The following is a 72089-nucleotide window of genomic DNA, read 5'->3' on the forward strand; positions in this document are numbered from 1 at the left end:
GAATCAGATTTAAAAAAAAGGCTCCTTCTTCAGATGTTATTTTGTAAGTAGGAAATAATTTATATCACAGAATGAATAAAGATATTTAAAAGACAGAAATTATTGTACCTGTTCCTTGTCTTCTAGACATCATCACTCTCTTCCATAGGAGGGAAAGGAGAAGAAAAACTAAATCAAGAAGGAAAAAGGGGAGAGCTGCAGTGATGAAGAATGTACACTTTTCTCTCAACCTGTCAGTAGTTTGTCAGGGAATTACAATGAAATACATGTTGTGAATACAGGAACAGTAACCTTGTGTGATATGCAGGGAAACAAGCAAACACAAATTACAAAAATGGTACCCAAACCTTTACCAAACAGATGCTAAGTCACTAGGTAGACAAAACACAAAACATAAATACATGTCTTTTTTTTCTACATATCATGTCAACAACAAAAGTATTCAGGCACATCAAATGCCTTGGCTTTTCCATCTCTTACATTACAAGACTGTAGGCTATTTCACCTTGTACAAAATATAACATTCAGACAAACAAACACAAACTTAAAGGTTCCTTTTTCCCCCCTTCCTTCTTCTCTCTGTTTCTCCAGAATGCCTTAACCACTGCATTATTTTAAACAGATCCCCAGGAATATTAATTCAATCCCTCACGACCAGAACAGGTTAAAAGTGTATTTGACTAATCCCAGGTCCTGGTAAACCAACCATGCATTTATTTTATGTGAAAACCAAGAGATGGGACCTCCAATAAAATCTTTTGGATATGTTTCTGTAACCCATTACAGCTGTGGATAAAAGAAAGAGGCAGAATGACTGCTAGATGTAGAATGTAAAATTAGCATAATTTTTGTATATTATCTGATTCTGAATAACAGGTAGAAGGCCTTTCTAGATGTGGTACATATTCAGATCTCATCCAGGTGCTTCATTCTGCACAGCTTAGGTGGGTCTCCACATGGGGAATACATTCCCCAGCCATTTGGGGGAGTGTGGTGTGGATTCCCTTGGTGACAAAGCACAAAATGCCAGGAATCAATGTCCTTCAGCAGCCTGAACCCTTGGGCTCACATTATAAAAGGCATTAATGTAACACAGTTCTTCAATTCAAAAATTGTATGTAAATATTCTCACCCAGTTTTAAAGCATGTGGAGTGCCTACAAGTCTTAGTGGAAACTTCAGCTACTAAGAATTAGTCTAGAGTAAAAATCAAACGAGCAGACCTGACTATTCAGCTTTGCAATACAGCTTTACAAGGATAATCTTTTCAAAAGGGTGTTTTTAAAAAGCAGTTTTAGTATTTTAGCTGTAATGTCTCTCATTTCAAACAGAATGTATTCATTTGATCCAGCCTGTAGAAATTCTCAGAGCTATAAAATTGATGAATGGATGTGTGTTTGTGTGAGTGATGATGCTTACCTGATCGCACACTAAGGACGCACAGAGGTTCCTGAATGACCTCCACAGTGAAAAGCAAGGTTTTTTCAGCCTTTTAGAGAGTAGAAATTATGGCAAATTTGAATCATAGATGCCCTAATAAACACCCTTTGCCCTAATAATTATATCATAAACTGGATTCTGTGTTAGTGACATCTACAGGGCTTTATTTTGGGGGAGGGTAAGGGTCCATGTGATGTATTCAAACTGAACAGCAAAACCTGCAACCGTGTTTTTGGTGACTGATTTACATTTCTCTGTCATTAAGATCCCAGAAAAACTTGGCTGTTTGTTGGTGGCAAGACCTTTGGCTCTGAAATTTCTGTGGGATATCAGTCCGAAGGCTCTCTGTCCATAAATCAATTTTAATTTCCGTATTACAGCCTGGGAAATTCTTCTTTCATATTATAACTGTGCATGATGAAGAGCTTCAACAGCAAGATGTGTTCCACAGACTTCAACTGAGCCTAGGTCTGCTATGTCTAAGATTTATTTCCTACTCTGCTTTATACTGCACTCCATACATGTGAACCTGGCAATACTGGGAAAGCTTTGCTTTCCTCTTTCATTATTAGAGTCTATCCTATTTACCTCTAGCTCTTTACTTTCTCTTGGTCTACAAGTTTACCTAATCACAAATGTCAGGTGAAGATGATGATATTTGCCCTTCCCCTGTCAGAGCTGCTCTAGCCCAAACACTGGAGGGACCAGGAGGCACCTGAGGGAAGTTATCTGGGAATAAAAGGGGGCTAAGAGGGGGCTCATACTCAGTATATATAAAGAATGTCTGTTCTCATCACTGCCAGGGAATGTTAGTATGTCAGTGAACTTAAAGCTGATAAGGGAAATATTTTTGTTATCACTGTTCAGACACCGTCCAGCTTCTGCATCTCCTCCTTGGCTACAGCAAAAATACTTTGTTTTTCTTCTGTCAATAGGATTCCCAGTTCTTTCCTTACTTTTGCTACTGCTCTGTGTAGATAAGCACGGCTGTCTTTGCAGTTACATGGGTCTATCTGTGAAGATTTAATTTAGTTGGGTTTTTTTACTATTCTTTCTTTACTGATTTGTAAAACTCATCAGGTTCAGTTTTTACTTTATCCTTCGATATTTTTTGAAGTGTTTCAATGTCATATGTGAACTGGAAAAAAGCTAAAGGATTAAACACCTCCCAGACAGAAGATTAACCAGGCTCTGACTTTGCTTGGTGGGAATGCAGCAGTAACAGGGTAAAGAGAGTAGATTTTGTATTTTAACAGTTCTAGAAGAAAACAGGGGTTGCTAAAAACGTTTTAATAAAAGGCTGTTATTTTAAGACAGTCACATGATCCTGGGCACATCTCTCACTTTTCCATCCCAAGTCTCCCAGTCACATGCTCTGCTACAATACAACATTTAGAACATAATTTTAAAATCTCCAAGGCTGCTCTTCTGCACACATTGTGTGTAAATGGCATTGTAGATTTATCTGCACTTCAAAGCACACCCATGCCCAGGGAGAGATTATGATTCCTACACACTGGAAAGGCAAGGATATCATACCAGGGATATCATCCCTTCAGCACACAGGTCTGCTGCTCCTGCAGAAGCAGGAACCATCACTATCAGCCTTAAACCCTGCAACTAACCAGGGGAAAGGAGAGTATCAAAGACACTCTGCACATTTTACTGCAAGTACATGGTTTTTTTCATACAAAGTGTGTTTCTATGGACATAGCAGTGAGTCTGTGTGTGTTTCTATATTATATATTCATACAATACATATCTATGTAAGCCATGGACAGACACACACACACAGAGTCTCTCTATGCTATAGCACACTTTAGAAGTAACACACTGTAAGCACCAGAAAACTGCCCTTCTATACACACCAATACCAAGCTGTAGTAAAGAGCAGGGAATATACTCCAGGATAACTCAATCAAAAATCCTGCCTGGGAAAAACGGAAAGCATTTTCTCATGGTTGAGAGATGAGTCTGTTGGCTGAACCCTCTCCTCCCTTTCCATGTTGGAAAAACAATGTTAAAAAGCATTGTACTGATGATCCAGGCTGGTTTCACCAACATTTCTTCTTCCAATCTTTGATTTTACCACCCAGCAGAAGATAGGGAACATAACATCTTCAGGTTTTATGTGAGCTTCACACTCCTATTTGTATTTTTATGAGAACATTCATTTCTGGAGAACCAGCTTAGGTTTCTTGCTCAGTCAAATATTTTTCTGTCTAACCAGTTTTATTATCATATCATGGCTCTTTGCCTTAAGTATAATCAATCGTTCTTGCCTGCAGTTTCATTTCAGATTTGCCAATAACACATGACAGGCATTTTGCTTTTAGACATTGCCTATTTTTTTAATAGAGATTAGTTTTTAAAATAAGATGCAGTTTTGGTGTCAAGATAATGAAATTTTTGTAAGAGATACTATCTTTCTTTTTGCTGCATCAGCTCTCCTGAACTCATATCTTTAGCAGTCTGCCACTAAGATACTCAAATAAAATCAATAGGTTCTGAAGTCCAGCAGGGAGAACTTTTTCCATTAATGAAATAACTTTATTAACTCTGGGAACCATAAATTGCTGAAACACATTTTTTTAAATTGCCTCATCTGCATAAGAATCAACAGCAATGTTTGCAAAGTGGCTTTATTTGATAAATAAAGACATATTTGATAAATCTCTGCTGTGTATTTTGCAGTATCAAAGGGTTTCCTTTAGTTTGCTTCTGCCACCTTTGTTTAGTAGAGCCAACCTTGGAGGAGCCAAATTAATGAAGTCAAATAACACGTGACTTCCCCTGCACAACTAGGTCTTGTTCAGTGTGTTGAGGCTTTGTGATATCTCTCAGGTACCTGCTGGTGTCAGCTGATACTGGGAAATGAGGGGGAAAAAGAGCATGGCTATCTTGTCATTTAACCCTTTTTCACATTTGGCTGGATAGGATAACATAATTTTTCTGTTGCATCAGATTTTTTTAGAAGAGATACAAAACCTGCTCTGTTTCTAACTGTTCCTTGGCTCAAGTAGAAAACCACAAGAAAGTCCAAGAATTATATAGGAGTTTGTTCTTATCCCTCTGGCATAGACAAGGAATCAAATCCCCCCACTGGTAGGAAAGCAATTTTACCATGATAAAACCAGGGTATGCTCACTGGGCTGACTTTTGTCACGGTGCTGTTTCTATTTTTAGTGGCTCTCATTCCAGAAGGACCTGGAGCAAGGTATGTGCCACAGCTGCTATTTGTTGCTGTTGTGCTGCTCACTGGCTCCCACTTAGACTGACTACTATTGATTTCAGCAAACTTTGGTTTTGACAGTTAGAATTAGGCCATTTTCCTGCTATGCGAAAGAGGAAAAAGAAGAATTGGCCCCTTGTTTCACTCATGGGGTTGCCTGTGCTGCCTTCAGTAGCAGCTGAGTGGCTGCAAGCATCCCATGCAAAATCTAGTAACAGGAGCTGAAAGGCTCCTACCGACTTCTACCTGCCTTGGGCCAGACTCTCAGTGGTTAAAGCTCAGCATATTTTATTTCAGTGACATCAAGATCCACCTGGGTTCAGTTTAGGGAAGAAGCTTTACACCCCCAATTTGTCTTTGCCCATACTTGTACCCCATGGTAGGTAGGAGAGAGATGTTTTGGGATGGTAATGAGCAATCACAGCCTTTGGCTCCAATACTTGGGCACTGCTGTTGCTTTCAGAGCAAGGGCAGGTGGTTCATCTTTCTTCCCCTGGAAAGACACTCTGAAGTTTACCTGTTCTCTCAAGCTCATCTAATGGTCAGCCTGGTTCTAATTTGTTATTTTTAGAGTGTGAGGTCTGATTCAAGTTTGCTTTATGAGCAAGGAGAATAAAGCTCCTTATCAAAGCACACCGTAATGTTATAGTCAAAAGAAGTCAGATAAAACTTTCATCCAAAATTTCAGGTTTTCTTTGCAATAGAGTGAATTTTTTTTTCCAGTTTATGGTGAGGTTTATTCTTCTTATTTTCCATTTTCATTACAATTTTTTTCTTTGCTTCCAGTTTTTGTGGGACTAGAGGATTAGCTTGAATAGTTTATATGCCGATCCAACTCAAAAAAGCATTACAGATGGGGATATAATTGAACTTGTACAAGAGGAAAAAAACCCCAAAACCTAAGTCTAATAAAGTCCTGCTGTATTTGCTTCATTAAATGACAGGGGGAAAAAAAGAAAATATTTTTTGAAAAGGCTACAGGAGTGTTAATTAAATGTCTGTCTAAACTGAAGCTCTAAAACTTGAGAGGCAATTCAGGATAGCACTTCTCAGTAGTACCACATGAATTTCCAGAGAGTTCTGAACTTGACAGATTACACTGAATGATGTGGTTAAAATATGGAAAAATAACAATATTTCTGTTTTATGAATACTTTAATAATTCTCCTGTTCTGCTTTTTGAAAGAGCAAGTTCTCTGGACAAAGATGATGGCATAACACTCGACTGCTCTGAGAGATGTCTTACTAGTAAATTAGGAAAACAGAGCTATGAAATGACAGAGAGAGAGAAACATAAACTAAAAATATTGAGACTGAGATGCACCAGTTCACAGAACAGCTCAGGAGCTATGACTAAAGGATTTTAAACTGATCAAAAATACAAAAAAAAAAAAATACTCCTGCAGTGTGTCACTGACTCTCCACGATCTTGGATTCTCACAAGAATAATGTGACTGTCAAATGATGCACAGATAGGTGTTCCAACAGTGAGAAGGTTCAGACAGACAAATGTGTCTCTTTGATAGGAAAAGGGAACACAACCATTGGAAAACAGCTGTATTGGGCTGACAGGCCAAGAGCTTACAGCCTTATATTCCTTTGTGCTTGGCTTCTGCCAGGCCTTGCCCTGGTCAGTGTGTGATTTAGTGACCTTGCATTTATTAGCATCTATGCAAATCAAAATTATAACATACACTTAATGGGTGGTTAGTAGGGTCAGCCTTTACATCCAGCTGAATTCCCTCTGTCCACCCCTGTTCTTAGCCTTCAGGAACAGAGTCATTACTCTATATGTACCTTTGGAAATAAATACATTTATACTTCTGTGAGTAATATTAATTGTGCAACATTGTCCTGGTTTCAGCTGGGATGGAGTCAATTTCCTTCCTAGTAGCCTAGTAGTGAAACCACTGCAAACATCTAATATGAATTATCTTTTACAGATGAGAAGTGCAGTCTATTCAAAATTTAACAAGACTGTGAAATTAAACTGATGCAAAGAAATGCATCTTCTATTTGTCATTTAGCACAAAAACATGTTTTATTGAGCATTTTGAAAATGTGTGGTGAAAGATAAAAAAAAATACAGATTATTCTGGAAGTTAGTAAAAATTCTGAAAAGACATAATACCACAGCCAAACTGTATTACAAAGCTATATATTGTTCATATGATTTCTTCCACAGGTATTCAGCCAGAATTGCCATAGAATAAATTTCATTAAATAAGAACTAGAAATGACCAAGAAAGAAGAAATTCCTCATTGTTGTCTTAAGAGAACAAACAAAAGAGATGATTTTCTAGAAAACTACTATCCTGTTTTAATAGTTAGAATAATGAGATTTTAATCATTAACTATAACCTATTAAAGAGAAATAAAGAAATGTTTCATGGCCTAAACATGGTTCTGGTTTCATGGAATAAGAAGAGGAGTTGTGCTGTGCCAATCTCTTAAGCACTTTTACAGGACTATCTGAGATTGCAAAGGATTTTTCTTTCCCAGTCTTGCACTCAGTAGTTATTTCTAGGGATAATTTCCATTTCCAACTCTATTTTTTCCTATTATTATTCAGAAGGTATCCATAGATCATATGATCTTTAGATTATCCGTTTTCAAATTTGAAGAGATGCAAAGAAAATTCTTCTTGGTGAAACAGAGAAAAGACATCTTGATGGCAAGCCTAGGGATGTGTTTCAGACAACATCTCCTACATGGTGTAGCAGCAAGAGCTATGATAAATTTTCTTCTAAAACCAGTTTTGCAAGTATTACAGACAGTAATTTTCAGGTTAGATGTTTGGACAGAGAATGTCTAGAAACACATAAGACTGAGAAAAGTTTTACAAAGAGATCACTAAGATAAAATACAAAGCCAAAATGAAGTGAGAAATCAGTTGCTTTTCAGCACAGGCTACATCATCTAAAAAACTTGGAGACCCCTCACTAACACTGACAGTTCTCTGGGAAAGGAATGCTATGAATAAGCCAAACAATACCACTTTTGATAAAAAATATGGGTTTAGGGCAATCAGCAGTGCCCTCACTGTCAAATTTGTCAGCACTGCTTGACAACACCAATCATGACTTGCTACTGATTCATCTCACACCTGACAAAAGAAAGAATTGCACTGACCCTTCCTTTGGAGAGATCATGACCCAGAGGGTTCCAGGCATTATTTAGGATGTGCAGGATGCACAGGATGTACAGGATTTCTCTTGAGATCTGCCTTTTTTTCCACGGCACTCGGGACGTGAGGAGGAAAGCTGCTCACAGATGTCTGTGTGCAGGGCCGGGTTAGTGCTGCAGAACCAGAAGCAATTCTGTGTATTCTTGAGCACCATCTACTGGTGCCTCTTCCTTTAATAAGCCCAATTCCTACTGAGCACTCGGTACCAGGCTCAGCACCTGACAATTTGACTTTCGTGAGACACCTCATTAAGATACTGAAAATAATTCCCATTAATTGCCTTAACCTTGGCCCAAACCCCCTGTTCCAGCACACGGGGAAAATGAAATTATCTTTGCAAGACCTTTCTTTTTAATCCTCTTTGAAAAGCTCCTCATATTTCAGGAATCTGTCAGTTTCTCTTTAAGATCTTAAACATTGCGATTTTTCACTGCATCGTCTTTGGTGTTGCCATAATGGATCTAAATTTGTTTAGATTACACTTGTCATTTGTATACATCTATATTATTTGTTAAGTATATGTCTGATTCAAAGCTCTTAGCAGAATCTCTCCTAATGTTTATGAGTTCTGGACCCCAGCACCTCATTACCTCAATTCTTGATGGAAAATGTGATTCAGTAAACAAAAAAAATGCATCACGAGGCACATATTCACAACATACCATCAAGAATCCTGGAGCTTTTGCTCTGTCAGCCAACTGAGCATGGGTCTAGGAAAATGACACATTTTTAGTCATTGTAGCTAAAATTTGGGCCAGGGACAAACCCAACTTCTTATTCAATAAGACTATTTCTTCAGCTACAAAATATCTTGGCTGCACCAGAGAATAATTTCAGTGAGCACTGAAGGATTTGCTGAAATTGCTAGTCCCTTTTGTTTATGTTATAGGGTTACTGTGTTTAAGACACAAGCAATTAGCTGCCAAAACTCATTTGGGAGTGTTCAAGGTCAAGATCCTGCTAATGGGAACTGACGTCTTCCTGCCCCTAGAGAATGCAAGAGCAGGCAGCACAAAGTATCACTTTTTTAAATAACCTGTTGTAACATTGCACAAATTACCCCCTAAGGTCAGTAGATGTGCAAATTCTTTGTGCTCGTGATTAAAGATTAAGTTTGGACAGAGCTATCCGAATGCTAAAACTAAAAATTATTCTTTATACAACCATTACTATCGAATATTAAAATTGTGAGACATATTAAAATATATTAAATCAAAAAGCAATACTAAATGTGAATTTGAATAGTAGCCTTATTATTTGGTTTGTTTCTCTCTTAAGAAATCATCTATAGAAACAATGAAAATAAAATGCAGGCTAATATACTGGCAGTTTTTAAAACTACTCCTCCAGAGATGTAAAATCTGAAAATGTGCATAGTGAACAGTAAATTACAGACTCATGTCTTTATTATTATCTGCTGACAGATGTGAAATAATTCAGTGTTTCAAAAGATGTTTTGGTTTTCTGGGGTTTCTTTGAAGTAGTCCTGCTAGAAAATTGAAGATATCTGTACTGTCTCCGTGCATGTAAAATGGATCTTTACAGGAAAATCTTGTTTGCAGAAGCAAGGAAGCCTTACACCAGAGAATATAAAGCTATTCAAGCATAATAGAGACAGGATATGTTATATATATATATATATGCATATATATACTTCTTAATTTTGCTAGGTAATTTTGTTTGCCCATCCAGATGTAGCACAGCATTTTCTCTGCACAGCCTGGGCTCACAGGTGCACCTCCCCAGGTGCACAGAGGTACTGATATGCCACAATTCATCTCTCTGGCAGGGAACTCTGACTTAGAGGGGAAGGGATCACAAAAAACAGCAGCCCCACAGACAGATGGAGTGGACAGTGTAGGCAACCTGAAGCACTGTGGGTTTTGGAGGTGATGAGGAGAACAACCTTAAACCCTCCACACCAAGTTTTGTGCCTGTGTGGGTAAAGCTGTGTGCCAGAAAACTCAACACCATCTCTAGGCTAATGCCTCTGCTCTTCCTTTCTGCTGCCCTTGAGATAATGTCTTACAGACCTTGAACCTCGCACCTAATTTTCCTAAGGCTAATTGACATAATTTTCCATCTCATCATCAGGGCTCTGAGTCCCCCCCTCTGCTGCAGACAGCCACAATTAGCTCAGGTGTCCTGACTTTTTCTGTGTCTGCAATTCTCCCTCCTGAGACTAAAGATAATGATGACTAATGACCAGACAGCCTTAAAAAAACAAGGAACATTCATCCAACACCAAAACATTTAACAGTAAAGCAGAATTTAGCACCTTGGATGTGCTTTTAGCTTTCCAAGATGCCCAGCTGGTAGCTGTAGCCACTTACAGCCTCTCCCGGGCTGGCTGTGATGCTGGCAGCTGGCCACCAGCCACTCGCGGTTTGTTATCTCTGCAGTCAGAGGAGTTCGACTCTTCCATCTTCCTCAGTGACAGATATAGACTCCTGGAGCTGAGTCATTTCCCTGGTGTCTTTCCTGAGCCTGCCAATGCACACTGATGGGGAATTTCCTGCAGAGCCCCATCAAGGGAGAGCTTCATACCTGAATAACCCTCAGGTTTTTACTCTCCCTCTTTGCCTTCACCACGGAGTGAATTTGCTGCCCAGGAAGGGCAGACAGGAGAAATCCTTTCTCAAAAAATTCTACATCTGTCCCAAGAAGTTTTCCTTGGGATAAAATTTCTATCTTTTTCCCATCAGTTCTACGTTTGATCAAAGTCTGGTACAATGTTTTACGTTCTCAAATGTATTCAAGGGTCATTCTCACACATCAGCAATTTCAGGATTCCTCTCAAATACTCTTGCTATCAAATCTAACCCCAGTTCCCTGCCTATTGCTATCTGTAATAAAATCGAAACCATATTTACATATTTCAGACAAATAAAACCAGCAAAGCTACAGCAAACTGAGAGATTTCAGTGGACTGAAAAATAACTACAGTAAGTATTTTGTAGCAATATATTGAAATACTAAATTTTAATTATAGTGCACCAGATTAGATTAGTGACAAAAATAATGACCATTCTAGATACCTGTTTTTCTGTTGACCAACTTTAAAACATTCTTTGGAAAATACTGAAATCTCTGTTTCTGGAACAAAGTTACTTTAAAGGTGCTGAGGTATCAGGCTCTGCTTCCCCAACTCCTCCTCAAATCACCACTGCAACTAAACATGTTTTGGTAGAAGTAAAAGCAGAACCATAATATCCTATTTTTTTAAATGATTTTATGACATTGTTACAATGACAGGCTGTAAACAATCTCAAGACAAAGCCTCTGCTGTAAGTCTAGACTGGTCTTTCAGGAGATGTTTTGCTATATTTTACTTTACTACTAAAGGGTTTCAGCCCAAATTTTGTGCAGAAAGGAAGAGAGAGGAGCATGCAACCCATGACATGCTGTCTCTACTTGTCTAGATTATAAATATAAAAAAATAAAAATGTGACTATACACTTTATGGGAAAAAGCCTTTTATACTTACATGAAATACCTGGCAGATATCTGCACACTGTCATATGAAGAAGCTATGATTGAAAAATATTTCATAAGCAAGTACTGATTGGCCTTAGCTCCTTGTCCATTACAGAAGGAAGACACTTCAAGGACATTGTCATATCCTGACTCCTTAAATGCTGATGAAAGAAAGAGCTCTGTGCTCTTGTAATCCAAACAGCAGTGCTGTATCAGTCTCACTGAACTCAGGTTTTCTCTCCCAGGGAGACTCATTTTGTTGTCAAAGCCCTCTGAGAAAGCTCTTCTTGAGAGGTTAGCCTTGAACTTTCTCCATATCCCTGGGTCAAGCCCTTCTTAAGCCTGATTTTCATCATCTGGGAAGTTTTTGTCACAAAGGAGGGAGAGTTGCCCCTCCAGATCCTCACAAGATACAATGTGTGGTTAATTACTCAGCTTCTGTAATCTATTTGTGATGACCAAAATATATGTTTCAGGCACTTGGCAATTACTATCCAGAGCTGAGTTAACTTCAGTTTCTAGAACAGCTTTTCAGAATGGTTGTAAACAACATGGAACATCAATTTTCCAGGAAAATTTTCGGTACACAAAGTACAAAGACTGCATATGATTTATTGGAAAACCGTTTAGGGAGAGTAAAGCTGCTTTTTGCAAATATGTGTGTTCAATATCATCTTCCCAAAACAGTCCACAGAAAGAACACCTAAGTAATCACAGGCTATGACTGTGACATCATTAATCTCAATCTTATTTTCTATATGACTTCTGGAGAAGAATAATTTTTGTTGCTCTACCAGAGGGATGAGTGAATAGATCATAGGAAAAACTAAATGACAAAAGTCTGCCCTTAATCTTCCCACAGCTTCTAGGCTACAACTATTACAGATGTCCATGATAACCTATAGCAGCTATTCAGGTTTTGAGAAAATGATGTATTAGCTGTTGCATTTTCACCTCTGACCTTTCTATTAAGAGTTATCAAAATTTTTTACAGTCATTAATTATATAGTTTGCCATTTTGTGAAATGAGCTCTACTCCTGCTTTTTTCCTGTCAGAGGCAAGGGACTGATCCCACCAGAATTAAGCATGTGGCATTTCTGAGCATGCCCAGCTAGGGGGCTGGATGAAGAGTAGGAGATCTGCCAGAGGTTTCAAACCATCACCTGTTGGAGAGCCCATTTGAAGTTCTTCTACGGAACAGAAAACAGAGCTGGAAAACAGGACACATTCTGCTCTGATCCTGCTCAGTGCTGTTTGCAGTCAGCCATCTGTGCCTCACCCCCATGCTTCCTTTGTAGATTATGGGTTACTTGAAATAACTGCTGCTACTTTAAAGTATTTTAGAGTAGCATAAAACAAGCAAAGGATGCATTTAGAGCTATTTCCAGAACTCCTATATGTGCACATGCACCTCTTGCCTTAACTGTAGGCGACAAGAAAAAGCACATTATCATATCAGTGCCTCACAGTTTTCTTCAGTGTCCTCTTATTGTTTTTGTTCATGCCCCACAGATGGGCTCTGTGCCACTGAGAACCCAAATGGTCCAAATCAAACAGAAAACTTGGGACAGTGGAAGGAATTGATGCAACTTTTCAGGATATTCACACTAGAAATTCAAACCTTTTAGGCTGGTTTTCCTCCCTGACTAAATTAGGACACTTCGCAATTGAGCTTCCTGAAAGATAAATAATTACTTGGACAAAACATCAAGACAGAAAGTCAGAAAGATTAATCAAGTCTTGAGGAAAATATTTCTTTCTTTAACATGGAAGAAAATAAATGGCAATGATGCAGGGCACAGGAGAGGGGGCATGGGCTGGCACGGGAGATCTCGTGGCTAAAAACAACTCATTGCTGGTTAAAGACCTGGAGCCAGAAAAATAGATTTTGGACGTAACAGGAAACAGAGAAGTAGCCAACATTTGTAGAAAGAACCAGGTACAGTAAGTCCATTTGGAAATTACATAGAACTGCAGATCAATGAAGAAAGAAAAAGGTGAAAAAGGGCAATAGCAAACATTAAAATGATCCCAACAGTTCCTGGCATGAGGAAGAAGAAAGCACAAAAATTACCATGGTTCCTCATTTTAACTGTTAAATTTTCAACTGTTTTTATGATAAATCCCATAAAGTTTGTAAGCAGAAAAGTTCCTTTGCAGTGCTGAAAGGTACAATAGGGAGCCCAACACACAAGTTTTGTTCAGTCCCATTCACTTGTGATTATTTATTTATTTTAGTCCCAAGTTCAGGTAAACTGAATTCTGAAACAGCACTGCTGAAATCTAAAGTGAGCTGAAAAAGAGAAACTTGCTTTTGGCAACAAAGAGGATTGAGCTTATGGAAATAAAAGTAAAACACAACCAGCTCCAAACCTCCAGAGCTACAACCTGAATTCTGAATCCAAAATGTCCATTAATAGTGTAAGAATTCAGCTCATGTCTCTCTTTCTCATGCCACTATCCCTGATATTTGCTTACCAATAGTTGCTGGCCAGTATGTAGCACTCAGAACAGCCACTTCCCTGGGGTTGAGAGGATAATCAGTTAGGAACTCATAGGAAAAGAGAATAAACACATTTCTCTCTAGAGCAGAAATCTTTTTCTATGACTTTCAATTCAACCTTTTTTTTTCTTCATTTCCTCCTTATTTCAAAAAGAATTTTAAAACTAGAATTAAATATCCAAGTAATTTCTCAGATTCACTTAATTAAATAGTCCTTTAATAATCCAAGAGCTGGCTGCCTTCTTTAAACAAGTACAGATATAAAAACTCTAATACTTGCCCTCCTTTGCCCTGAAGATAATTGATCAGATAGATTAAGATGCTGTCACTGCATGCAGGAGAAACCAAATCAAGACAAAAACATTTCTGTACTGGCTATTTTGACAGCCAGCAGACAATATAGTAAGATAAATTAAGAGACACATTAAATGCCTCTTGATCACAATAGTGGTCCAAAGCCTTACTGATAAACTTCATCCCTTTTCACCTGTTTGCAGTGGGAATAGGAATTATTCTGCCCTAGGGCCTCAAAAATAAGGTCATGTGAATCGTGTTCATATTTTTTTACATAAATTGTAACAGTACTCAAAACCATTAAAATGAAAGGACAATTATGAGATGAATAAATTACCGTAAGATGTAAATGACAGCAAATGAGGTGAGGACACAAAACGCCTTTGCTTTGCTCACACAAGACTCAATACAGAGGCAATTCACACTCTCCAGCAGAGAGGCAACAAACTTGGCCCAGCTCAAGGAGCAAAGGTAACACAGCTTGTCCCTGTGCAGAGTTTTGAGATGCACAGCTGGAGAAGAGCTCCACATCTTATTTCCAGGAGTGTTGCTTCTCTGCACACTTCACTCCAAATTAGATTTTTATACCAGTGAAACTGTAGAACTCAGTTCAATAAAGGAATCACTTCTTTTATTATCAGTTTAGCAAAGCAGCGAGGGAATGAGACTTTTTTTTTAAATTGATTTATAAAAACATATTTTTAATCATCTTTGGCATCTAATCACATTATTTCCAATTATGTAACAGTACTGCTCATTATAGAGCGTAAAATATCAAGGGAGAAAATGTTTATTCCAGAAAACTTGTCAATTTTACCAAGCTTCAACTTTCAAGTTTTATTATCACTTCAAGCAATTTAATTTTTCTTTTCTTTGCTGGGCAGTATCCTTTGTCCTCTCTTTCAGTGCAAGACCTCGTTCAGACCTCCTGGATACGTATCCTGGTACTTGAGCTACTCACATGCACGTCTTTGTGCTTAAAAATGTGGATGTGAGAGGATGAGTGTGAGGTTGTGTTTGTCTTTAAATTAAATCATCTTCCTCTTCTACAACATCTTGCATCAAAGCTTTTCTACAGCACCACAATATTATACCCTACACAATCTAACTTGCAAAAGGAAATAGATTTGGTGTTTATTGCTTGCACACAAGAAGCACCCAGCTAAGGAAGCAGAAATTGCCCTGAAGTTTCACTGTAAACGTTTCTGAAAGCTGTGACTGAAGGAATTTGTAGAAGGATTCCTTATGGAACAGGGGCATATGAAACCCCTGGAAAGATTGGACAACCCAGGGTTGCTGAGGAAAAGCCCCTGAACTGGCCCCTGGCTGCAGGCAGCCCTGAGAGTCCTTGGCAAGTTATACACTGGTCATCTCCCCTGCTGATTAGAGGCTGTCTAGAGGGACTGGGTGTGAATCTTTGCAGAAGTAGATACAAACTTGCATAGTTGAACAATAAAGGAAGAACGATGCTTAATCGTATGGGTGTCTGTGTCGTTTATCTGGCCAGCTCTGCAGACTCGCTCCCTAACAGGAATTGGAGGAAAAAAATTGGCGCTCTGTTAAAATTCTCATGCAGAGTAGAAAGCAACATGACCCCCTGGATTTGTCTGAAAATGAAGTTCATTCATCTTGAGGTGAACATTAACGAGAATAAAGGCTACAGATACTTGGAAGAGCCAGCCAGTATTTGCTCACCAGTGACAGAAACAGTATTATCCAGTAGGTCTTCAACATTTCCTCTAGATTTTGGAAAAGCTGAAGAGGAAAGACAGTTTCACAAATAATATGCCTCCAGGTCTTTTTCACAAATCTCATCTCCAGAGTTTCCAAGAGCCTTTTGGACAAATAAATTGCAGAAAGAGATATAAATATGAGCTGTGTATAATTCAAAAACATCCCATTTTAGGGGATCTATCACCACAAGGTATTATAAGTAAAACTAGGGTTTACTGGTGCCATTATAAAGCCTAATTTAACACAATATGAGCATTATACTTGATAATATGTACTTGGTGACAAATAGTTACACACAGGCACTTCTAGAGGATGTACTTTGATTACACTGTACTTTATCTCAACAAATAACCATGTTAAATTGCTTTTTTTTTTTTTTGCTTACTACCCATGAGTCTCCAAGTGCTTTTCAAGAGCCATGAGTGTACCTGCTCCTTTTCCACTGAAGAGAGGCACAATAGTTATTATTCTGAGTTATTACAGCTGCAAAGAAAATAAGCCAGATACTTAAACTTCCACTCTTCCTCTCCAAACACTGCTCACTGCAGTGCTCAAAGGTGACACCTTTTGTGATCTGAATGACAAAACAAAGTTTAGGACAGCAAGCTGCTGTCAGAAGACCCACAAAGACACAAACTTGTGTCTGATGGGACCTTGAATACTGTGAGCTTCAATTACTTATGGAGATAGAAATCTTGATTACCAAGACCATCTTTGCCACTGTGTTATTCTCCTGAAATCTGTGACTGTGTCCTGGTCTTGGCTGGGGTAGAGTTAATGTTCTCCATGGTAGCTGGGATGGCGCTGTGTTTGGGATTTGTGCTGGAAAGAGAGTTGATAACACAGGGATATTTCCTTGCTGCTGAGCAGAGCTTAAACAGAGCCAAGGCCTTTTCTGCCTCTCACCCCACCAGTGAGGAGGCCAGGTGGGGACAAGGCAGAACAGCTGATCCCCACTGACCCAAGAGATATCCAATCCCATCCCACCCCATGTGTCATGCTCAACATACAGAGCTGTGGGGAGAAGGAGGAAGGGGGGGCTTTCTGAATGATGAGTTGTCTTCCCAAGTAATCACTAACGTGTAATAAACCCCACATTTCCTGGCTGTGACTACACATGCCTGCCCTTAGGAAGTGATCTTTATCTCAACTCACAAGTTTCCTCACTTTGCCTTTCCAACTAATTCTCTTTCCTATCCCACCGTGGGGAAGTGAGCAAGCGGCTGCATGGGGCTGAATAGCCAGCTGAGGTTAGCCAAGACAAGCTGTTAATTAACTATGAATTAACTGGGGAGAAGTCATAGTACGGAAAATATTTTCAAATAGAAAAATACCTTTTTGAGAGCACAATTAAAGCCTACCTCTGAAGGTTTAACAATTACTTCAATTTATGCATATCCTGATTTTATGGGCATTTGCCCTTTCTGTGAAAGCTACTTTTTACAGAAAAGCTTTGTTCATATAAAGTTTGTTCTGGCAGAACTATTCGGAGAGATTGAATCCCTTTGAAGCATCAAGAGTAAAACAGGTTCATTTCAGCAAGGTCAATTTGCTTTTCTGGCTTCAGAGTGTGAGGAATCCAACCAGCACAGAGTGTGCTGCCTCTGTCACTGCAATCCTCTTCCAAACCAACTCACACTGCACATCTAAAAACAACTCTTAAACTGAACAAATATAGTGCAGGTTTTCATCAGAGATAGATTTTCTCTTTTGACTGGAGGAGGTCTGAGGAGGTTTAGCTGTGTGGGAAACTTTTAATTAAATAGCTGCTGCATGTCCTCCTTTGCTGACAGGGGTAGACAAACTGTCTGCTCAAGTACTCATTCAGTCAATGACTTTCAATGCTTAGCAAAAGCCCAAAGCCTGAATATTTGACAATAGCCAGTGCTATTATGTGATTTGGTATTACTTTGTGTGCATATTTTCAGAGTTAAAGATGTGAAAGCCTGTTGCAAACATTACTCCAGCTTTAAGATGATGTTTAAAAAAAAAAAATTGTTGCAATTGCAATCCAAAAGACCATTATACCTTAAGAGCCTCCTGTCAACCAATTTAAGGACATTCAACTTCCCTCTCCACAGTTCCCCTCTTATCCATACCATAAGGTAAATTTTTTTAGGCTGTCCTTGCATTAGCTGGATTGGAGAAAGCCCTTCAGAAAAATCAGATTTCAAGTTCTGCATGACTTGACCTCAGCCCTCACAGCAGCTCCCTGCATCAACCTACAGGACACTGCCAGCCTTGTACACAACTAAACTGTGCTGAGTGTTCTTCTGACAGGCTTCAACAGAAACTTATGGAAACACTAAGAAAACATTTCTGAATTAATTAGCTGCACATTGAAAATGTCTGGTGATGCTTTCATAAACTGCTCTGTGAGTAGAGTGCAACTGGGAGCCTGATAGTCTGGTGACCTAAAGGATCTTGAGTAGGCAGAAGTTAAACACTGCCTGCACAGGCTCTTGCTCAAGGAAGTTTTAGCAACACTGGTCAGGTGTTATTGAATAATACCTTCTTTTCAGAGAAATTTTAGATAGAAAAATTAGAGTAAGGAATAATCCAAGAGTATTTTTTTTAAATTTTGTAGACCATTGAGTTTGTTTGGGGCTTTTTATGTGCCTTTTTTATTTTTTGAAAGACTAAATGTAGCAGAGTAAAACTGCAATAAACTTTTATTGACTATTTTAGTAAAACCTGTGAAATAAAATCTGGAGACAATGTATGCTTCAGTAGGTAACAAATGGTGGTGGGATATCATGTGTGATAAAGGCATGATTTAAAAATCAAAAGATTCAGCATATAGAGGTATGTCACAGTAGGTAATATAAGCAGAGGATTACCCTTCTATACCTAGAAAGTTTTTGCTATTCAACAGAGCTGGCAGAAAGCACAGGTCATGCTGTGTCAATGTCTGATACTATTATTTAGGGCATCTGTGCTGTGTTCTCTGCTCTACCAGGTATATTTTTGGACTCTAATTTACAATAAATCAAGTACTTTCTTCCATGAAAATGTGCTGGGAACTCCAAAAACTATTTTTTATTGTGCTAGTATTTGTAGTCAATTGAATATATCTCAAGACAAAGTGTTCCAAAATGCTTCAGTTCCTTGACATTTTGAGGTTTGTACTTTGGAAAGCATCCCTTTCAATCCCACTGAATAATTTGAATTTGCCCAACAAGATTTACAAGTGGCTTAGAAGAGTTTGAAGACACATTCAAGGACCTACTTAAAAGCAGCCTCTCAGTCTCTCTACTGTGTTAAGTCCTTATCAATACCAATAGTTTCACAGAAATTTTCACAGGGTGCCTTGTGTGACTGGAAAGAGCTTTAATTAAAGTTTCTTTCTGACTTTCACCACTTGAAGATCATTATGACCTGAAACCCAAGGTCTTTCCTTTCCACAGGGCTGTCCCCTCATTGCACAATAACATAACTCCTCATTTTCTTATAATATACACCACTAACCAAGGGGCTTCACGCTGAGGAGTCCCATGGGACCCTCTTCTTCAGGAAAGATTAAAAAACCCAACGAATCACTGCTTGAATGAGGGTTACAACAGCTCACTGCAACAAGTTCCACAGGACTTTTACTAATATAAATGATGCAGAGTAAAGGAAACTGGAGTGTAGGAATCAGCCTTTGTAGCTAAAATTAAGAATGGAGAAAAACTTCTTCAGCTGTCCTCAGTAATCTCTTTTTTTCATGGTCCTGATCATTAGAGTAGCACGTTAACCTGCATTCAAACATTAGCAATGTAAATAGAAATGAATTAAGTCTCTTTACAGATGTTGCAAGCTCTATAAGGAAAATGATTACAGAACATAATTTTTTTCTTTGTTTGCCTTTACAAGGAACTTCTATACACTATAAATTCTGTCATTTGTCATCTAAACCATTCAGAAGAAATAAAAATGTAGTAGATTTCTTAGTTTTACAAAATTAGGTAGCTTACTTTCCACCAGTTTTTGAATGCAAAGAATGTATTTTTTCTCTAAGTATCCAGACTAGACAGCATTTTATTTTAGGTTTCCCATTGCAGGTTTCTGTGAATCTGCAGAACTAGTGTGGCTGTTTTCTATAAATTCCTCAATGGATATAAGGATCCAATCACACTTGATGATTGGATCCTTATATCATTGACTGTGCAATGGCACCATAAATTTCTTTCATCTGCAGTATTCATCTTTTGAAAAGAATAATCCAGTCACCTTTTCCCCAGTTGCTAATGACTGCTGACGCAGATTCAATTTGGCAATGTGATTAAGGATGAATCTGATTCCTTGGACGTCAGTGAGAGTTTCACACCTATGATTTTCATTCTGCTTTCTTAGGTATCCCATGGAAAAAATATTTACTTACAGCAGATGTAAGAATAAGTACTCTGAGTTTATAGGCTACACGGAAACTTCAGGGTCTCCTGGAGAAGGTACAAGAGGAAGACACAAGGAAATCTATTAAAGCTGTTTAACTCATTTACCTTTTAAGACTGTTTGTCTTAATTAGATTTTCTTACCTGATTTGTTTAATCTTCTAATTATACTTGTCACTCTACTCTTGATAAGATTCTGTTTTTCTGAAAATATGCATATTGCCCTCAAGTGTTAATTGCATTTTGTAGCTGTTTGAAATAACATTTGAACCAAAATTTCTCTAAACTCCCACTCTTTCCAAGACCACCAATTATTGAGAATGTTTCTTGGACAACAGCACATGGACATTTGATTTAACTCTAATTGCCACCTGGATCCATATAAAAAATAATAATTAAAGTCTGGGCTCAGTGGTCATTTCCAATTAAATGCTTCTACAATTCTATGAAAATCTAGAAACTACTGATTACTGCTGAGGAGTGCCTACATTGCACATGAAAATGGTTCCTCATGATAAATGATAATGTGGCATTTATACTTGGAGGTCTGATCAGAGGACACCAAAATTGTGCATCTGCTGAAACAATAGATGGACAATTCAAACCACCCCAAAGTTCAGGACAACAGAGGCAGGTTGGCCAAGATCTAGTCCAGGTTCACTGGAAGGGAACAGATTCCCAATCTTGCTGACAGCTGTGGCAAGAGAGATTGTGCTGATTTCACTACACAGGCAGGGTTTGAGACTACTTTCTATTTTAGCAATAAGAACAAATTTGGTTTCTAGGAGCACAAATTTGCATTCAAAGTTTTATCCTGGATGGACGTCTGCTCTCTTCACTGTTTATCAGAGAGCCAGAAATATGCTAACCAAATTTAACAGGCAGCAGTTGTTTTCCTAGCGCCAGTGTTTCACAAATGAGCTGGGGAATCAGTGACTATCAGGCTGGTATCTAACTGGCTGGAAAAGTGTAGTCAGGGAATCACTATCAGTGTCAAAGTGGAAGCTGTAGTAAACAGTATTCCCTGGATTATTTCCAAATGTAGAGCTATTCAATATTTTTCATTAGTGACATTGGTGATTGAGTGGCAAGCAAGGTTTTGCATTCACAGACATCCTCAACTGGGAGGACAGCTCTGGAATTCAAAGCAAGCCTCACTAATTGGAGAAACAGTCAGGAAGAAAAAAATATACAAATAAGGTGCAATTTCATAAAGGCAAGTGCAGCATTTTACAGAGAAAAATAATCAGCTGTGCAAAGTCCGGGTGAGGGACTGGAGGTGAAGGAGCAGGTCAAGAGGGCAGGAGCTAGATAATATCAGCTGAGAGAAAGGCAAAAACTATCCTGAGGTGTATGAACAAGGGTCACATGACAGTTGTGTGAAGTGCAGCAAGGTGCTGCTGCCCAGCAGGACAGCCTTGAGAAATTACTGGCACAAGGCACTTACTTATCTGGCACAAGGCACTACTCTGCAGTTCAAGGGAGACTGAGCTGGACTGGCTGCATGGATTCCAGAGAAGGTGAGTGAGAAAAACCAGCACCTCGGGAAATGTTAGCAAATATAAGAAAAAAGGGCTAGAAAGCCATTTATTTTGGCTAGAGGAGACAAGATGTCCACAGTAGCTCTACTCAAGTATATAAAAGTTTCCTACAATTTGGGAGTAATCTGCTTGTGATAAAGAGAAGCAGAAACTGTTCTGAGCTGAAGTGAGAGAGAATGTCTAGCCTGCATCTTGCCTCACTGTGAAACCCTGGCAAGAATTCTACGAGTTCTATAGGCAGTTGCCATGACTGGAGATTTAAGTTTCGTCACAAATGAGGCAGGTATAGCTCATCCTGCTTTGGAGCTTGAAGATGAGCTCAGTGACAATGCAACTTCTTTTAGCCTGGATTTCCTTAGCTGGGAGTAAGGCCGTCAGTTACCCCAACCATTAAAACAAGACACTGCTCCAAGATCCTCTTTGTGATTGTAATTGCATTAATCCATCTGATGTGAACCCTTCGTAACAACTAAAATTATTCAAATACCAGCAGCAAACTCCAAAGAAAAACAAGATATTCCCAGCTGTGCATGTCTGCCTCCTTTTTAGAAACCAAGCCCTCCGACAACATGTTCAAATATATAAGGCAGGTATTAGGAAAGAGGTAAAGCAGAAAGCCATCCCTTCTTCTGACTTCTCTCTTTTCATCACACATTTATGGGTTTAAATTAGAACTTTATGTGAACCATAGATAGCCTCCTGTCACTTGTGCAAGATAGACTGTGGTAGGTTAAAATCACACATATAAAATAAATAATATTCCAGTATTAGACTTCTCTAGTCTCAGAGAAAGGTTTGGCGACACAAGCCATAACTTGATTTTGATTTTATCTTTGAAATTGTCTAATGTTAACTTCTTTTCAACCTGCCATGCAAACAATTACTTTCCTGTGAAGACTACAGGGCCATTAGTCACCTTGATCAGGATTCAGGAAACTCTAAATGAAGCACAATAGGTAACACTGTGCATATTCACCCAGTTAAGTGCTTATTTTGAGAAAAAAACCCCATACATCTCTCATAAAACTTCTTACTTCAATTTGAGCTTTAATTGATGCCACACTGACCCATGCTGGCTGAAGATAAGTACACATTATACAAATGCAATAGGCAAAAACACTCTCACAGTAGTGGTTTTTTTTCACAGTAGGCAATTAATAACAGAGAAGCACTGGAAACAGACTATTCCCCAGTGCACACCTGCTGCATAATTGAAGGTAGAGTTAGCAGTGATATCCATAGGAATGGGTATGATCCTGTTATTCAACCTCTTTTCTATCCTATAGGATTAAAATATAGGCAATCCTGCACTACACATCTGCCCATGAACTACTTATCCCCCTTCTTTTTAGAGGAAATAAGGACTACAGGCAATCCTCGTGCATAGCTCATCTCATCAGTATAAACGAAATCCAGGAAGACTTTGCCTCCACCCTCTCTGAAGATTTAGAGAAGTCTCACCTGGATTTATGCAACTAAGATGACAACATTCTGTGATTTCTGCTCATATTACTGACATCACAAACAAGTCAGTGAGCAGCTATTTAGATGCTGCCTCTCCAGCTGAGCTGGTTGCTACTGAGGCGAAGACAAAAAATCCTGCTGGATGAGCAGTTGAAATTTATTCCTGAAGTCTTTATTGAACCCAACAGCAACCGTTGCTGTTCCTATTCCCAGTGGATTCTGTTTGTTGGGAGATGCACTAAGGAAAGTGGATAGTGTTTCAGATACCAAGTATTTGCTAATTGCATCTCACCTCACCTGATTTAACATAAATGGATCAACCCTTCCATAAGACTTCATCCAAGGCCTCTTTTCAGATTACACTCAATGCCTACAAGGTTTTATCTCCTCAGCCATGTCTCTAGACAAGCATTTCGGATGCTGAACTTCTCACTGAACAGGCATGACAGCTGCTCTGAGATTTACAGCTGTCTTGAGCTCCAAGTTATTGAGCAATTTAGTGCTACACTAATTGGCGCAACAGTCTTGTCACCTTCCTCTACATAAAAAAAGCTATTCAGTCTTAGGCCTAGTTCTAAAATAAGTAAAATTACAGGTAAGCTGTGTAATTTATACACAGGCATCAAAGAAAATTCTTCAATGCAACAAAGTTCCTTTTCTCCACTGAGCTAATTTAACCCAGGCTTAATTGTACCTCAGTGCTCCACGGATCACAGCAATAACCACTCAGCAGTGCTTGACAGCCGTGTCCCATGGCACAGAGCCGCTCTCCATCCCCTCCTGGCAAACCTCTTCAGGTACCATTCTCCATACCTCTCCTTCCCAGAAGTACAGAAGCACAAGGCAAAGTTTCGGTGCTATGAATCAGCACATCAGCTCAGACCAGTGAGATGAATTTGTTAATCTCTGTGGTGCTGTGTAGGTTTCCTGCTTTGCCAGTCTTGCTCCCACGGGATCCCAACAATGTCGCTTGACATTTAGGTTTGAAATGGAAAGACCTGGACTACAGTAATAAAAAGGCAAATACTAAACCTCCGCATTTCCTGATGAGTATAATTCTGCCTAGCTGTAAAGCAGTTTGGGATACACCAACTGAGATCCCTAAGGGAATTAAACACAGCCTCATCTGCTCTGGCACCTACAAAAAAATCAAGTCAAAACCACAGGCAACCTGTTTCAGGAAAGAGCAAAGAGATGAACCAGCTATTTCAGCTTAAAGTTTCAGAATATAATATCTTAAATCTGCCTAAATCCTGCCTTAGGCACAGAACTGTTTTCCAAATCTAGCCCTTAGGATTTGTAAAGCGTAATGACAAATGCTGTATGTTACAATTACAAGTGACATGTGCTCTCATGTATGCTATACATACTATTTCCTTATGTTTCTCCATTCTCACACCTAATAGAAATATTATAGATTTATAGTTAGGACAGTAACAGATCAGAATCTGATCCAGGCAATACACAGAACTGTCACTGAGGATCATACAAGCAGAGTTTTTGTAAAAACCTTCACTGTGTGATGTACCTGGTAAATCACCGATGAGAAGAAATAGGGAGTCATTCCTTCTAAAAGATATATTATCTTCCTATTAGAGAAAGCTTTAAACCTCACTTTTATCTCTGTAAGTCCCTGACCTCTGGCAAGTCTCAGATTCAAAATTTAGAACAGCATCTGAATTTTGCAGCTGGTCTTTCCATTCATAATGAGCCAAGTCAAAACTGAATACATCCAAATTAGAGGGGAGTATCAAACTGTGGACTCGCATGTGAGTTGTGCAGCAGAGGCCTCTTTCAAATGCTCATCATGTACATGTAGCCATCGTGTATAATATGATATAATAATCTATTAAAATCACCCAGATCTTTTTACACAGTAAACCCAGGTAATTCTGCACCAAACAGTTATTAGTGATATTCAGCACAAGTTGTCACACATATTAATGTTAACACAAATTAATCGGCCTAATCATCTGGCATACCAGACACTTGTGATTGATAGGAGGGTGGAGATTAGATCTGCATGCAGACAAGATCTCCTGGAAGTGAATAAAATAAAAGCCATCACTCCTCTATGAGTCTGTCATCTGCTTTGCCAACGCTGTTAAAAAAAAAAAAAACAAAACCAAAAAACGACATAAAATTAATCTCTAGAGAGAAACCCAAAATTCAGTTGCTCCTCCCATTTCTGTTTTCAGCTTTCTTCTCCTAATGTCAACTCCATCTGTCTTCCACAGGAACTTAATGTCTTTTGAATTGTCTATTTAATCACTTGCAAGTTTGTCCCCTTGTTTGGCTGCACTGTGCCCTTCATCTGTCAGCTTCAGTGCTCACCACACAGAGCACCCTCCCTCCCCCACCCATGGAGCTCATCCCTCCTTTTCAGTATATTGCATTTTATCTGGTCACTCCTTCTGTTGCCCTGAGGTTAATTTTTTTCCACCCAACATGACCCATTTCTGCTTTGTAAGTGTATGAATCCCCCATTGCTCCCTCTCCTTTTCCATCCCTAGTTGTACAGAGAATCCTCCCTCTTCTGCTTTACAGGATGTCTTCAGAGCATGCTCCCTGCTCTACTGGCATATTTGTGCCTATAACAAGTCTGATTTTCTGCTTGGAGTAGAGAAGGACTTAAAATTACAGTAAGTGTCTCTTCCGGTAGCAGCAGTTTGTTTAGTGCAGGGCTGCTGTTACACAGTGATTTAGAGGATTTTTTTAAAGAATCCTTTTGCAATATTCACTTCTGATAAATTATCAAGAAGCACACTCGAACTCCATTCACTCACTCATAAATGAATGCTAACATATAGAGCATTCTTCTTTATAGATATACAGGAATTCTAAACAAATACTATTATTCCTCTTCTAATTATGTATCCATAGTTACAGAGTAGTACATACATATTGAACTCCAATGTAAATCTTCATGGATGGAACACCCTTGACATTTCTTTCTGGCTGCTACAACAGTCCACCCATCATACTGCTTTTTCCAAGTACTATAGAGAAAATCAACCCAAACATTGGATATAAGTAAGTTGTCTTTGTTTTTTCTTACCTCCTTCATTATCCTGAGGTCTTACACTTGGTTTCAGTGTGGTTCTGCTTTAGGAGAAAGCAGTCAACAGTCAATTAGAGGTGTCAGTCATGTTTTGAAACAGGTCCTACTGTATTCTGGAGATAACCCCTCCAAGAGCCCTGACTAGAGAAATGTTTTTGCAAATGTGGGAATCTGTGCCACTGGAGAACGTAGCCCAGGTTTTGCTATGTTTTAGTCTGACCCCAGAGCACTCTGGGACATGGTTTGCAGATTTTATTCAGATATATTCAGTAAAGCCCCAGTATACTTTGCAATGTTCTGCCTCTGTGTAAACAGATATGTGGTGCTGCCTTCCAATGTCAAACTACAAGGAAGCTGATGGAGCTACCAAAAATATCAGCTACAATAGTTCTCAATTCCCCAGATGATCAGAACCTCTCTCCAGAAATATTAATGAACTGTCCAGTTTCTGTGTTGGGTGCCTCTAGGAGCAAATTTCATATGGAGCTTTGATTCAATGCATTTCCATTTGCTTGTGCTATAATATTTACCCACTTCATTAGAATAATTGTCCCATTGACAATCAGAGAGAGAAGAAAAACCAGTATCTTACTTCTGAAACATCCCTAGCTGCCACTCTAGCACTGAAAAACAAACAAAAAAATTACTGAAAAAGCTGTCTGTGCTTTCTAATTTGTAACATATTAGGTTTTGGTCAAAATGTACACACATGTGTGCTTTCTTTACCACTTCTGGCAAGAAACAGAGGTAAAATTTTTAAATCAAGGAATTTCAAGGATTCAGCCATAAATTTTTGCTTTGCATCTTAAGAAAATGGAAATATACATAGAAGTTTTTGGTACAATTATCCTTCAGGAAGATGAGATGTACTCAGCTGTAGGCCAGCATCTCCTCTGTAACTCTCAGTCCTGAACTCTAGCTCTACCATGATCTTAGACCATTGAAGACTCAAATTATTTAGGAAAACTTTTAGTAGCTGCAATCTCACGACCCTGCATCAGCTACCCTGTTTTACAGATCAAGACTTTTAAAAAAATTTTACAGCCAGACTTTTAAAAAAATACTTGAAATCTAGCATACTGAACTCTGTAAGACATGCTTATTAATTCACATTTGCAAATTATTGATTGATGCAGAAATCTTCAGAGCTTCCCATTTACTGTCAGAGAGCTGTCTCTTTTTAACAACTTCACATGTGCTTTGGTTCACCCCAGGAGTCAGAAGCAGAAGCTCGTTGCCCATTTCCTGACACTGATCAGAGCTTTGTGCTGTGTATGACAAGTAATAACATTCCAGAGAAGGGTTATTTTAAACCAAAATAATTGCTCAGCCTGACCTTCTTATATGCTTGTTTTTCAAAGCTGTCTGTCCTTGAATAATTACAGTGTACCTAACTTGGAAATCTTTTCCTACCAAAGATGCTCTTTCTGATATTCGTCCTTCCTGGTAACACCCAATTATTACAGAATCAATTGAGGCTTAGCTATAGCTATAAGAGGTAATTAGTCAAAGAACTGCAGCAATTAGAGGGCCTCTGCTTTCTAAAAGTCAGATGAAGAACTCTTATTTGTTGCTCTCTTTTCTTTAAAAGCCACACAAATGTGTTGATTCAAATTCTCATACAAGTAAAGACATTTTCATGGGCTTTATTCAGTAACTGTAAATCTTCAATTAAATAGAAAAGCACAAGAATGATTTAAAAGGTGAAATAACGTTAAGTTACCTCCTAGCCATTGATGGGAGTAGTTTTGAAGGGTTACTCAATGACATTAAGGTAGACAGTGTTTGTTACTAGAAGACACAGCAAAGCAGACAGTGCCAGTACAGACATCCACTTCAGCAGCAGAAGCCAAACATTCTTTCTTTTCACTGAAATGCACTAATCATCTATGATTTCACTGGTCCGATTTCAAGTTCAGCCTCTAGAAACAACTTCCAACACAAGAAAAAGCAGCCTGTACCCCAAGGTAAGTGCTCACACACATGCTCAGGTGGATAAGGAGAAGCAAAACTTCCCCTTCCCCACTCTCTACAAGAGCTTCTCCTGATCTCACAATAGGACATAAGCTCTCAATCAGCTGATATTTGAATATCTAATAATTCTTTTTTATGTCACACCACCATTTTTTCATCCTTACAAAAGCTAATATCTTGAAAACACTCCATACTGTGTTTCAATTCACAAATGTTGGAACCATTCATTTCTTTCTTCCTTAAGAGGAGGCCACACATTGTAGTTGATTAAGCACACGAAGTGAAAATGCCATGAGAAGAATTTTTAGTAGCAGTGTAAGAATTCTTCTGGTGAATAAAAAGAGCCATGAAAATAGCTTGGATTCATCAATATGGGTAACAAAATAAGAAAACCAGAATATTTGGAGAACAGGTCCTGTTCCACATCAATTGTGGGATGAGTTTGATTTCATCACATGTAAGGTGATCAGTGCAGGACACTTAATGCAAGGAAACTGTTTTCCTCACCTCACCTCGCTCTGTTTTCCTCATGCTCACTTGTGACTATTCAAATGCCATAAGTGAGCATGTTGAACTCTCAATTCCCATTTTCTCAAGAAATTTACTTCATGAAAAAAGGGACGAATTTGTTTCCAGCAACACTGAAGCTAACTCAAAGCTTTTTACTTGGCCTTTGATTGTGTATGTCTGCTGACGTTTTTCTTACTAAATGTCTGATTTTCACACAATATTTCACCAGAAATGCAAAATTACTCATGCATGACCAACAGCAGATAGATGTGCTTATGAGTTCTCTCTCAGAATTGCATAGTGTTAATAAAAAAGAGACACACATCAAAACTGTCCATAGGTTGCAGTATTAAAAATATTACCTATGGTGCTGAAAATATATCCATAACAAAGACTTTTTTGAAACACGATGATTGCTAGTGTTGTCAAATATAATTGATATCTCTAGTTTACTAAGATACTGAGTCTTCAAGATAATTTATTCCATTTGATAAAACTGGCCAAAAAACAGATTAAAATGTTTTTACTATCCACATGCAAAGCTTTTTTCTTACTGCTTTGTCATAAAACATTAAATAAAAAGCAGCAATAATTAATTTACCTGCCTAATCCATTAAAAGGCAGATCACCAACCTGATCAAAGCACACTTTTGTAGATATAAAAATGCAGAGTGTAAAATCTCATGGGCTATACATCTCACAGATGACACCTTTACAAAGAGGGAATGCATGTTATTTCAGATTTAATCATTACTTTGAGAGGGTGGGACTCAATCCCCACATGGGCTTGATGACCACGAGACTAAACTTTAGCTACTGTGATGTTCAAGATGTAATAATGGATGACAAATCACCTGCTGGCAGCAACTCTTTTCCTTTCATTCCTAAGGGCTCCACACAACAGGCTTCAGATTAAGTGATGCTCCCTGTTGCTCAGGTAGTGCTGTGCTATGCACACCCAAGTGTGGCCCTTCCCAGAAGGATTGCACTACACTGGAGCAGGTGACAATATTGTCCCGTGCAGAATCATAAAAAAGTTAATCAAATGTGGATCAGAACAGATCCTAGAACAGCTATCAAAACAGCAAAAAAAGATCTAGGACAGGATATTGTGTCACAAGCTGAAAATTAATCAGCAGTGCAATAGTACTGAAAAAGAAATCAGTCTTGATGAAATGTAGATATTTTCTACTGGAAACAAAGCCTATAAGGCAAGTGAAAGGACTTTCTATTTATTTCAGCTTTGGTAAAATCTTAGCTAAAGTACTGTGATCCATGTGGGATACTGCAACATCTAATACATGCACAACTTTGAGGGAGTACCAATAAAAATCATTCTATGACTTGAAAATATTACCTATGAGGGAAGACTGAAAGAGATGTTACTGGTTAGTCTAGTGACAAGACAGTTGAATGTGGTTTGGACATCATTCCTTGAATACAAAAACTAACAAAAAAAATTACTACAAAGGAAAAATGAATATTCTGTGTTAGAATGTGCAGCGTGGAGGTTGTGACTAAGAGGAGCTGAGCATTGAAACAGATTATGCAGACTGTCAGACCTCTATCCTCAAGGTTCATAGGGTAAGTTAAAGCAATGCCTGTGGAGAATTCTATCACTGGTAGCTGAACATGCAGCAATAAACTCTTGAAGGTAGCTTTGGTTAAATAGGGAAAACAATGAGAGAGGCTGGACCCTTGCCTCCATGAGACTACTGCGGCACTTCCCTCAGACGGTGCTGAACAGAACTAAACTTTTGCTAAATATGCTAAATGTGTTTTGCTTTGGCTAAAATATGCTTATGTTAGCAAGGTAGCAAGAGGTACACCTCCACTCTTTGCAGCTCATAGGTCTTGATCATAATACTGTTCCCTGGGGGCATGTAATGGACATCAGAAAGACAAACCCACTTCATTCCTGAAAAGTGAGCCATGGCCATCTCCAGTTATTAGCATTCCTGGAGAGCACAGTCAGAGAAAACACACTGACCTATCTGTTTCTCATTAGTTACTCACTACACATTTACTAGTGAAGGGAAATATCCTTAATTGATTGAAAAATGACAGCTTTTAAAGCTACAGGAAAGCCTATCTCCTCTCCCGATGGTGAATGACATGCCCCTAAAGCATCCTGAGGACACAATTACAGCTGCATCATGTATTCTCCTGGAGAAATGGGGAAAAATATACAGATCCAAATTTTCCCTCAGCTGAGAAGGAAAATTAAAAGTTTCTTAGGCTTCCAGGCACCAACCACCTCCAGAGCAGCAAGTCAACGTTGTTTCTGAAGTAGTTTTTGCACAAGCATGAAGGACTGGCTTCAATGGACTCCATGGCATGAACAGTTGCTCATCACAAAAAGAAAAATGTAAAACAAAAAAGCAAAACAAAACAAAACCTTAGAGACTCAAAACCTTGTGCACAAATTAGATTCTAAGCCATTCTTCTTTCAGCCAATATCCATTTCGCTCACATTTGCTAATTCCAAAGGAAACCTTTCCAAATTCAATATTTGCCTTTTTTTCCTCCCAACTCTTTCCCCTATACTGTTTCTTCCAGAGGATCCACAGTGTTGAATCTGTCATTACGTTCATTTCCATGGCAACAAATGGGATGTCATAAAGAGTGTTTTAATCCAAGGACAGAGTGGTAGATAAAAGTTAGATTCTGATACAAAGAATTCTTGCACAATATCAAAGGTAATTACAAAAGGACTATAGAAAATTACTTGTTGAGCTAATTTTATTTTATATACACAGAAGTTTTCTTCTCTTCACAAAGGACATTCTCACCTTTAAGTGCTAATATTTATCTCATTTTTCTTGATTATACGACATGCACCTTTTTTCTTATCAGTTGATAAGCTAGTTTATATTAAAATATGAGGAGAAGATGCTATGCTTGATTATCCTCAGTGGCATCTACTTATTCCAGTAGGCTATGGGGAAATACAATTTATGAGAGCAGAAACAGGAATATTTATAGTGATTTCCAGCCTGATGGATTCCAAAACCCCTAACAAACCAGAATAAAACCAAAAGAAATTAAGTTCTTGATGATTATTACTCCTCATACCTTGATTCCTCCTTCAAGTTTTTCAAGTCCCAGTGCCCCTAAAAGGATCATGTGGGACACAGTCTAAAGAAATGCAGCCCTTTATCAACATTTTCATCCTGCAGTTCAACACCTTAACCAGACTTTTCTGGATCCAGACCCTCCTGTGGATCTGGAAATAAATAAATTGGAAAATAATAGGATTTTCCATCACTGGGAAGAACCCAAAACTGTTGCAAAAAGGCTGTTAATAGCCAGGACAAAGTTAAAATACAGACACATTTCTCCTAGCAATTACAAATTAGCCAGAGACTGCAAATGTAGTTTACTCAGGAGGCATGCTGCAACCACAACTTACAGGCTTCTGTCAAGCTAGGTACTATAAGGAAAAGAAAATAAAGTCTAACTCACGCTGTAAAACAGCATTAAGAAAACACTAATGTTGTGGCACAAACTGAGGAAGGTGATAAAAGGAACACATAAAAGCAAATATTATACAATTTTTTTTTTTCTGGGGTTTAGCCACACCAGGATACCTACTTAAATCCTTTTTTAATGTGGCCTGCTAGAGAATCAGAGTGCATATGGTAAGGTTCTGTCCCACCAGGTGCCTCCTTTGATGGTGCTTTTTACCTCAGCCCTCATGTCCTTCTAACTACAGGCTTTGCGTTTCCAAGTTCACTTCCCTATAAACATCATAGAAAACATAAAGAAGTATTGAGTGAGTATTCAAGGTAAGATTTGAAGCTAACTTTGAAGTTCTGAGAGGATGAAAGAGACTGGTGGAAGCTTCCTAAAAAGGCTCCTTGGAAACTTGATTTAACTGGAAAATAACTGACATTTCAGAAAAATGTGTAAAACAGCCTTCTTAAGAAATCCTCCAGTAAGATAAAACTTGTCTAGTCACACAATGCCTCGCCACTCACTGAGCAACAGAAGCAGAAATGACAGCCACATGAAATTATATTACATGGAGTAGCTTGAAGTCTGTTCAGAAATTTAGTTTTATGCTCTCACCAAAGCATTTCCTCTTCCATATTATATATATTTTTTAAACTTTTTGTCTCTGTTCTTGCTTTGGTTATGACAGAGTTGGGCTGGGGTCTGGGTTGGGTCTGTGTTTTGGATTTTTGCTGAAGACAGTGTTGATAACCCAGGGATGCTTTGCCATCCCTGAGCAGTAGAACAAATAAATTAACGCTTAAGACTATAATTATCAATTGCCAATAAAAGCAATGCCATTTGCCAGAATATGTCTCTTTCCTGATTTAAATCAAACTTCCAAGGGGTATTTACATACTTTTGGGTTTTTTTTCTTTAGTCAAATATTTTCTTATATGCTTAATACTGAATGGATAAACAATTGTCTATAGAACTTGGGCCAAAATCAATATCCATGGGAAAAAAAATGCATCCAGAGGACTGTGTTCTCCTTTTCACATTAAGAAGAAGAAAATCATTACAGCCAAAGAAACTGAAAAATGAACAGTGGGGCAAGGAGGGGGCAAAAGTGCTTTTTGAATGAATTTGGATGTCCCATTGTAATTATTACTTTGTCCCTTTTTGTCTGAGCATAGGAAAAAAAAAAGAAAAAAAGTACTTATTTCAAATAGAAACTCCAAATGGCCTCTTCTGCTTTTTCCTACAATGGCATCTTAATTGTATAAAGTCACAAATGTGAGCCTCTGGGGGAATATGCACTGTCCAGCTCCTGTGTAAGAATTTCTAGAGAGAAAATAATCTGTGATGGTATTGTGTTAATCCTTTGAGGTGACATAATAAATATTTGTCCATCTAGATACACAAAATAATAATAACAGCATTTTGATAGTTACTATAAATTGCTTTTTCTAGACTCCAGCACGTAGCCCACCATATGATCCTTAACTTCTCCACACAGGACTCACAGGGAAACCTACAGAAGCACATTTCTGTATAAATGTTTCCTAGAAATGTTTTGTATAACTTCTAAAATGCCTAAAGCAAATCACACTGTGTGTTGCAAGGAAGCTTATGGGTAGATATTTGAATGCCTTTATTTCAACAAATGGAATATATATATTCCCTGTGTTCTTTTGCTTAGATGTCAGTGATATTTTATATCTTCTTTGGTTGTTTTTTTTTTTAATCATTTACAACCTGTGAGATAAATAGAAATAGCCCTCTATAAAGTGGTATGTGAAAAGTCAGCTCTGTGGTGCTTCTTGCACCCTAAATGTTACATTTGCACAGAGTTAATAGCAAGACATTTAAAGAATAGTGCAATACTAGTTTTCATTCAGCTGTCACTGAGGGGAACAAGAAACCTGCCTATCAAAAATTAAGGTTTGCTTCATGTCTGCTTCATGCCTGAGTGTCTCTGTTATAACTTGACTAAAATCCATAGTTTTCTACTGACATTAACTGGCAGAACTTTTCCTGTCTAAATAGAAAGACATGAAGAAACATAATACATGCGCTAAATTTTTGGGATTTCTTTTGCAATCTAAGGGCAAACACCTGAGTCCCTGCCACAAACCACTCCAGGGAATCTGAGGGTAAGCAGCCTGAAGCACACAATGAGTGACCACTTCATTGCACAGCCCATTGTGGAGACTCTGACACATCAAGATCTCCGTACCTGGGCTGTCCACTTCAGCCTTAGGATGCTTTTTTGATCTTTTTATCAAATGGTTTACTCAGTCACTGTCTGTAGTGGGGAAAAAACTCCAACAAACCAAAAAACCACTGCAATATGAGTTTTGCTTAATGCTACAAGAACTCAGACTTGCTATATGCACACACAAAATAGATGGGGCACATTGTCCCCAGTTTGACCTCAAAAATGGAAGGACAATATCACCTTTAGTGCCTACTAGTCACTTTTCTGTGTTTTTGAAGGCAAGATCTGGCACTTTGGGCTGGAAAGGACATACTGGAATGATGCTTTTCTCCACTGGGAGTGAGAACTCACAGTACAAATACAAGCACAGGCTTCAAAGGGAACTTGATTATACCAGCAGGCAGAAAACAGTAATATTTTTATGCCTAAACTCAACAGCTCCTTAGATAGAGTTTATCCTCTTAGTTTATCCTCTGACCCTCTTTCCAAGTCCTTTAGCATATTCACAAGACACATGGCAACAGCAACAGACAAAACATGTCTTTAATCTGAAATTTACAGATGGAAGTCTTGTTAAAAAAACATGAACCTCGGAATCTGTTTCTTCCATGGAATAAAGGTTTATTTTATAAATACCCACAGTTACAAGCAAGCCATTAAAAATTAACAAACGCATACCCTTAAATATAATGCATATATGTGTTTAATAGCCTATGAATAATAGCCCTGAGACTCCACATGGTTGAACATTTAATCTAGAGAGCTTTCGTTTCCTCTTGTCAAAATAAGCTCAGGTTTTGTTATTGAAGAGGCAAGAAACAAGATTAATGGTCCCATGGCTGTGAGTTATTTTTAGCCTGTTTCTCTCCCTACATTGTATTGTTTGCTTGTGTAGCATAAAGCAAAATGGGAGTTCATATGAAATACACTTGGTTACCATTTTTGTCTGGCCATTAATTTCACTATGAAGGGTAATGTACATCAATAATCATTTATGTCTAAAAAGTCTCAAGTTGCAGCTTTTTGCTGAGATATTCGAAATGATGTAGGGGAATTGTTGGTATCCTCATTAATTTTGATACAAGTTATGTGTCTAAATCGTGCATCTGTATCCCAAGAATGTTTTGTAAACTCAACCCATTTTTCTTAATGACATGATTTTGCTTAATTATGTAAAAGTGCAGCATGATTTGGCTATTTAACATCTTCTTCAATTTATATTACTACAGAAGATAAAAGAAAATAGAGCTTTATCTGCATATGGCACGGAGAAACAGTGTGAGGATTCTTTGTCAGTGCTTTGTCATACTGTAGGCAAAAAAGCCTTGATGATTTCTATTTAAAGGTCATTATTGTGAGAGACCAGCAGTGCCACTGATCAAAACATCAGAGATGATTTAGTTTCAAAGTTGTCACTGAATAATTAATTTACTTAAAACTCAGACAAAATAAATATGCAAAACAGTGAGATGATGTTTGAGAGCTCCTACATTCCTTTTAAAATTTAATGTCTCTGTGGGTAAATTAGCAAGAAAATCTAATTGAATTAGCAACATCATAATTTGAAACATGAATATCTAAGTTTCAGTGGATGGCCACTGTAAACAGCAAAATAATTCAGTGGGTCTTCAAATATTATCAATATGCCACCCTACACACTCACAAAATAGCAAAATGGAATATAAAAGTATTAGGGAAAATATCTGATATCCATATAATTTTGAAACATCAGATTGTATATTTGATTATCATTCATGATTCTTTCAGCAAAAAAGAAAATGGCTGAGTCTTTTTGCTTTAACTTTAAAAATTATTTGTAGGTAGAACTTGGCAAGCTTTTACACTAAAAGATCATTCCCTGTCTAAATAACCAGAGAGAGGAATTAATACTTGAAACAGCTCAGCAAACTGGCACTACAGGTGTTACGGGGAGGCATTAGGGGTAATCAAGGACTCACCAGACAGTGAACAAGAGATGATTTCCATTCAGAGCACCATGACCAAGCCACAACAGAGAATCAGAGAAAGGCATGGGTTGGAAGGTACATCACAGACCATTCAGTTCCAACCTCTCTGCCATAAGTAGGGGTGCCATCCATTGCTCGGGCTGTGTGTCGGGTGCTGTACACAGGAGAAGTTTGAGCACAGATCCAACTCGCTTTTCACTTATCATGGTACAGACCACCTCAGATTCCTTCATTAAAGGCCTTCTCAGCTTAAAGCTCTTAACTGGTGAAGAAACTCTCCACACAGTTTCTATCCTGCTATCACCACCTTTACCCTGAGCAGCAGGGACAGCTGCTGTAACACAATGAAGTGTTGTCAAGGTAATCAGGGCGTTACCGTGGTGGGTGATAATGACTGAACTGGAAACATGTCCAAAAAGTAAATAAAGCATGTCATCTGACCACCTTTGGAGAGAACAGAAGGGGGGGAAAGGTTGTTGTGTATCGGAATACATTGCTCTTTTTAAAGACAGTCCTGGGCAGATGAAAGCTAAAGGATGTTCCCCCACTAAGCCAATTGACAAAAATACAGGAGACAAGATAAAGATAAGGGAAATGAAAACAAGTCTTTAAAGAGCTCTTCCATCTTTCTAATTAACAAGAGAGCCAAGTGTCCAGCAGGATAGAGTGCACCTGATCTAGGATCACCCCTGCATCTCATAGGGAACTCATAAGGGAAGCTTTCAGCTTCAAAAGCTGTGCTTTGAGGCAACCCAAATATCACACATCACATCAGAAAGGAAAGTTGGAAGTCAGAGGGTAAACTCACCCTGCTGCATGTGTGAGCTTCAGCTGAGCCATTATCCAAATGTCAGGAGCTGGCTGCTTTAGTTAGAACAGGTGAAGCCTTAAAAGAGGATCTAGAAGGGAGAACAAAATTCAGAAGCACTATTAGAAAATAATAGGTAACTTCTCTCCTTTTTTTTTTGCATGGAGCCTTACAGGACTTGATCCAAAGCCCACTAAGGTCAAAGAAATATTCCACTGACTTCTGAAATCAAACTGAGAGGCTGATCAAATTCCTGATGAAGAAATACTTTGATTTATAAACCCTCCATTTCTGGACAGGCTCAGAAATACTGTCATTGGGTGGGTTGTTCTGTGTCACTGCTTTTTAAAGAACAGTAATAGGACAGAAAGGCAATACCCCCTCTGGTAAAACCATACAGCAAATTGACTGATATTATATCAGTTATTGACTAATCTTATTACAGTTATGGTCCAACAGCTGAATAATCAAACCTGGGTATTTAATTGTAGGCACTTAAATATGAATCTAAACATATAAACAGCAGATAGGTACCAGTCCAAGCTACCACAATTCAGGTGACTGAGTCCATTCATTGCTGCCCAATGCCTGAGTTGCTGAGCAACAAATGTCTGAAGTTGCATGTGACCAGCTGCAAGTGGGGCTCCCAGACAGCTAAAAACATTAGCTGACAGCAGCTTCTGCACTGGTTTTCATTGTTAGACTGTAAAAAGCTAAATATTTGCCCTAATTCTCATTGAGAGAAGAATAAACAAGGATTTTTTTAGAGTTTCTTAAGTCCCAAATGGAGCCCACTATACCTCTGGCTGGAAATGCTCCTCTAAAAAATTGTTTCTCAGACTTCAAAGATGCAGTGCAAGATTTGGTTGCAACATAAATGACAGTGGACTTTGGTTCCTGAGCATTTTATACTATGACAGAGCATCACCAGGGCATGAAAATAAAAACAAAATTGCACCACCCTAATTGTGGTACTTTCCACGAGTCCAGGTATGCATTTTCTTCTCTCTTCAAACACTCGTTCCTGAAAAAGTTTGAGTGATCCTACCTAGCACATGACAGGTAACAAACTCAAAACCAGCTATTAGAGGAGTATGAGGGACTAATATTAGAATTAGCCACATTTTTAGGGTTAATTTTGTCTAAGATTAAGAGAAGAACCGAAAGAGTTTTAAGCACGATACTTTGTACTTGAAGGATTGCACCCAAAGTACTCTTGAGAAAGACTTCTAAGAGAAGATACGGTCAGAACTCTGACGTCCCTCATTTTAATTTTGCTGGGAAGCAATGGAAATATAAAGGATGACAACTCTGACACTTTGGGGTATGATTATCAAGCTCACTGGCTTTTCTAGGTCCTTTTGGATGAGGTCCAGGCAAAACTAGTGAGCAATCAAACTTCATCAAGGACATCATGAGACAGTTGAAACCCCCAAGATTCATTGTAGTCCCAGTGAGACACGAGCTGTAACATTTTCACAAATTTCAGTTCAAGTTGAAAGGGGATCATGGCTATGTTTAAATCAATGGACCCAGAAACACTTCCAAGATATTAAGGATAGGTCTGTGCCCTTGAACACCATGTCTCCATTACTGAGAGAGATTTTTGCATGCAATAGCCATCCTGCTCTGATTTCCACTGAAAAGAAACCCATCCCACAGATCAGTATCTTCTGGGCAGGTCTTTGGTCTGGAACAACCCACCAGGGAAGGTACATAGCCAAGTCAGCCAGAGACAATGTATCTGTCATCCCAAATTCCCCTTTCCAAGGAGAACTGAGTATGGTAATTTAAACAGATCAATGCTGAACCAGCACACAATATTGAACTACTGGGTATTAGTTTGATTTTCTCATAGCAACTGATTTTGTCTCATTAAAAGTGACTTCATGAGCAAATATTTTACAAAATTGAGTGGAAAATTTCATAAGAATGGACAAACCAAAGGCAGTTCACGCACATGAAGGCAATGTTTTGAAAACTTCATTTTTACAGGAAGTTTTAATTTCTCTGGGAAATCGGGTGCTGAATAAGGTAAACATCTTTGTGAGGTGTAGATTACATACACGCCTTTCACATTTATAAAGAAATGGCTATAGGAAACATTTTGTCCAAATTAGAGGTGAACTTCCACATAAGAGCATATCTTAAACCCCTTGAAGTTTCGACATCACACTGCCATGTGCAAGACCTAAAGTGAATTTATATGTAGTTTAGGTGTGTTTTAAGACTCCTCAGACCATATTTAAACTATAAACTGCTGCATGCAAAAATAAAGCCATGAATCCTCCCTCTCCAGTTCTACAGTGCCACCTAAACATGATCCCTTTCCATAGGGCTCAGCAGGGATGGCAGAACCACATTCCTGCCACTGTATCTGGTTCCTGCCACGGGCTCTGGTTTTCCAGTTTCTGGGAAATCCTTGCATGGTGAAAAAGATGTCAACCCTCAGAGGGCCTTGCTGTAAGATTGGATACTCCCATGCAAACAAAGTAATTCTGTGGTCAGAACATGGATCATGATACCCTGGAGATCAGCTGTAAGTACATTAGATATTTCTTCAACTTCCCATTGGAATGCAGCTGTACAATATAAACATTAAAATATCAATATAAATATTATCTCTTAATAAACTCAGGGTGAGAATCAGACCTATTTTTTTGCCTTACTTAGCAAGTAACCTTAACATCTGTACCTACAGCACAGTTCTGTTTTTCTCTGAATCTGCATGAATACAAAAATTTATGATTTCTTACTTTCACTTATTTTATAAGGTGTTTCTTTCCACAGTGTGTTTTTTCACCTTAACTGCACTGACAAAGCACTGTCAGGTAAAAGAAAGATGTAACATTTTCATCAGTAGGTAGGAAGGATGAAAGGAAAATAAATGGATTTTGATTAACATGAAAACATTAAAATGAGTTTGGGGTTTTTTTAAGTTTTATGAAAATATGCTGTAAATCATACAGCATTCCTCAAAATGTTCCACATGTTTGATATCTTACTGTGTTTGGGAAAGTAAAGATGCCTCCTCAAAATGGAATTAACAGACTGTACCCACTCATGGGAGCATCACTGTCTGCCAAGCTCATTCTCAGAAAGTGACTCTGAATGATCTGGTCAAGCACATCTTTAAGGAGAAGCTAGAAGAATACTTAAAAAAAGAAAGGATTCATCCCATCCAGAGGGGAATGTAAATGTTTCCAAGCACTGGAGCCAGCAAAGCTGCTGAAATATGAGATAACATTCAGCAGAGGATCCCTCCATCAAGATATGACTCTGAATGTGACTTTCATTATTGATTGTTTTCCACAAAAGAGCTGGGCACAAGGTCAGGGGCATGACAATCCCACAAAGAGAAAGTAGGTCTTGGCTCAAATACTAGGCTGGATGTTAAAGCAGAGAAAAATCTAAAATTATCCAAAGAGGGCTACAGGTGATGGCAGGTACTATGGAACATGGAGAAAAAGGAACATTTTAAAATTCGCTCTTCTGCATGAAGAATAAAAGTCTAAAAACCCCAAAGCAGCAGCTTCTGCATTAGATTCTCTGTCAAAAGATAGCAAAGAGATTTGAAATTCTTGACTATGGTACAAATATTTGCAGGAGCTGCACTGCAAATTGTACCATTACCTACTTGAACAGATGACTCTAGGTATGGTAAATGACACCACTGATGTATTGGGTCCTGTGCTCTTCCAGGAGGACAATTTAGGGTAATTTGGGAGAAAAAACATCCAAGAGATTGTTACCTCCCTGCCAGCTGAGAGTCCTGTACATGTTTGTCTTCTGCTTCTGCCCTTACCTCTGAACCTCCTGCTGAGGATGCGCTGGGCGCCCTTGCAGCACCCTACATCCATGAGATCCCATTAGGTCCTTCCATGCTGAAGGAAAGGGTGTTAGGCTGACATTTTCCTTTGTGTTCAGGGATCCATGTGGGACTAGCCCACCATACCTGAACTCCTTTACAGCTACAGCTACTGGTGAAACGTCCAAAATTCTGCCCTATCACATCACCTGAGATGCAAAAAATGATGTTTTATTTACACCTATTTTCTTTTAAACTCTAAGCACAAATGTACAGCACTGTGTAACCTGACATACCCACCATTATGCAAGATTTATTCATTTTAGTCCTATGTTTTCCCAGCCTTTCTCTATGCTCCTTTCTTTGCATCCAATAACACGTTAAGAATAGATACTGTTTCTTTTTTATATGCTAGCAAAGCAGTTTGCACAAGAAAGCCTTGTTTATTATTTGGCTCTGCAGTTCTAGGATAACACAAACCAAAAAAATAATAAAACCTAATAATAATAGTAATGAAAATAACAATAGAATATTGCCAACAGAAAAGTAGATGTGGAAGAAAAACAAAACATGCATCCTTGACTACACAAATACAAAATTAATGTGCAAATACATTCATAAATTAAAGCATTGAATTCTGCTTGCTGTTATTTCTGAAGCCATATTATTTTTTTTTTTTGTGTTGTACTGAACTATATCCCAGTCTTATGAGAATTCCATGCAAAAATGTTCATTCAACTTGCAAGTTTCATGAGTTTTAGCACAAGTAATCATTGGAACTCCTATACTTATTATACAACACAGATTTTTTTTCTTCTTTAGAAATGCTGATAATCTGATTATTAATAGAGGAAAACATAATACAAGTACATCATGTTTAGTAAATAGTGAATAGAAAAAAAGAATAGTTTGTTAATCCATCCTTGACTGAAAAAGTTTGAAAAATGTTTGGGAATAACAATCAGAATTAAGAAAAATCAGAAATTCAGTGTTACTGATTTCCAGAACCTAAAAGGGCTGAATTCACCAGGGTACCTTTTCAGATCCACTGCTTTGTTCAGTCTGCCAGATCTCTGGCAGCTTCACCAGCTGACAGTGCTTTGTGAGTAAGATCCAAACCCACGCTTCTGCTCTTGAGCTAACCATCATTTTCACAAACTTAAATTGCAGCCTGTGCTACATAAGGAAGGCTCCTACTTCACAAGGATAGAAGTGGAAATTGTGAAGTCATCAAGCCCAGTGCACTTTACCAACGCGATGCTAGTTCAGAAACCTGTGCTAAACACCTGACCTACTGTGAAAATGCACAGTATTCAGCAGCCTTTAAAATTTTCCATTTGTCACCCACAGTGAAGAAAGGAGGAGGCGAAGTAGCTTCATACTAGTCTGGAGGATTAAAAAAAAGCCACACTGAGACAATGTATTTTAACTCCTTTAAAGGCCTTTTGATAATGTTCCAGCAAGGCACCCTGGGGCTTCTTCCCCTGTTGGTCAATGTACCCTCTTTCATGGTGATATTTAACTGCTCCCTAATGGGACCAGGAAGAGGTTCTAAATATAACCACCAAGAAGAATGCTCTGAAGAACTAGGACCCACAGTCTCCATTACTTTCACACAGAAAACTGTGATGAACATCAGGGTTTGCTCATTTAACAAAATCTGAGCCCATAGAGGGAGAGAGAGCACAGAAGTGGAAGCCAAAAGATGGGTCACTCCCATGAAGGACACTACAATGTCATTGAGCATGTGAGGTTAAACCCATAAACTATGAGCAGTTACTAGCAAAAATGGCTTTAAACTACACCAGATTACACCATCAATTCGGAGGAAAGAGTTGGTTTAGAAAAAGAATCTAAAGAACTTCAGTTAACTGCTTGCACAGTAGGCTATAAAGTGACCTGCAGAGTCTCAGCAAGAGCATATTGGAATAAATGAAGAGTGAATCATTTTCATGAATGAAAAGCTAAAAGTCCCCTCAGTGAAGAGAAAAAAAAAAAGAAAAATTGGGGAAAAACTAAAGAGGATGATCAGCCAATTCATTTTTCTGAAATATTTAGGCTAGAAAAGGAGGCATGCTGAACAAAAATAAGACCAAACATACATTTCAAATTCTCAAGAAATGCTTGAGTTCTGCGTGGAAATGTATTTACATAAATACTCAAGCTGTAAACATCCACAGTATTTATGGAAATAGGCTTTTTCAGAATCTTCATGCTAGGAAAAAATTGTCCAGGTGAAGTTGTATCTCCCTATTCAGGGACCAGGAATGATCCAGCCTGATTAAGAGAATCAGCCCTGGACAGGGACCAGGAGTTTACAAACAGATGAGATTCAGAAAAGTCTGTTAGAAAGCAACCAATGTGCCAGTGTCAGAAACAGAAATAAAACGTGCCAAGGTTTGAAAGAAAAAATGAGTATCCACCACAAGCTGTATTACAGAGAAGGTTTCTGACACTTCCAGCAGGAATACTTCTGCAGGTGTTTATCAACATAAGTACTTCCAGCCCTTGCCCTTCCTATCAATTAGCAGGCAGCCACGTCTGATTCTGGCTGCAAAAGAGCTCAGTGCTGAACCTTCAGCCCGCAGAGGCACCTCTGGCTGCTCATCCTCTGCAATGCTCATCGCCTGGCGCTGAGAAAACACCTCATAGGCGTCACTGAAGAGCAAGAAACAAGGTCAAAAGGCTGAGGCCAACAAGAAAGACTGTGGCTGATCTAGTAGAGAGTAAGAAAATGTTTCCTTTGTGAGTTTTTAAGTCAAAGAGGATGCAACTAAGGCAGTTAGAAGGAGCAGCACTACAGAGCATAATCTGAACCTGTCTGATTTCAGAAGTGTTTGTTACAAGGGTGACAAAGAAAGGGCAAGTTTCACAGGTGGTGGAAAAGTTAGGGGAAGAAAAATTTAGTTGGGCTGTTGATGGAAAAGTTAGAAAATGACAGGGGACCAAACTACAATCTGTTGTAAACAAGTGTTACACTGCATTTTCCCAGTTGCCACTGGCAGACATTCTGTCCTTGAGGTGGAAAAAGTGTGTTGGATGGAAGAGTGTGGGGTGGCTGACAACAGCAGAGGAGAGAGGGACCACGGGAGAAATACCCACTGAAAAATACAGCCTTACCTAATACAGCAAACTGGGTTTGAGCAGGGAACACAGATCTCCAGGATGACAAAAGTAGAACACCAAAATGTAATCGAATGAATTGGAACCACGAAATGCCTTCATGGCGTGCAGCTTTTTCTCCAGAAATTTTTAAGGATAATTTGTCAGTTTTTATAAATGTCAAGAAAACTTTGTTTTGTCTGCAATATCTTTGAAATTATTGCCAAAACTGTCATAGAAACAGCACTAGCAGTTTTATCCAAAGGTCACCAACGTCACTGGGAAGAGCAGAATTTTTTCATAGGGATTTGGATGAAATAAAAATAAACCCTGTACATATTTTAATATGGAATAAATAAAATTCAACAGATAATTATAAGAACAAAGACAGGGGAAAATTTAAATCACTGGGTTGCTTTTTCTCTGCCCTTACAACAGCTATTTTCAGAAGAGAAAGAAAGGCAAATTCCCTTTCAGTGCAGCCTATCTAAGAACAGCAAAGATTACACTCTCAATAATCCTATGCCTCTCCTTTACTAAATAGTCCTGCTTTGAGCTACTTCTGTGCTTCTCTTGGGATGGCCTGAAGCATATAATTGGATCCACTTCATATGGAGAAAAAAGCCTGTTAACCAGCAGTTGCAGCAGCAGATGCTTGTTCACTTGTGAAAATAAAGACAGAAAGTTTCCATCAATCATTTAAAACTCTAAACATACAGGCTGGATTTGCTCTCAGCAGCTTTGCTGTGCACATAGTCAATTTTTCCCTTTCTAAACCCAGTACCCAGGCTTTCAAAATCTAATTCATTGCCCTTAAATAATGGTGTAACAGTTAATGAGAATCACAAAAGCCCTCCCTGGCAGTTGGCAGTGCTGCCTTGCTGTCTGTCCCTAGAGGATTTGTATCTTGGAACAGGTTAGGACAATGCACCATCCCAATGAAAGCCCTTGGTGATGCATTGTTCAAGATGGGACTGTCCAAAAAGAAGAGATGGGTTCAAAATTCAGCCAGCTTTTATTTGGCTATGCAAAGGGGAAAAGGACTCCCAAAGGGAGAAGATCTTAAACATGGCGTGTCACATCTTGCTTTTGGCAGTGGTACAGGTGATCTGAGTAAACTGGGGCAAAGTCCTGATCCTGCTGAAAGGCTGCTGCCCTCTGCAAAAGAAAAACTGTTTCTTTCCTTGAATCACACATGGATACATGCAGTCCTCTGCTCTCGAAAGGCCAAGATGCACAGGGCTAATAATGAATTTCAGGGCAAAATCACTTGCAAAGGGAACTCCCCTGCCTAAGGACTTCCACAGTTATACTAACGATCATCTTTTTTCTTCCTTTTTCCCCAGCTTCTCTTCCTTTATGAACCCACAAGGCTTCTTTACACCCTAGATAAGGGATTAAATTAGAATAAAACATGTTTATGTGATAGATAATGCACTGCTCAAAAGAGGCAGTCTCCTACCCAAAGCATCTCTTCCCTCAGCATTGGGTGCATCACAGCACTGCAGGTCCAGGACCAACACCCAGGAGCTGGGATGTCTCATCTGTGTAGCAGGGTCGTGACTTTGCTAACCAGCCAGTTCACATGGGCTGCAAGGTGACCACATTCACACCTGCAAGTCCCTGAAGCTGATAGGCTTAAAATAGCAGCCAAATTACCCAGACGATGGGAGATTTGGTGCGCCATATTTGGGGAACAGACATGAAAGCATGCAAGCAATCTTAAAACATAAAGGGGTGGCTTTTTCCTCATTCCATATGTTGCGTAAGGGATTCAGACTTCATAGCCAGAGCTTTTCCTGTTGCCCACCACAATGACATGAGCTGCTTTGCCTTTGGGGCTTTAGGCACATGGGGAAAACAAATGGGATTTGGGAAACAGAGTGATATTTTCTTGAAATAGCTTGTTCCTCTGGCATTATGCAAAGCTTGTGCAAGACTGCAGGCGACCAAAGCAGCCACCAAGGGACAGCAGACAATCAAAGCAAGTGCAGCTCGAGTGTCTGATACAAAATTCAACTGAACTAGCAAAATGGCTATGTTAGCCTTACAATTTCATCTAGAATTCAAATGATTTTTAAGTCATTTGGAAAAGTCAGTGTTTTAACAAAGTACTGTAGAGCAAGAGAGCTTTCTCTTTTTTTTTTTTCTGGTGAAATTAGGTGAAAGGAATAATTTTCACAGGACACAGCAGTGCACCAAGCAAAAAGATCAAATTTTAACCTTCCATCTTATTCTTCTCTACATCCTTCTAATAAAGACACAGCAGATTTCAGAAAGGCAGCAGTTCAGCTGAACTATCAGGGCTGATTTAATCCATTTTTTTCATGTAACTACAAAGTAAATTCTCACATTTCAAGATAAATCTAAACAAAATGAAGAGAACAAGAGGTCTATAAGTCACTAACAGGAGTTAAATCCTTCCTCTCAGCTTCTTCTTCTTGTTTGTCTGGTATTGTGCTAAATCTCCCATGAATAAAAGAAGATAAGAACAAGAACACATTTGTATCCCATGATTTGGGAGAACACCTAACTGACAAAGAAGGGGCTGCTGCCAGGAACCTGCAGAATGAGCAGTCTAGCTGTGCTCAGAGCCAGCCCAAGTCCTCACAAGCTCCCTGGGAACACGGCACTCACAAGCCCCTGCATCCTGGCAGGTGTGCAGAAATCTGCCTTCTGTGCGTGCAAACACACACATGGATAAACTTCCTCCTGGGCCTGGATACACCCACATCTTACAGCAACCTGGAGTTCATATTTAGAGTGATTAATATTAAAGTAGCTTTTTTAAAAAAACTATTTTTTAGCAAAACCAGTAATTTTTTGCCTTGCTGAAGGGTGTTGTTTTAAGCTTCAGCTCTGCTCTAATCAGCAATGAGATACAAGAGCAAAGAGCAGGAGACTGAAGCTCACTGACATCATCCCAGATGAGCCAGCTGCCACAGGTGGTGTTGGACAAGCAGCTGAGGAGTCCCCGTGGAGCTGGGGCTGCTTTGCAGGTTGAGATTTATGCTAAGTAGGGTGTCTTGGGAGGAGAGGAGCTGGCTCAGTCGTGGCGGGTCTGCCAGGCACTGCCCTGCCACTGTGCTTCCCTTCCCTACTGCACAGCAGGGCTCAAATGTGGTGTGAGTGCATGGCTGAGGGGCTCAGCACACAGATTTAGGCCACTTAGTGTGGAGGTGGGTCAGGACTGCCAGAAAGAGCTCCAAGCAGAGCCAAGGAGATCCCACAGCAATTCCCTGCCCAGGTTTGGGATGATCCAAGCCAGCCACGCTCTGAAGATTAGGCAATAGGAGTGATGCCTCTGACTGGTACTTGCCACTGCCCAGCAACCATTAGGTGAAGGAATGAACTCAACAAATGCAGAAGGCACATCTCTGTGCTGAATAATCTACAAAGCATTGTTGGACAGACACTGAATTACCCAGAGAGTTTGTGGAGTCTCGTTTCCTGGAGATCTTCCAAACCCACCTGGCTGCAATCCTGTGCAACCCACATTAGCAGGAGGGTTGAGCTATTTGATTTCCAGAGGTTCCTTCCAAACCCAACTATTCTGTGATTGAGAATCCTGCTGTGAGGGAGAACCAAGATAACCCAAAGTGTAACTCCAGCCTCTTTTCCCAGTAAGCCTATTTTTCTTACGGACTCTGCTACTCAATCCATTTCTGCCCACCTGCCAAAAGAAACAAGAGACCCAAAAGCACAAGATAAATCATAATAAATCAATTCAATATTCCCCCAATACCCTAATTTGTGCCTTTATTTTGCACCAGTAAGGAAATAATGAGACTAAGAAACATATCCTCATTTATAAAACTTGTTTGCCAAGAGGAGGGGGTTCTGTTTCTTTCAGCAACCTGGAGTAAGCATAACAACCCTAGAGAGATTAAATACAGATAGATTTTTATGATGCATTGCTTCCTATTTATTGCAGAATGCATAACTGAGTCCAAAAGAGAAACAAGAAGGCAACTACACGAAGCCTCACACAATTTTAACAAGTTTTGACTGGCAAAACACAACGAGCTTGTCGATAAAAGTCCAAGTTTGATTTTTGCAAGCAGTACACGAGTCCCAGAGCAAGAGAGAGAGAGATGCCGAAACGAAACAGGTGCTCCAAAAAGGGGAAAGAAAGGTGGAGAGAAAAAATGTCTGGGTTGCCTTATTTGTCTAAGATAGGTTTGATGGTTATTTTGACCATTTAAACATCCTGTGGCAAATCAGTTACACTAAACCTCCTCTCTCACATCAAAAATCATGATTTTAAATGAAGAATAACAAAAAACATTGAGCAATACAGTTCAAAAATAGGCAGTGATGTTCCTAGGTATTCACATCACATAAGTACCAAACTGATTGTCAGGCTCTAATTTCTAGCAGTAAGAAAGAATTACAGAAAAATTAAGAAAAATGCAATATTTTCCACATAGCTTTGCTTTAGATATGTTGAAGTACATGAACTGATCATTGGAGGAATAGAAATGTGATCTCTAAGTTTGACATGAGAACAATAGATATTTTACAATAAAAAAAAAGACATTTTAAAGAGAAAATAAGCAGTAAATATATCAGTGACGTTCTTTACTTAAAAAAATAGGCATGGTTGATGTTTATATGCCACAATTTTCTTTCAGCAGTTAAAAGTTTGAAAAATTAAAGTTGCCGTTGTTTTTTTTAGAAGCATCTGCTGAATTAGGAATGCCCTTTCTAATGAAGCTGAACAGTCCCAAATAACCTGAGCATTTTTGAGAACCATAATATAAACCCCACTATGCTGAAATGAGGCTTTCCCTGATTGAGAAGTTTTGACTGGGATCCTGATTCCAGTGCTGTTTCTTGTAACACATCATCATTTAATTCAGGAAAAACTCACTAAACCTAAAGCAAGTAAGTTCTCAGCTAGAAGACTTAAACCAGTCACACCTTCTGCTACTGAGTGGTTGTTTTCAAAGCCAAAGGTCTTTTTACTTTTTAAAGTTTTGAAAGAAAAAGATGCTTGTTTACCTTTCCTTAGTGTTCATCCTGTTTCAATGAGAAGTTGAAATAATACAGCTGAAAAGAGAGCTCATCTTCCTCTTTCCCAAGTGACGTTTTCCACAGACTCAGCTACAAGAGAAAACATCTCTGGCTCCAGCTTCCAGTACATTCAACATGAGAACCACTGTCAATAACACACTCAGTGTGTCCAAGTGTGGCACAACAAAACTCTCAGAGAAACTGGGACACTGGCCACAGGTAAGGGACACTGGCCACAGGTGGGGAGTTTTATCAGGATATGGACACATATGACAGAATCACAAAATGTTTTGGTTTGGAAGTGACTGCTAAAGTTCTGTTAGTCCAACCCCTGCCATGGGCAGGGACAACTTCCATTAGACCAGACCCCCATCCAACATGGCCTTGAACATTTCCAGGGATGGAGCATCCACAATTTCTCTAGGAAATCTGTACCAGTGCCTTACTACATTCACAATAAAGATTTTTTTTTTTCTACAATCTAACCTAAGTCTACCCACTCTGGAGTTTAAAACCATTGCCCCTTGCCCTATCACTACTGGTAAAAAGTCTTTTTCCGTCTTTCTTATAAACCCTTAAAATATATTGAAAGGCCGCCATAAACCTTCCCAGAGCCTTCTTGTCTCCAGAGATGACACATCTTTCAAAACCTAACATTTTTTGGCATTCCTTTACAGGGAGTGATTAATCCTGAAGCTTTCATCTGAAATGCTTTTGAAGGTTTTGGTGATTATACAAGATTTGCAATGAAGCAAGAGCTCTAAAGAGATGGCACTGGTGTACGAGGCAACAAACACAAGGGCAGGCACTCATCTTGGTAACAGTGCAGTGATACTCCAGGAACGGAAGCAGGATCCATCTTCCAACAAATCTTTGGTCTAGTTTCCTTGTAAGAGACACCTTTCTTATAGTAAGAGTTACCTTGAAACGTAATTGTGGGGGTTTTTTTCAATCGAGTTTTCTAATTCTGGAACTCAGCACAAGGGGTTTCTTTTAATTATTACTCAACAGTCAAACCCCAACTTTTCCTCGGAAAGCCAGTGCCCCAAAAATATGCAAAAAAAAAATACAAAGAATGCAAACATTAAAATATTAACAATATAAAATACAAATCTGTGAACCCTTTCAGGGATCACAAGTGTTCCAGGCCTCTCAAACACAAGCATTTCTGTAAAATTTGGATGGGAGTTCTACTATTAACACACCTCCAGACTGGGAGGAGAAGGTGACTATAACATGACTTGAAATGCATGGTTATTCAATTTCCCTGATAAGAGACAAGTCATATCCTTCAGGTCACAGGCATGGAAATCTCCCACTATAAGTTGCTTTATAATTGTAGGCTCCAAAGGCAATTACTATGTCTGAAATTGGAGGATGTTCCTTCATCCCAGTGATCAAGCAGGAGAATACAGCCCACACTATGGAAAGGTCTCAGTCTTGTTTTAGTGGCTGGCAAAATACTAGTTCTATTAAAGTTGGCAGGTTAAGGCTGGAGGCTTAAACTCTTCAAAGGCACCTGCATGTTTTTCAATTACCTGAGTGTTAACACACTCAGGTAATTGAAGAGACCACAGAGGACCCAGACAAACCCCTGAGGCATCCAAATGTCTTTGGATGTGCAGCCTTGTGCCTAATAGTCCCAAAGTGGCTGTGTTAGAAATGCACAGAGTGCTTGCCTCCAGCCCTGTGGATCCAGCTCAGTTTGGCCACCTGCAAATGCTGGGGTGTTTTAGAGCTGGGTGTTACTGAGTCAAAGTGCCTTTGTGGGTGGCAGCCTTTACAGCCTGCAGCAGCAGCTCAGCTTTAACTCCAATGTAAAATAAACAGGAATCTAATCCCTGGTGTCAACTGGCCTTGCATCAGGGCTTTAGAGGGAAGCTTCAGCCTCACTTCCATGTAATGACCCACATTGCAATGGTTCTCAGAGGAATAATTCAATTAATTCAGACAGTTATCAGCTGGATCCTTCTCTTCACCTCATTTTACCACTAGCTGTTTCATAGCCATTTTTCTTATCTTACTAAACAGAAGCAAAAAATTCCTACAAAGTATCTCTTAGATGAAGCTAAGCTACTGAACTTAAATGAAATTATTTTGGTTAATGGTGGCTTGAGGAAGTCCTCTTTTTACTACTAATTATATTTGTCCTTAAAGAACATGAAACAGAGCACAGGAAAACTTGCAGAGTTTCTTTTTATCTTTTAATAAGCAAAAATTCGGAAAAGCCAAAGGAATTTAATTTGCAGGGTAAGGAAGTACAAGAGTAAAGAGAAAAAAACTGTTACTCATTTCAAGAGAGATTTCATTTTCCTCTACAAAACACAGTGCAGTAGGTACTGTTTAGAGATTGCTTTTCCATTACATTCCATCTAGCACTGCACAGAATTCTGAAAACTGAGCAGACCCCACTGTGGGATCTCAGGTGATATAGCCATCCCCAGAGGCTGTCCCAGTACTGTACCCAAGGCACAGAGAAGTCAGGAATGCATGACCAAAAAGGACTGAGACCCAGATATGTAGCTTCAAATTAAAATAAAATTCTTCTAATAAATTATATTGATAGCTCTGGATTTCAGATTCCCTCTTCAGATTCCCAAGGCCAGAATTGTTCTGATTACAGTTAAAACAGTGGAACAGCTAGGAAGGCAAGCTTGCATGCAGCTCCAGGATTATTTCCTTGGATTTTACCCTGAGACATGCCTTGAGAGCAATTCACAATTCACTTCTACTGTGGATCATGTAACTGCCAGCAAAGTTCACATTAAAGATATGCCTGTTGTTTGGAGGAGCTGAAGAAGCTGCAATCTGAAGGACTGCTTTTATTGCCATGAGCTACAAAGAAAAAAAGGGATCCTTCCCTTTCATCCATTTTGGTGGATCTTGTTTCCTGACAAACTTAATTTTTAAGTAAGAGTGCATAGACAAGTAAGAGTGCAGGTGCAGCTGCATCCTGCAAATGACCATCAATCATAGCAGATGGTGACAAGACTCCAGGAGATGCCACGGGAGTTCTGGCTCATCTTGTGCTGAGACAACATCCCCACATTAAGGAGTTAGTCATTTAAAATCATTCATAACCTGAGCTTGCACACAGCTTACTAATCTAAGATTTCCCATCGAAAATATGAGATTTCAACCAATGGCCAAGTAAATTTCAGAGAGAATTATCTTGCCTCCTGCTTCCTTTCACTAAAAACCTAAGAAAGGCTCAAAAACATATTCTCATAATGAACTAAAATCATTACTTCAGAACTTACAAGACAGTGGCTCAGGTTCTTAGGCCAGTTCAAGCAGACCATGCATTAGTTCAGGCAGGTGGGATTACCCATATGCCAGTCAAACACTTCTGTTTTGGACCAAGACCCCAAACATGTCAGCATGGTGCATCCAAAGGCATGCATCACAGGTTTCAGACATCCCTGTGCACTCTGGAAGTGCAAAGAGTGCACAAACCTGTGCACATACGATCAGATTGGCCCTGCAGTAGGTGTCAAAGTGAGAGGAAAAACCTTAATACAGTGAACCTACTAATAGTTGTGATAAGTGTTTCAAACAGGTACTGTCTATTGTCATCATGTAATAACTGTTGGTTTGGAGGTTTTCACTCTATCTGAAGGAAAGCATTAAAAGTTGTATCTAAAATTAATCAGTTTGCTTTCACAAACCATACCTACTGCAGACTCAGCAAGTGGCTGGAATTAGTCTGTGGTCCAGCTGGAATGGATCTGAGATGGCAGCGAGATTCCTAGTGGCCTGGGTCAGAGTGCACGTGAGCAAGCACTGCAGTGAAACATTAAACATCTGAGAAAAACTACTGCTCAAAATGTCAATTCCTAATTTTTACAGCTTCTGGAAAAAAGACTACTTGGAGCCCCTTCTCATATTAAGACCCATAATTCCATCTAAATGGTGACTTTCTGGACATTTCCCTCACCTCAAAATTTGCTAAGCCAGGTTCAGCTTTAGCTCTACATTTTCCAGCTTTTGTAAGTGCTGTTCATTTTCTTACTGTTATTTCTGTCACTGCTTTTCTGGTGCAGCAGTTACTTTGTTATCTAATGCAAAGCAAAACTCTTTGAAAACCAGGGAGGATTCATAAATCTTGGAAAGAAGAGCTGTTGGAATACAAGATATCAACTTCATGCCAAAGAAAAAGAACCAGGTGACAAATAATTGTACTCTAGCATTCTGTGCAAATTGTGCTTGCCTAAACTGACATGCAAGAATAAATTCCTGGCTTCAGCCTCTACGACATCCTCTGAGTAACCATTGTGAAAGTACTTTACAGAATAACAGACCAACTGGCTGGTTAGCTGATACATTACTTCCGTAAGAAAAGCCATGCACTAGAAAAAAAAAGAGGAAAAAAATTTCATTGAAGGGTTGGGTACTGCCATGGAAAATGTAAAGTAGTAATTTTACAGTAAAGTTAAAAGCGTTATTCTGGGTTTAAAATTGTCTGCAGTTTTAACAGTGGGGTTAGAATTGACACACAAAGGTTATGGTCCTTACATATTCCAAGGCATTAAAAGTTAATGCGGATGAGCACCACTATGGGTTATGTCACTGCATTTCAAATTGAGTTTAAAAGTGGCTATAAAGAGGGGTTTTGTTTGTTTTCTTTTACAACACTTACTTTACACAGGATATTTTATTTTTAATGGAAATACGAGTGAGGAATTGCTCAAAAATTTTCTACACTGTGCTGGGCTTTGAAGCAAAATTCTCAAGATTAATTTAATACCGAAAATGATTCCAAAGAGCTCCCTTCCCTTTGCTCAGTCTCTCCCACACAACAGTTATAGAAATCAAGCCTCTGATACAGCAGTCTGCATGCTGACAGACTGTCTTTGAAATGCTGTGACAGAGAAGAGCTGATGTGTGAGATGAGGAAAACAACAGTGAAGAAAACAAGCCACTCTAGATGACTTTCTGAATGCTAAAAAATATTTCACAGAGGTGATTGAGTCAGTATTAGATCTGAAAATGGTTTCTTAAAAACTGAAAGGGAAATTGCTCCAGTTACTCAAAAAGCATAAATACTGTAAAGATGGTATTTACCTGATCTGTTCCCTGCATGAAACTGCTCTTATATGCCTCCTTTAGCCACACAAAGAAAACTGCCTATTTCAACTATTTTTTCACCTGATGTTAGCTTTAACTGTCAACATGGAAAACAGAGTTGGGTTCTCTATTTTCTGGTGGTATTCTATCCCAGTAAGAACACATACAATTTTCCCATCATGCTTACTAACAAGTGAGCATTCCATTAAAAGAGAGAGTTTATTTATTCAGCCCTTTGGAAACATTTTTTCCTTCAATGATGCGCTATAGAAGACATTAATATCCCCTAGTTCCTGAGTCTGCAGTTCATCTGGAATTTGGGGGGACTGTTGCCTGAATATTATCTGCAATGCTGGGTGAAAACTTTTGTCATCTGATAGAAAGGAGTCAATAAGTACTACACTCATTCCTCTCCCAAATCAGGAACAGAAAGATTGGAATTTAATAAGTAAAATAAAACCCCAGAAGCATTTGGAGGGAAAGAAAGTCAGTGAATGATCAGAGGTCTGGTAAAGCATCACAGCATACAGCAGGTCAGCATACAGCAGGTCATCTGACACGACACAGAATACAAGAGGAAGAGGTCACTTGGAAGAATTGTAAGCTGCCCCCTGAATATTGGGAGGACATGTTAATTTAACTGACCACAAATTGAAAGAGTCAAAATATATGGTTAGGAAGAAAAATAAATGGTTCTCTATTTCAAAATGTAATTACAAAAGTAATTCTTGGCTTTGTGCTCCTGAGTCCAGCATTGCCTCTGAAAATCCTAAGCTTTCTCTTTTAAAAGCTTTTCATGCTCAACAAGAAATAAGGGCAGGTAAACAAGCAGCAATATTGCACTGAACTTCACTAGGCTTTGAGACCTGGTTCAAATACAGATGTTATGTATTTTTTTGGTCATTTATGATGCCTTTTCCTGGTCTTAAAATCAAGAGTCAAACACGGTTAGAAGGGGAAAAGGGATTTTACCTTGGTATTTATTTCAAGGATCCTTAGGTGCACACGTCCAGGTCGAATGCACCAAAATGCACCCCGCAATGCACACCCCCAAAAGATCGGGTATAACATTATAGGTTTTACTAATTAGCATATCAATCAAAAATTCCCCAATGAGAGGCTCGAGTGAGCCCCCCCTCCCCAAGGAACCTTCCCCTGGATGGTTCTATCTTGGTTTACAGAATGTGTTCTGGAGAGAGCCTTGGGGTCTGGGGCACACTGATCCCTAGCTACAAAGCTTCTAAAATGTTTAGTCTCTTAGCTTGACAAACCAGTCCAAGAATGTAGGCAAAAAGCACTAAGAATACAGAAGTTGTAAAAAAGGTATAACAGGGCTATAAAAGAAAAGGCAAAAAAACTTCATGGCATCATTTACAAAAAAGGAAATATGGAGAGGTGATTTCTGGTTTTGGGAATAGCATAATACACAACCCTCACATAGCTTCATTTTTAATCCCTCATTGATTAGTTACTACCCCTTATTTAATAGAGGTACTTTTACTATTCATGCTCTTAACTGCAGCTACCCTAATTTAGTGGCTACCCTTGTTTAGAAGTCTCACCTTTAGAATAAACTTCAGATTAAAGTAATTACATTTAATACAAGCTGCCCACTTTCAAGGCTGCCCTTGATTTAGAGCTTCAAGGAGATGTACTTAAATATAATAGAAGCCATGGCCTGCAAATGAAGTCCAGAACAAAGATTAGTTCATACACCCAGTCTAGCACTATTTATAAGTGCAATGTGTCAGTGAGATAGAATATTTCCTGGAAAAGACTATACTTCATATTGGAAGAAAACCTCATTCAGTGCTGAACAAAAGGACTACCATTCCTGTGTACCACACTGCTTTTCTTCAGGTACAGAAAGAGTCCTTGTAATCATCCTTCCATAGAACCTTATGTTTGTTTTTAAAATCCCTATCAACTTATTTGCTGGGTGTCTCTGTCTCTGAAACAAATTTCCAGTACGGCTGGAAGGTGACGTTTATTGTCTGTTACATCTGTGAAAGTGGAATTTCTGTTTGCACCTCATCCTGCCCATTAGCACCAGTAAGGCAGAAGCTGTTCCTCCTATGGACTTGCAATGCATCCCCTACTTTTAGGGTGGGACAATACACTGGAAATCACTCCAAACACCTCTGTCAATAAGGGACTCCCAAAACAAGCTAAGATGGGCACTCTCATCAACAAGCAACCCCAAGGTCACCAGAGGTAGCCCTTTAGTTTCTGATTAAAATGAATATATTTTGTTTCACAAAAAAAATGATCCCAAGGCCAGACCCAGCCAAAGGGGCAGCAACCAGCGATGGTCATCCTGAAGCAATCCCACTAACAGGCACAGCCTGTCCATGCAAATCTACCATACAGCTCTACCCATATCCTGAGGGTCTCTTCTGGAAACAACCAGCAGCCCAAAGATCCTCCCTGTGTTACATTCCAAAAGCTATGACTCCAATGAAGACAGAAGGAGGTTTTCCTGCCATCTCAGAATTCAATTGCAAGGGCCATTTGCCTCTTCCACTGGTCAGAAATGTAGATTCAGGACTACTCTCCCACTTCTGTTGCTGAGCAGGGCAACAATTTTTCAGTCTTCTTTCAACCTTCTCAGAGTTTCCCCAAGGTATACAGATTAGGACAAAGAACTACAACATAATTTTAACAAGCATAAATAAATTACGTATAGTAATATGCAATTACAACATAATGGAAGTATATTAAATTATAATCTAAGCATATTATAATGTTACATGCTGTTCTTATTATGATTACATTAAGCCATACATGCCAGACATGGCAATGAATGTTTGCTTTGCACATGAATGAAAACTGTGATATATTCAGCTGTTTGATTGATGATGAAATTCTTCCTGTCTTCCTGCTCCTATTAAAAAAATTAAACCATCCAAGCAGAATTGATCTATGCCTATAAGTAATGCAGGTGCTACACGGAAAGAGTTGCAATAAAATACTTTAAACATTCAATTCAGCTTTTCAACTGATCTCAGTATTCTTAGTTGTAATCCAGTGTTACCTACTTGGCAGACAACAGACCAGATCTCCACTCTGGTATGATCCTTTCAAGATAAAGGCTGTGCTTGAGACTGCTTGAGGACATCTAAATGTCTAATTTCTTGAGCTCTGTTAAAAAAACTCCAAAAAATAATTGTTTATTGCCTAAACCTACTGGTTTCATACTGCTGAGTCTTAAAAATCATAATAAACAATGCTAGAAATAGTGTCAGTGGCTGACAGAGCTGGGCAACATACAGGAGTGCTGCCCACTCTCAAATCATGTGTCTCTTGCCCTGTGATCAGTGAAATTGTAAAAGTATTTTGCAACAATGAACTAAGTACACATTTTTCAAAACAAGTCTTTTAATGCCCTTTAGTTAGCAGTTTTACAGGTTTGATTTCAAGTAAAATTACAGAAATTAAATTGCCTTACACCGACCTCATTGAATTCCTGTAAAAAAAAAAAAATAATTTTACATTATCTGACAGAAACTTTGAGCGCAAATGTCTTTCAGCATCAAGCAAGAAACAGATGTCAATGAAGTGACTAAATTTTACAGCCATTCTTACTGAAAAGTTCTTGAAGTATTAAAAGCATTGATTTAGAGGTGGGAGAAGTGGACAGGAATGTATTATAAAGTAGGAAATATGTCTTGACTATGAGAATCAATGCAGCTAGCAAACAGAAGGACAGAAAAATGTGAAAAAAATGCAATCATCTTTGAAGTGGCAATGAAGGAAATTGTGAAATAGGGCTCCCAAACACATGGGCTTAACAAAGAATCTTCACCATAAGAATAAAGCAGCAAACAGGCGTTAATTGATTTCTATGGAACCAGGAAACAAATAAAATCAGCTTATGATGAGCTTTGTTAGATTGTCCAGTTTTTTTAAGCTTACCACAAAATTCCTGTATACCTTGCTAAGAGTCAGAATTTTACCTGACTATGCAGACTAAACACATTTACCCAAACCTTGGCATGTTTGCTATTTTATGGAGAATTTGTGTCCTGTTTCTACCAAAGAACAGGTACTCCATGAACATGACTTTGCCTGATGATGGTGCTCAGAAAAAATCCTCCATCACCACTACACTTAGCAAAACAAACTGTAAAATACATCCTAACAAGGAGCAGCTTGAACTTCCGTATAATTTATGTCTTTCAGAGAGACACTTCCTTTTTCTTTACAAAACAATAAATGCTTTATGCCATAATTTTAAATGACCATAAAATACCTCATAAAAATAAAGACAATCTCAAGCTGTAAGATTCAGAACCTAATCACAGTCATTAGCATTATGTAACAGTATAAGTGTTAGAGAATAAAGTTATAGTCTCCTGTAAAAACAGGAGTTATCCATGTTTCAAAGATTTGCATATACTCTTACTTTCAATACACACCAAAAAAATGAAGCTTACACTGGGAATTCTATTGCTAGATAATATTTTGGATTGTGCATTAAACAAATAAATATAAAGATGTATTTACTGTGTACAAAGTATACTACATTCAATTGCATGTCTGTTTCAGCTACTTAATTCTCCATCAGATCTCAGACTGTGACCACATACCAACTCCTTCTCATGATGCCTTTCCTCTTCCAAACAACAAAATTGGTAACACATGAGCTTCTGTTGCTCAAAAAGAATCTTTTCCTTCATTGCTTTTGTCTCCTGCCATGTTCTTTTCCCTGCAGCTTGCAAGGGATCAAATTTAGCCATTTGACTTGCATGTTTTCCTTGGGGGAGATAAATACAGCCAAAGAAATTCACCCTGAATGGCAAAAAATGTGGCAATGATCATGGCTGATGTACTGTTTGTGCAACCCTTTTACAACACCATTATTTAGCTGAATTTTTGCCAGCAACATTGGGCTTTTTCATTTCCTTGTACCAAACATTATGTGGGACTGCAGTTGCCACCTTTAGGCTTTAATGCACAGGGTAACAACCCGAGTGTTCTAATCTTAAAATTTCTCTGGGTTGAAATAGGTGTAAACCAGCATATTTCACTGTTTTCTTCAGGAGATGACAGCCTGTCCCTGCCTTTTATAAATACAGTTGCAGGGGACATTGAGTAAAAATAAGGTTCAGAGTTTACCTTTTAGTTTTCCCCAAAGCTCAACAGTGAGACAGTTATCTATAAGTCTATCAATCCCCTTGTGCTGAAGGTGCCAAATGCAAATATAACCCATCCAACCCATCTTTGATAATTACTGGGCAGGGATTTAGAAGGACATTTGTCATCATGGTAGCCCAATATTTCAGTGTGTTATATCCCTAGTGACTAGATGGCTTTTTTTCCACTACATCCTTATCGCCTTCTAATATTTCTTCCACCTAAAAGATTTCAAATCATACTAGCTGACTGCTGTGTTTAATAGACATCCTCAATACATTAAAACATTGTTCCATGTGAAATGTGCTGTTAAGTATTGCCTCGGCTAGTAATTTAATTTAATAGGATAGCGACAACACATTGACATTGTGCAGGTTTGTGACCTAATGATTTATGAGACGAGCTACATTTGCAGACACATTGATTTTGGTAACTGTGCAATGAACAGAACTGAAAAACAATTTTCACCCTTTTTTTAACATCTTTCTTTCCTCCTCTCCCAATATTACTTTTTACTTGGAATGGCCCCTTTTAAAGCTCATTGATGGTTTGAAAAAAATTGTAGGTCATGGCATTATTTTTTAAACCTTCAATACTTGAGGAGCCCCCTGCATCCCAACAAGTGCCAATTAATGTGTTCCACATCGCTGGTCCTTAGAAGTGAGACAATAAAATGCACTGACTGTAGTAAACCAATTTAAACTATGGTGAGATCTCTGTGCCTTGACACTCAGACAAAATAAGGACAATAACCCCATCACATGCAGGGTGCTCCCCTGCACCTGCTGGCTGACACGGGTGGGCACATGTGTGCAGGAAGAGATGGCCCAGTTCACTCACACTAAATCTACTGGAAGCATCTGGTAGAAATCAGGATCCCTCAGTGCTCAAAGCAGAAGAAGTTTGCTGTGCTGCTGTATAACCACCCCTGGCTCACAGTTATCTCATCAGGCAAATCAGACAGTGTGAGTGGAGAGGAGTTAGGACATGCTGTGGGAAATAACTATCTACAAACAGAACAGGTGATAGTAGAAACTGCCATATTTTTTCTGCTTTTTTCCCTAGCAGTTGTGGGAACAAAGCACATCAATTTTATGGCAAGGGAGGGAGTACACAAATATTTGCCATCAAAAATATGCTGCAATAAAAGGGAAAAGAAAAGTTTATGTGTCACAGCCAGTAACCAATGGCAGAGGCAGGTGAGGACTGAGAGCAGAGAAGGTGTCTGCAATAGCACTGATGCCAACACTCGGCTCTTTTTGCAGATCAGAAGCTACTGGAGAGTCACAAACCCCAGGTGTAGCTCCACCAGAGAACACCTTACCTGCCTGCTGCTCAACAAGGGCCCCGACACAGGCAGAGAGTGGGGACCCATCCAGCTCGTGAGGAGAGGGATGCTGCAGCAGACACATCAGGAGTTAAACAAGCACTGTCCTCCTCAGGGGTGTATAACTGAACCCATCCACAGCCAGGAACCAGCAAACATCAATTAACACTGGCACAGTACAGGGAAACAGGGAGCATTTCCTTGACGCCATATTCAGCGAGAAAAATCACATGCTGGTCAGACAGACTCATAAACTAAAGCTAAATGCTGGAGATCTCACCATGCCAAGTAAGACCACAATACTGCAAAGTCTAGCTTAAATCTAAAAGATCTCTTGTTCTTTCAAAATTTACCCTGGTTTCAATCTTTGCAGCTGATCCACATTTTTCAAAGGACTAATGGAAGGACTATTCTTCCTCTCCCAGCTCCTGTCCTCATTATGACACTGTCATGTGTAGCCCAGCAAATCCTGTTCATCTGCTGTTAGCAACTCAGCTCTGTTACTCGGTTCAGCCTGCTTCAATTTATGTCATACCACCTCACGGTTATACACACTTCACATTTATTTTAAGCTATATTCTCTTCCTTATTAAATATCTTTTCTAGCTTCAGTCAGACATGGATATTTTATGGCTATGACAGCATTTCAATATGGTTTTAAATATAGCCTTGTCCACTTTGCAAACTCCATCAGGTTACTTGTACCTTTACCCTTTTTAATTTCTTCTCTAAGTGACATAGTTCTAAAGTGGGAAGAAAAGACTTTCAGGTTTTTTAGGGATGTGTCTTCCTATATATTTGTACATCCTCAGATTTCTGCATCTTACTTGCACAACGCTCCTAGGAGCATTTCTAGCTGGCTCAATCAAAAACAGTAGAGCTGGCTCTGCCAGAGTCCTGATGAGAAGCAGAACACAATGGATGGCACCCAGTAAGTGCAGTGCTGTGCCCATTATTTGAGTTAGCTTGTTCAGAGTATCTTTACACAGTGCATGTTGCCCTGTGTAGGCATAGCATAAGAGACACTTTAATGTGAATGTGTGAGACAGAGGATTAATGATGGAGGTAATTTAAGGGAGAAAAGAAATCAAGGAGCCATAGGAAAAAGGAAAGACAATGCCAGAGAAGTCAAGTTCGCTGCTGTGTTATGGCAAACTTTCTTCTTAAAATCACAAGAAATGCAATAATAGTAGTAGGAAATTACTGAGAACCTCTTGCTGCAAAAGCATAGGACCTTATTACCAATCCTGCAGTTCCATCAATTCCCACCCTCATCAATGTGAATTTGATGTAGGATTTATAAGCTTATTCTCATTTGGCTAAAGAATAAGAGTTTATGCAAAATGTACCTATTCATTGCCTCAGGCTAATACTCTTATCCATCTTCTATTACTAAATTAGGTTTTAATATAAAAAAATTTTAGGCTTTTGTCAAGGTGTTGATGGATTCAAATCCACGTGACACTGATCCTTCCACGTCTGTGAATGGCAGGATTATCCACATTAGGAGAGATCTGCAGAAGTCACAAGTGTTAAACTGCTATTCAGTTCAGATTATTTCAGTAAAAACTGAGAGAATTAAAAAACTGGTTTTTTTCAATGATACATGAATTCAAATAAAAGTAATTAGTAATACTATCTGCTGCCAGCTCTACCAAACATCACAACCTCTTACTGGTTTGAGTGTTTGGAGATCAGGACTCTGTTTACTTCTCTGTCACAGACTCACCGTGTAACCCAGAACACCTCTCACTTACTGACAGGTCTAATTAGATACTCACAATTTAAGTGTTTCAACCTAGAACTTGGACAGAGTCACCGAGGGCCAACGGGGAAGGTGGCATCTCCAAACAGTGACTGAACACACAGCAGCCACAAGTAGAAGTGCTGTAGAGAGCTCTGCTGTATTAGCTTCATGTCTGGAATACTCTCCACAGGCAGAAGAGACCAGGATTAAAATTTTCTTATCCACCCTGTGGCCCTGAAGCCCTAATCTCTTCTTTAAACCAGGAGGTTCTCTACATTAAGTGGGTTTTATCTCTTTTACACACTCCTCCCCTGGCCCTGAAGTCTTTACCACCAGTTTGTGCACAGCACAACTTTTGTATACACATGATTGAAGAATCATGAAAGGATAAGAATAATTAGAAGAAATTATTGTTATAAATTACCAAAAGGAAAGGAAATATTTGATTTACAACTCAAGAAAAAGAATTGTACAGAAAATCCCGTGTTTGCCAGGAGAGGAAAAATACACGGGTTTTTATTCCAAGTGCCATAAGTTCCCATCACATTCATGCAGACAATATATTAAACGTATGCAGAGAAACCACCAGATGCCTCCATCAACCACTGCAGTTAGAGGCAAAAAAGCAGGCACTGGGAGAACTGTACATCCCCTCAAATGAGCCCTTGTAAATTACACACAATTCTTAAATGCTTGCTAACTTCCTGGTACTCCCATTATCATGGCAGTGACAACAATAACCCAATCAAACATACAGAAAATTAGAAATCTGAGCATTTTCAATTATGGCTTTTTCACTCTGAAATCCTTTACTTCAGGAAAATCTTTCCAATTTTCAGATTTGTAAGTTCTACTGAACGTCTCCCAATATCCTCGGGAAAAATTCAGTTGTGAGGCACCATGATTATTGGACATCCCAGGAGGCCTCTCACTTGCCTTCACTGTTTTACATATAATGAAAAATGACCTGAGATGTTCAAAATTATGGGGAAGGTAAATGCTGAACTCAACATACAGATTCATACAGAATCATCTGCATGGTCAAAATTAGTTCTAGGAAGCTGATTTTACTTTATTTAGTAAAGCCCAGCTTAGTGGGTACTTCCTGATTTTCTAAGTTAGCACCACCTCAACACCTTGCTAGAGATTTCCATTCCAGCAAAATAACTCCTATTTTTGTTCTTGCAGTTGTGGTTTCCTCAGAACATCTGGAAGATGATCACCCACACACACTGCAGATCTCTCTTTACAGAACCAGTGCTGGACCTTATGGCACACCTATTTACTGATTTATGGCTTACAGTGCTTCTAACTAAAATAGTGTTGAGTTCACACCAAAGTGAAGTATTGCTCAGTACTACAACTTCATTTTGGGGCTCCATCACAAAATTCCCAACTAAAATTACTCTACATAAATGGCAGTACCAGTGACTACGTTTTGGGAAAAGATGCAAAAAATAATTATGAAACAAATGTCTCTTGGAAGTCTGAGCTAGACTAATGAAATAAAAAAATTAAAAAGATGCAAACTAAATCGATTATAAATCAAATATTCTTAAATGAAAAATATTAATTTCTGCAGTCAGTGCTGAGTAATTGAAATGCTTTTTGAACTTGGTTATTTTCAAAATTACTTGGAAATGAAGATGAGTGTTCCTTCCTAACTGAAGCTTGTTCTTAAACTGCAAGTAAAATTGTAGTATGAGGTATGCAGTAACTAACAGGAGATCCCAACTGGCTAAGCTGTGTACTAGATGTCACAAAAAAAGCTTCACATTATATCAAATGACTGGAATTAATCAATATACTGAATTTATAGTACAGTAAACATAGCTTAGCAAGAATTGATCCAACAACAGGTGTGCATGTAAAATCCAAATACAGGTTTAATAAATTAGACCACCTTGCTAATTTTCACTTTAAATGCTCATTTATAATCATAATCTCTCAAATGTGCATCGCCATATATATTGAAAAGCCTATTCTTGGGTTGTCAACTTGTTTTGCTAAAGTGTATCTGCTTGGCAAGTACCAGAAGGCTTCCATTTATTACAGGTGAAATAAGTATAGTCTCACAAAATTAAGACAAATTAACTGTGTCGGTTTTGTAGAGCAAAACACAACATTTTCCTACAGATCATTTCACAGAGCAGGGTGTGGACTGGGGCTGCTCAGCAGGGTAAGAGCCAGGCTGGGGCAGGCAGGAGCTTGGGAGGGAGCCCAACAGCAGGAACAAAAGCCAGCTTCAGCCCAGAGAGTTGTGGCACCCTTGCTGCTCACCTGGTGGGGGTAGATGAGCTGCTCCAGAGAACACTTCCAATTGGGAGCACAAAGGAGTGGCTTTGAATCACCTGTCTCTCCCCATTGCCCATAGAAAGAGTCTAGAAAGGTTAATTTTGTAGTGCATTTACCTCCAACAGTGGCTAATGGACTAAGACATCTGTTGAGACTCATTAAGAGCCTGACTCTCCCTTGATTCCTGTGATATCGGGAAGCTCCAACAGCCCCAGACAGCACAATGTTCCTATTTGGCACATTTAAATTATGATGCTAATTTAAGACATTCAACACTGTGGGCAAACAGTGGACTGTGGGGGTGCCACAGAAATCTGCTGTACTACTCTTTTCCATCTTTTGCATTGTCACCACACTTCCAGTGACTGAGGAAGAGCTTAGAGATGAGTTTTCAGAGTAGATGTCCAAGCAGCAAGTTTCTAAACCTCTGAGATGACTTGCTTCTACAACATGACGCCATTTGCACTCAAGGGCAAAGACAGTCTGGCACCCCACACAGAAAATTCTCTGTTGTTCCTTTAGGGATTCACTTGCTGGGAAATGTCAGTAGGCAAAGCAAGCAGCTGGCTGTCAAGCCTAAATTCAGTTCTGTATGCAGAAATTAATAGGAACAAACATTATAGTTTGTCTGGGTAGAGGTGTGGAAACATGATACTCTAAACAGGATTTGAACTAGAAAAGCACATGTAAAGTATATATTCATGTAGAGCTTGAAGCTGAAATCAGACATTTGCCTCTACAGCTACTGCAGAAAATCTGCCTTGAGGACAATTGTGAGAAATTGTTAAATACGATCTGCCTGCCAGTTCTAGCTCTGGGATCACCTCATTTCCCAAGACAGCTGGCAAAGGGCAAGGTTGGGGAATTGCAGAGACAGAGGAAATGCTGGTAGAAGAGCTGCTCTGTGGGTCAGACACCAATTTCTTAATTTCCAGTCCAGAAACCAGCAGAAACGCAAAAGATTTAATCAGCTCAGAATCTTTGGCTCAAAACTCGTCTTTTTCAGAAAGCACTGATCAACAAGGGTCTTCAGGAAGCCTAAGTAGAAAAACTGACAAAGAAGAAACACAACTCTTTATCCCAAATATCAATTTATCTTCAACTGCAGCAAACCACAGCAATTAAAGAAGTGAGAAATTCCATGTGTGAACACTTTTCTTCTGGATTCTCAAAATTATTCTTTAAAAGTTTCTGATATCTGACAAATCAGAATACATCATTAACTAAAAACTGATGACACTGAAGAGGTGTGGGGGAAGTTTAGCTATAAGCCTAGGAAGAGATTCTTCAAACACTTTCACTGCAATAATGTATTTGGGATTTATCACAGGCTGACAACAAATAAATGTAATCTCATCTCTTCTATTTGTCTTTCAGTCTGTTTATCAGCTGTCAGCTTTTTTCTTGGTATTTTGAGGCAAACTATAAAGTTTCTTTTAAAATATTTTAAAATAATATTAAATACCTCCATATTTTGCTTCCCCATTGCCTCTGTCTGAAAACATCCTTTGTTTCAACACAAATAAACCAACCTACAAATAGCTGCTAATTTACATTTAAAGTAGCTGTTTGGCAATACACGCTGAACCCCGGCTTCTAAGGAATATTTTATGCTGAGATGTGTTCAAATGTTAAGAAAAGATTCCTAATGCAGCTGAGTGGAAGAAGACTGTCCCATTTTACATCACAGCAAGTGCCCAAAATGATTCCTTAGTGCTGAGAGTGGCACAGCATCTCAGGAATCCTGCAAGGATCTTACAAGTGCTGATTACTGAGAGAAGCATCAGCGACAGGACCTGAGGCAATGGTCTGAAGTTGAGAGAGGAGAGGTTTAAGGTGGATATTTGAAAAGGTTTTTCACCCAGAGGATGGCTGGGCACTGGAATAGGCTCTGCAGGGCAGTGATCACAGTCTGACAAAGCTCAAGAAGCATTTGGAAAATGCTCTCAGGCACAGGGTGTGACTCTTGGGGTGTCCTGTGCAGGGCCAGGATATGGACTCAGTGATCCTTCTGGGTCCCTTCCAACCCATCTTATTCTGTGTTTCTATGAGTATCTGATTACACAGCACCACAAATGTCCTCTATCACAAGCAGGGAATGCAGTATTTTAAAGCAGAGCCACTGTTGTGCTGCAGTCACTTATTCTGTGTCTTTTGGGCAAGGAACAACCTTGTGGATTGCTAAGGAACAAAGAGAATTGTATACACTGCTGTTCTTTTGTTTCACTCTTGTTCTTTTACTGTCAGGCCAGAAGGGTACTGGACTGTGGTGCTGGTTCTTCAGGTGCCAGCAAGGATGGCATTTCATAAAGGACACACAATCAGTCAGCAAGCAACTTCTGCAGACTTTAAATTATTCTTCTTTGTTGTTCATCTGCTGCTCCTTTGGTTCTTTGATGCCATGGAAGAATGGCCAGATAAAGCAGTCTGGATTGCAACATACAAATGCAAATTACAAATCACAGAAAAATATTTACATAAAACAGCAGGCTGGTCTAAAATCTTTTCACCTGGTGGCATTGGAACAAACCCTTAGTGCAGAGCAACCACTCAATAATATTGTAGGTGTTTCATCCTGTTCTGGACCTGACATTTCAATGGGGCATTACATGGTTCAGCACACTACTGGTCCTTTGAGCCACTGGAGGCTTCGAGAGGCTTCAAAAGGAAGGTCCAGTGTTTACCACCAGAAAGGCAATATTTGTTAAAATATTTAATTAGTCCACTCTGCTCGGTTAAACAGGAAAATGTGGTGTTTCACTGAATGAGAACAGCTGATAAAAGCTGAAGACTGACATAAATGAGATTATTTGAGGAGACCTCAGGTAGCAGGGGTAAGAATTGTGCTCAATTCATTAATATTTCTTGTGTTTCATAAAAAAACCTTACATTTATCCTCAATTTTAAAAGCAGATCTGTACCTTTGCAGAGCAGATTTTTTCATGGTTATATGCCATTCTGACTGCTTTAGGTGCTTGCAAGTCTCTTATTAGAGAGATTCATAATCTTTTATGAAAGTATCCTCAAAAGACCTCAACAGCAGGGTAACATTATTGTCTGCATTTCAACATTTGGGAATAATACAAGGTTTAGGCAGATCAATGTGTTAAGGCTAAACAGATGAATTCAAGAGCTTCGGGTAGGATTATTCTGAGACATCAAGAAGAAAAATCAGAAGTCCAGGTAACATGAACCTTTTGAGGAAACATCAATAAAATGAAGGTTGCTTAAGCCTAGTGAGAGACTTGATTATACATATGAACTCAAACTTTGAGAAGAATGAAGTACTGGAAGAGACTGCCTGAATCTTAAAGGCTTTTAAAGAGAGAACAAGGAGACTGTGGTCTAGGAAGGCCAGTGAAGTTGAAGTTGTTTTCGCTTTTGTGCAAGAAGGGTGAACTCACTGACCTCAGGATGGGCTCATTGATATAAGCTGGAAATCTCCCTGAGCCTCCAGAGTTATGTGAGTCCAGATCTAGCGGATGTAACCCACCAAGGATGATCCCAGTGAGAGCTCAACACATCCCAAAGTCATCCTTTTAAATTCAGCACAGACTGCTACAGTAGTCACTGGGGTGGGTAAATCCAGGCTCAACCCCTGCAGCCTTTTATAATTGAATAAATCTCAACGATGGGGGCCACTGCCATGGGCAGGTAATTCAGATAGACACTGTGATTGTGCTAGACAGCACATTTTAAAAACAGCAGCTGTTGCACTAGGCTTGTTTTAAAATTAAGGAATAGTAGTCATTACAGACCTGAGCCCAGACATGCAGAGCAGCTGCAGGTACTACAGAATTCTTCTGGAGTTGTAATAAGCTCACTGCATCTGTAAATTGGACATTTTCGTGTCTGGCCACTGTGGTGATTATTGTTGTTATTAAAAGAGAGTGCAGAAAATCTAAATAAAACACACAATGATGCTGTTTATCATTCACTTATTCCTTTCCTGGAGCAGCCTGCTGTACTGCTAAGAAAAAATAAAATACAATTATGTGTTATGGCATAACACTTAATTAGCTTTACAAGAAGACATTAAGCAACACACCAGATGCTAATGAAATCCTGAAAGTCCATTTTGTAATGAAGCACATATGTACTAACATATTTTAATTTCAAACTGGTTTAGGGATTACAAAAAGAAATTGGAAGTTACAATCTCAAGACTGCACACAGATATGGAAGAAGTATTATTGGGAGTAGGATTCATAGTTTAAACAAAATATCTCTATCAACAATAAAAAACTGACACACTGAGTGCATTCATCAGTTTAAAACAACTATGACTGCTGGCAGCAGTCTCAAAGAAAAGCCTCAAAGAAAAGCATGTGTAACCCATTGGATAAAAAGTGACTGAAGATCTGCAAAAAGGGAGAGATGATCAAAGGATTAAGCCAGAAACATTATCTGTTTAAAATCCTTTAAAGATACCAATGTGATGCTCTTAAGACTTCTATTTCTGCCCAAATGGAAAGTACCTCTCCAAGGACCCAGTTCAACCCAGTCACTGAGAACCATAAATTCTGAATAATCCTGAGGATGTCAGTAATTACCATCACTACATTGTCCTTTCAGAGGGCAAGTTAGAGCAGCACGTGGTCTCCAGCTCTCCAGTAAGCCCAGAGCAGGGAGCTGAGCCAGACCATGCCTTGTCCCAAATTCTCCCTGACTGCTGGACCTGCCAGCAGTAAACCCAGCCTCTCTTGCTTCCCCTGCCCATGCACAGAAAGCTCCAAAGAGGTGCTTCTGGTCATAGCAAACAGAGAAATTCAAAGACAAGATTTCTGATGCCCTCACTTCATCTCAAGTGGGGATATTTTGCTGGAATAACATGAGGTTTTTGTGTCTACAAGATGCTGTGGTACTAGAGAACAGGGTACCCAGCAGAGTCAGATACCTACAGGGTTGAGAGCAGCCCAGTGGCCATTTCTGGGTTACTGGGATTGATTTACAAAGCTAAAGGGGTTGCCTCATGCTTCTGAGTGTATCAAAAACTGGAGTTCTACCCAAAGTGAATGGAAATCAAGTAATTAAGAATCAGTCTGTGTTTGAAAATCTTTTATCTGATCCTTTAACTGTTGAGGCAACATTTTACGACACGTCTCTGTTGCCATATTCTGGCACTGCGCAGCTGTGTTCATGTTCTGACTATGATAAGGTAAAGAAAAAAACCAAAACAAAACAACACAACAAACAAAACCAACCCAGAAACAAACCTTAAATAACCTGACTGTATTTTACAGCAATCCTCCAGAACACTCCACCTAATCCCAGTGATACTACAGACACTAGCACAGTAAATATTTTTAAGGACCGAAGTAAAGCAGTAACTCTAGCACCTGAATTGATGCTTAGCAGCACAATTGTTGTTTCTTTCTACACTCTCAAAACACTCAGTTCCAAACTCTTTGAGGCAATCAGAAGAAACTGCAATAGAAACTTATTCTATGACCACTGTCCAGAATGTTATTGCTAACAGATTACTGCAGCAACTGGGACAGCTCCCAGCTCTCTACAGAATGCTGGGTAGTTGTTACACATATTATCTAATAAAACATGCATTATTTCAAGCATAGGTGGAACATGAAAATTCATCTAATGGTTTTATGTGAAGCTAAATGAGTGCAAAAAACCAACTAAAATGGACAAGATACATTTTTTTTGAAACATGGGGAAAATTAAACCTGGCAAATTCTTCCTCATTTTTAATTTAGTGGTTGTATCTATGTTATCATTATGCAGCTCTCCTTCTTCCTCTCCTCTTAAGGTATTGATTTTTCTCTCCTGCTAATGAACTAGGGACTCTGACAAATGCAAACATCCCAGCATCCAGTAATTTCAATACATAATCCTACTAGGAAGCACTTACAGAAATATTCTGCAGTCACAAAATGCTTATTTTACCAGTCACTTGTTAACCCCCAGTGCATAAATGTATATAATTGCTCAAGTACTCCATGAACCACCATTACCTGGTTGAAGAACTTGGACAAATTGTTTGACTTATTCTGCACTCTCATTCTCAGCACGAGCTGGAAACACGCCAGAGGAATAAACTACCCAACAGATGTTAATTGTGCACTAGACCACTCTGCATGACTCCACATCCTACACAATTTTAAATATTGCAATTACTCAAAGATACAAGGGCAGGCTCTCCAGACAGCCTTTCACACCACAAAAAATTCCTTCGGGAAATGTGCAAGGAAGCAAGACAAAGTTAAGAGCTTGATGTGAAGCACACAAACAATAGTGGTGCTTCCGAAGAGCTGCCCCAGATCTTCCATGTTTTATCCCAAGGAAAACAGAGGGAGGTTCAGAAAGATGCAAGTAAAGAGGATTTCGGAAGGAAGATGATAAGGACTGGCAGTGAGTGAACAAACTCAGGAAAATCAAAAGGCAGAGAGAGGTTTACACTTCACAGCAGCACTGTTTTAGTTTGGGCACCATTTTGACTTCTCACCTTTATTGTCCTTTAAAAAAGCCCCAATTAAAAGATTGAAAAACCTTGAAAGAATTTTTTAGGCTCAAATATTTCTTTTTTCAGCCTTGCTTTGGTTGCCAAGTAAACACAAACTTTAAAGAGAAAGCTTTTTCCAGAGTTGTTCTTTTAACAACAAAAGAAATTAGTTTTCTTTTAGAGTTTGCTATCCAAGTATAATTAGATAGGTTTACAAAATATATTTATTTCCCCTCAAATGAAAACCATATTTTAAAGGAGGTTTGAATGTGTAAGTTCCAAGCAGAATCAAATGAGCTTGTCAACTTACAAGTCTTTTATTGTCTGACAGGCATAGAAATTTTGTCTGAGTAGAGATTGATTTGATGCCAGCTTACTGCAATTAGAAAGTAATTAGCATTCTTTCAAACTGAGGACCAGAAGAATGGCCTAAGGATGACATTCAGTTCAGTGAATAAGGAAGAAAATGTTTGTCTTCTGTTTTTGAATAAGGGATGATAGAATTTAGGAATCAGTGACTTTACTGTAAACTCCACCTGCTGCGTCTAAGGCCAAGCCCAAAACATATAAACAGAGAACTTGTTAATTGGTGAACACAGTATTTTGACTCTGACAAATCTGGAGGTAGGTTTTTATGATTAACCACCATTTTTTCTTGCTCTTTTAAGAGGCTGCCCTACTGGCTTTTTGACTAAGAAATCTCAGTTCACTTATGCACTAAGGATGGCAACACCCTGAAGACAACCAGCCCTCATTTCCTGTAAGTTCTAGTTTAAGTTTTTGTAGAGATTTTTTTTTTTTCTTTTGGTGTTTTTTTTTTTCCACTTCAATCTCTGTGCACAGGTATGAAGCAACCTTGAATGTGTGGCAAAAGACTTCTGCACCTTCACAAAATACCATAAATCCTTGA

The sequence above is a fragment of the Corvus kubaryi genome, unplaced genomic scaffold (genome assembly GCF_017639235.1).
Source record: "Corvus kubaryi isolate FWS band 111438036 unplaced genomic scaffold, C.kubaryi_AGA036_p1.0 37396, whole genome shotgun sequence".
Lineage (NCBI taxonomy): Eukaryota > Metazoa > Chordata > Aves > Passeriformes > Corvidae > Corvus > Corvus kubaryi.